Source organism: Squalius cephalus (assembly GCF_949319135.1).
Source record: "Squalius cephalus genome assembly, chromosome: 8".
NCBI lineage: Eukaryota > Metazoa > Chordata > Actinopteri > Cypriniformes > Leuciscidae > Squalius > Squalius cephalus.
The window spans coordinates 10,727,507-10,788,454 of record NC_137129.1 but is presented as its reverse complement, the minus strand read 5'-3'; the positions used below and the strand labels follow the sequence as shown (position 1 = coordinate 10,788,454).

Below are 60,948 nucleotides of genomic sequence, written 5' to 3'. Positions count from 1 at the left end.
CACATGGTTTGAGGTGTCACCCCCATGTGTATCACGAATTTACTGGAGAAGTTATATGCCAAACACATGTAACCCTAAGTATGAGCAATAGTAAGAGCTTGTCCTATAAATAAAAAAGTTAACTGACCAAAGGTTTATTTTTGTGTTATGTTTATTGTCATTTAATGTGTACAATTCTACATCTATGCAATAAATAATAGAAACCAATGAACAGTACTACAAAGTCTCACATGAACAACAAACAAAACGGAATGTAGTGAAAGAACATTCAGAACAGCATAGGTTTATAACATCGACACCCAAAAGGCTATATGTGGAATATTTGATTGTTCTTCACAAAATATTGATCATCTGTTCATATAAATCACAACTGTTTAAGGCACATATTATAACCATACAGTACTTAAGACAATCAACACTTAAATACGTTGTTTTGGTGACTAACAAACAACCCTTTAAAAAACAATGTGATTTTGTGGGTCAAAATTATATGTAATGAATAACATCAGGGCAGGACATATTCTGGACAGATTAAAATATGACTTCGGACAGAAGGATGAACTGTTACAATATAAAAGAGCAATGGCAAGATGTACTGTTATTTAGCAGCTTTAAGACATTCAATATCTACTACCAAGAGCATCTTAAGGCTTCATAATTGCTGGTAAACCTGTAAACAATTCTTTGGTTTATTATTAAAAAAAGGTCCATCTAACGAGGAACTGATGGACTCGTCTAGAAATCCTTGAAAACGTCACCTCTGACCGTCAGTTTTTAAAGTGGTGTCTGTGCGTGTCAACAAACAGAGAAAATAAAACTGTTCAGAAACATCTGAATTTGAGATTGACTAAAACTGGCGAACATTACAGTCAAATGCTGCTGTTTTATATAGCCTTGTACCGTAACAACACATTTCTGCACACAATGACAGTTCTCCCATAAAACAGTGCTTTCCACAACATTTATGGAAATACAGACTGAATCTTCACATTATTTTTGGGGCCAAAGAAAATAATCCATCATAAAACAGACAAAAGGAAACGCCACCAAAAATAAAAGCCAATCACCGAGAAAAGAAAAAAAGTAGTATATTCTAAAAACATCATCTACATTTATCTGGTCTGGAGTAAATGACAAAACACTTTGGCCTAAAAGGACACACTTGATATGAGAAAGAAATCTTTATATTAATTAGGCCCATTAGCCAAATATCTAGAAGTAATTTTCCCAACCGGAGCTACAAGTATACAAAGGATATGGCTTTTAAGTCTAGAGTACCAATAAAACAATCCTTCATCTCAGTAAATAAAAATCATTATCTAGCAAATGCATCTTTAATGTCTCTACCGATTTCAGTTAACAGGCCTAACAAAAGTTGATCATCTAAGGAGCCTCATATAGGTAAAACTGATGTGATGAACAGAGGAAGCTCATAAAAGGAGAAACAATCTAAACATTTAAGCCGGTGAATTTGATTTCAAGAAAACACCATATTACAGTCACACTGACATCAGTCTTTAATTGAATGGTCCACTGCATTGTGTCTTAACTCGTACCGCACACAGCGTCAGTGTGTGTATTTGTCTATGTTCAGTTCAGATGTTTACCCAGATAAATATTTCAATCTAATCTCCATCTACATCCATTGCTCCATTCCATGCACGCTCAGACTGGAAGGTGCAGACATGCGGTTCTGGCTTGAATTTTGGCTTATTCTCAAAGAAGTCTGGGTAATCCAGCTTTATTGGTTTAGCTTCCTTTACAGCCGGTGTTTATTCTTTTTTATGATCCTCAGGCGGATTGTCCAGGTCCAAACCGGGATCTGCCACGCAGCAATAACACAGCTTCTGTGTTTGCAATGAAAGTGTATCTGAAAAAAGAAAAAATTCAAAGATCATTATGTAAAAAATCATCCAGAATATTAAATAAATCTCTGTACAAAACTAATGGTGCGCGAAATAGTCACAGAAGCCTATGCTTACTTAAAATCCTCTTAACTGGTCTGCAGGTCTAAGATCAAAATGGTATTGATTAATTTGCCTGCTCTAAAAACCCTCCTCTTTATTATAAACAAAGCATTTATTTAATCAAGCAGGTGATATTGCATTCATTTGCCTACACTGTATGTGACCGTCGCGTCACGTCAAAAGCAAAATAGAACCCATTATAATCACTGACGCTGTCTACACTGGATACAGTATATGTGCATTCAGATTCTGACATACTCCACGCTCTCAAGTCTTTTGACTACAGGACATATGGAAGAGTGAAAGAACATTTGCTTTGACGCGTCCAGTTTAAACAGCTTTCTGTACAGACTTCATCCCAGCATCAGAAACAAGTTGATGGTTTATTTTAAAGGCAAACCAGATCAAGCCGGAGGACTATGTTTGTTCGCAGCATTTTGTTTTGGAAATGAGGCACAATGTAATTTGTGAAAGAAACTTGTTGAAAGACAAAGAAGTCAGAACTATACTGGATCTGACAGCAGCTACATTCCAACCCGGAAGTAAATGAGTCCATAATGCTTTAATTGTCTGTAAATGACGGTTTTATATGGATAGCGTTTTCAAAACATGCAATAGTGAGTGGACGTTGATACTGTTTCCTATGCAATGACATTAGCCAATAATAACAGTGGCCGTTTACTGAAAGGCCTTAAAAAATGGGCACCCCTTAAAATGAGATAGTATTTGTCTGAAACTATCTATATTGTCTAAAGGAAATGTTGTGGAAATTTGTAGTGGAAATTTTAATACCATAAGAGACAGTTACATGATTGCTAAGGTGTTCTGAGTTGTTGGTAGATCGTTGTTTACAGGCTCAAGCCAAAGAACCCACACCAAAGTCTCTATAGCATTCTAATTAGTCTGCATTAAGCACATTAACTGAGGCATATTACTCAATACAACAGCCTCATGAATGCTGTAATGTAAAGTGTGGCCAAAAATGAATAGAAAATGACTAACATGCCTTTTTTCTCTGTACTGCACATGGAGGTAGGCGGGTAAAAACACTACAGTCATTGTTCATAGTAAAACGATTTGCAGTACATAAGGACCATTATATGGTCAAAACACTCTTGTTTCATAAGAGCACATACATCTTGGGTTCAAATTCATTATACAACACCACATGTATGCATTTGTAACATATACATGCATGTTAAAAAATATAAACACTTCTTACCGCCTGCAGCAGAAATCAGAGACGTGCAGGTGCCCAGCTGAACTAATAGAAATGAGACAAGAGAATCGAGAGGTTCTTGCGTGTTTGTGTGCTCACTAACCGATCATGTGTCCCAGAAAGGCAGGTCTGGAGCTGGGCGGGAGGTGCACACATATGTAATACACAGGAGCTCCGGAGAGCGCCACAATGATTCCCACTAGAGAGTTTACGGTGTCACTGTAGAGCGGTACAACCACCAGAAACACGCTGCACAGACAGTACACTATAGGGAAGAACAGACTCAGCTACATGGAAACAAAAACACACAGAGTCAATTAAGCACATCATAAACCAGGGCAATAAAGTAATAAACATGTTAACAGTTATTAAATATATGACATAAGCTATTATCGAAGTATTTTAAGGCATCATAAATGCTCCTGATGCATGGACCGCCCACACCCCTTTAGCTGAACGATTTAGCCATCTGATGCATATGGCACTAAAAACTGGAAACACTTTCGCAAAGGCTAAAGTAGCATAAATCTGAAGTCTAAATCTGATTGGCTGACTTCTACAGGTCTTCCGGGAGTCTTTTTGCGATGAGCTTTAACGGCCCGACAGGAAACAAAGCTGTTTTAAAGTTATGATATTGCAGCAATGAATGTTTTGTTAAATTGTTATAAGCCATGAACCGAATCAGCCAGCTACAATGTGAATTAAAACATGTGAAGCAAAAAAATCAGACAAAAACTCACATTTACAAGACTGTACTAAACGGCTTAAGATCTACAATCTCAAGAAAAAATTGTGAATAACAACTGAAATAAAAATGACAGATTAAGAACTTAATTTAATTGATTCAACGATGTTGAGTATACATGGCGCGATTTGTTTGTTTAGATTCTCTGATTGGTGGAGATTTCATGGAATCATGGATAATGTTTTTCACCAGGAATTCCACTGATAAACGGAAATGGAAACACGATTATTGAGTTGGAATAATGCTGGCTGATGGCTTCAACAAAAGCATATACCACTGATTAAAGCTGCCGTCGGCAACATTTTTTTGATCATATTCAGTGATATCGGCACTATAATCCGACAGAACAACATAAATAAGGTGGTTTTATAAAAAATCCGAGCTTCTAACTCCACCTGGAGCATGTTATTCGTTTTGCAAAAATCCACCACTCCCAGATCATCGGGTCCAATCAGCGCTGGGGGGTGTGAGATCTGACTGTCAATCACAGGTCGTGCACACGCCACACATCCCACTCACCCCTCGCGCTGAGTCGCGCACGTTACAATATCACATGCACAAGCCTGAAGTTCGCAGGTGTGTTGGATTGTACGACGCGGGACGCGTGATGGCGGAGAGAAAATCTACTAACAAGCTTCCAATTCCTCGGTTATTGCTATCTATGGGTAGATTAGCCAGGGCAGCCTACCTCCGAGTCCATGGTGTTAATCGATGCTGAAGAGACGGACGCGTTCACAGAAAACATGGTGCACACGCACTGACGAACACGAACTCGATGGGAGGGTGCTCGCTGGTAGTGGGGAGGGGCATGAGAGTTGTAAACATTCAAAATTTTGGCTAAGTCGACTCAATCTGCCAGAGTTGCCGACTGCAGCTTTAACAAACTCGAAGCTCAGAGTAGGTCTGTCTTTAAAGTTTAACGTTGAAGTCGGCATGAAACGAAAATTGCAATAGTCTTTTTTTCCCTATTGTGATATATTTCCAGTGAAACGGATTCTTGAACAAGAAAAAAATGTAGGGAGGGACTTGATTTTGTCCATCAGATATTGATTGATCTTTGAGGTTTGCTTTTGCTGCAATCTCATTCATGATCTCATGAGTGACAGGTTGGCCCCCCCCTCACGCCGAAAAACACATCAGAGAAAATATGTCGTTGCAAGTGGGAGGGGATTCAGGGGAAGTTATTCTGATTAAAGATTATGAGGGCATATAAATCTTTTATAATACTTCACTTCCGTAACCTGACTATTGCACTCTATTGAAATCAATTGAGTTAAGGCTCTCCCTTACATATGGAGCACTACTTGCGTGCATAGTGTTACTGCAGATGTAGACAAGTCAGAATCAGTAACTTATAATGGTTAGGATTGGTTAGGACTATACAGGTAGAGGGACGCTAGGTAGATCACTAGGTTTTGGAACAGAGCTGCTGACTTACCTTAACAGGTCGGGGCATGTCAGGTGCCTTAATACGCAGGTAGATCAGACTGCCTATGGAAAGGCCGATGAACAGCCAGTAATTAAAACTGAAGTAATTAATAAGCTGGAACACATCTTTCACACAGAGGAATATGAGTGACATGCCACCCTGTAGGAGGAGGGAGAAAAGCAGGTTAAAAAAAAAACCCGTTTTGTTGTAGAATGTAGATATTCTGGATTTTTTAAATAGTACAGGCATGTCTGAGCCTGACAGCTCACATTAAACAGGAGGGCTGGAATTGGTGTGTAGCGCTTGACATGAATCATGCAGAGGACATTGGGTAAATGACCCTCACGTGAGCCAACAAAGAATAACCTAGAAGAAGAAAAAAAAGAATTTGGCAAAGAAACTGAATTCCTGGCACTAGGCATGGACTCAAACGACAAAAGACTTTTAGAACAAAATATTTACCTGGAGGCAGCAATGATAGAGGAGTTTAAGCCTCCATAACAGGAGATGGCCACAGATATAGGGATGAGCCAGCTAGCATATCCCAGCACATAGTCAGCAAACGTCTGTATTAGATACAAAAGCAAAAGTGTTTATTAATAATAATTTAATAAATCTAATAAAGTAGTAATAAATGGCTGACATTCTATACTAGTTTTGTCTAATTAAATAAGACTATAAATAAAACAATAAAATCAGCAGATCTAAATCCTAGAGAATTAAGGCATGGAAACATTATAATGTAAAGAATGAAAAATGGATATTCATTTTGAGATTTGCTAAAGACTACATTTAACAGTTTTATTAAATTATTAGTGTTTTTAAAGATTAACTTTGAGCGGTAGATGATGGCAGAGGTGATCTAAATGTAAAAATAGAGGAAATGAGCATGAACAATTGAAAATACAATATCCATAACTAAAATGCTATAGATTTTTGTACAGATATTGTACATCCTTAAAAATAACTTATCAAACAGGTTTCTGGTCACTGATATTCCCGCCTAGGGCAACACAATTTGGCAAAACGTGCGATTAAATTACTAAAATAAATAATAATAATAATATTATTATTGGTTTGTATTATTGTTACCAAATACAAATATGAAATAAAATAAGATAATTACTATTGCAACATTTCACTTTAAAAATAAAAATGTAATAATTATATTGGTATAATAATATTTTTTTTTACTTTATAATAATATAATTTAATTTATAATAATGATAATATTTTACAGTACAACTGTAAAATTGCAATACTATAATCTTCTTATAATCTTAAAGCTACACTGTGTAATTTTTTTAGTTGATTCTTAGCAAAAAACACTTAGTTCTTTCAAAAATATATGTGCTCATTAATGTATATTTACTTCTTTCAAGTAATAAAGTATTCTCGTAAGTTTATAATCTGCCATTGAAAGTACATACGGGTGAGGGGTTCGAATGCCGGTCGCCATGTTGCTCCTCCATCTTGAATCTACATTAGCCAAAGAGGGACATACCTGTAAATTCAAGCTTCATCTTTCGCGCTTTACACTCAGTGACACAGAGACGATTGCGAGGGGGAGATTACTCGCGACTGCCGGCAGATTTGAAAGATTGCTGATGGAGGATCACGCCTATTTTCGAGGACATGTAGCAGAGTCGCCAAGGATGCGAAAGAGAGAATTAAAACGTCAACGCGACAGGCAAATCAGCAAGACCAAAGTCAATATTGGAGTAACTTTTCCCAGATGGAAAGAGCTCATGAGGAGCAAAGATTTTAAAACGGACGCCGAAGTTGCCTGCTTTCTTCTCGGCAGGTAATCCAGCCTATGTGTGTAAATTCTAAGTTTTATAGTTGCTTGTCTAACCATAGCATGGTTGTGCATAACGCCAGAACGACCTCTAGTATAACTTGCGTTACTTTTCCTCACGTCAATGGTGAAAAAGCATTGTTTACCTTGTAACATAAATCTGTGCTGTGACGGATCACAGGTGATGAATAGTTTTAAAGGCGCAATTGGACGAAGTCGAACGGGTAGCCATGTTGATCTTGGAATAATACGGCCACCGTAGGAGTTAAAACACCCTCGAAATTGAAAGGAACAGAAACTAATATTCACTGGGTAGTCATATACAATTTCACCGATAGATGGGGGAAATTATCACACAGTGTAGCTTTAAAAGGTACAATAGGTGATCTAGGAATGCTAACTTCAGCCTGCTAGCATTGAAAGCATATGATCCCACCCTCCCTGCCAATCGGTGTCCAAAGCCACACCTCCTCCAAAACACATGAACGCGCACAGACCAAACGTTATTGGATTACATCGTGTCATTCACCGGTGAGAAAACTTTACATTACAGTGAGGGGAGAAACAGAAGCGCTTGCTTGCATACATATGTATGTAATTGTGAAATCACTCCAGTTCAGAAGTTTTAATATTGACAAAGGAAAGAATGCAATGTATTTCAGCTTTATTCATATGCGATTTCAGGACATAGCGCAAAACAGTCAAATCTCACTGAATTATCTGCATAGGCAAAGATACTTGCCACTTGTTGTGGGTTCAGAAGGAAAGTTAGTTGTTTGCCTGCCATTCTCGCTGCACAGCGTACGTGAATGCACTGCCTGTTCACGCAGACATCATACGTTATTAGCGCAGAGGTATGCAAACACACGTTGACTGACAGGGAACACAGTATAATTTAATTCGGACAAACATTTTATGGTCCTACACCTTGATACAGTACATATATTAATAAAAATGCATTTAGACCGCTTAACGTAGTGATTGCTATCAGCATATAACGATACTTTCAACCAGCATAACAAAAAAAAATTCTGTAGAAAATCACCTATTGCACCTTTAATTTCTTAATTTTCAAATGTTAACCCATCATGCTTTTATTTTGCCTCTCTGAAAACACCGGATCGTGAGCTGCTCGCATGTAAACGAACACAGTGCTGTGCTTCACTTTGAAATACGCGCCATTTAATTGGGTAACACTTTATTTTACAGTGTCATTGTAATATATAATTACTGTAGTAATAACTATAAATTATGCATAATTACATGCAATTAACCCTAAACCAAACCCTCATCCTAATCCTAACCCTATAGTAAGTACATGTAGTTAATTAATATTACTCAGTACTTTAATGTATAATTACACTGTAATACTGACACCTTAAAATAAAGTGTAACTTTAAATTGCAGCTAGATAATAGCACCAAGTCATTTCACAATTTTTTTTATTAATCGTGCAGCCATATTCCCGCCCTAAATGCATGCCATTGGTTGAGTGTCACAGTGTCTGGTTTGGGTTTCCCCAGGTGTCCACTAGAGGTCTCTCTCCCTTACGGTCACCCTTCATTCTGGAACTGCATTTCCCACGATCCTTTGTCTGTTCTCATCACTCATCATTGCACACAGCTGTTTCCCATAGTTTCTGTGTATAAATACCCTGTCTGTTTCAGTCCATGTCACGGAGTCGTCATATATTGTCACCACACTTCTGAGGTCTGTTTCTAGTCTGTTCTTGTTTTGTTTATTGTTGTTTTGTATTTTGGATTTTGAACCTTGCCTGGATGACGACGAATTGGATTACGATTTAATAAATAATTACCATCACACTGCTTTTGGATCTACCTATTTTCCTGTGTGTCCCCGTGACATTGAGCTAATGTTCTACTCTAATGTTCTACAATACATTGAGCTAATATTCTACTCTTTGGGCCCTATCTTGCACCCAGCACAATTGACTTTGTACACTGACGCATGTATCATTCCTATTTTGCATAGGCATCATTCCTACTTTTCCCTCCACAGACGCACGTCGGTTAACTAAGAAATACACTTGCGCTCCCCGGGGCGGTTCAGCGCAAAGAGGAGACGTGTTCCGGCGCAAACGTTCCCTCATGCTATTTTACAGGTTTAGAAAACAATTCCGCCACTGACCGAAAAAAAAAGAGTTTAAAGTCAGTGGCGCGTTGCACATGTTATTCATATGCTATTTTAAGGGCGCATGCTTGGCATTAATCAATGTAGCGTGTGCACAACGTGCATACACTTTGATTCTCTCATCTACACACAGACGCAGCAGTTATCATTTTTGCAAATCATACATTATCACGATAGATAGATAGATAGATAGGTTTATTATAAAAGCATACATCTAGCTTACACATTTACCCAAATTATCATACGCCTGTTTAACCGAAGTTAATTTGGGTGTGTTTCTCCATCCCCAACGTCCCTGACGAGAATGTCGGTCTCCTCGGCTGTGAACTGCTCCTCGCGTGCGCCTGGCAAATCCGCCGTTATAATAGGAATCCGCTTTAGAACAAGCGTGCCTGCTCTTAAAGGGAACGTGAGATGACGCTCTGATTGGTTTATTTCACGTTACACCCAAACCACACCTATGAATAATGAAGTTACTTCAGACCAACCCCTTTTAGATTTGCGCCGGGCGCAAGAGTCATTTATCCCGCCGGGAAAATAGCAACAGCGCCAAGACCTGCCCACAAAGTTACTTGCGCTTTGCGCTTGACACTTGCGTTTCAGATCGTTAAAATAGGGCCCTTAGTATCCTGGGCTTGACTGAGACCTGGATTCGTCCAGAAGACTCAGCAACCCCTGCTGCTCTCTCTAGCAATTTCTCTTTCTCTCATTCCCCAGGGCTTCTCATTTCTAACAACTGGAAATACTCAGCGCTCTCTTCTCTATGCAACAACAACTCATTTGAATATCATGCTATTACACTTACAACTCCCAATAAGATCCATATTGTAGTCATTTATCGCCCCCCAGGTCAGCTGGGTAACTTCGTAGAGGAGCTGGATGTGCTGCTGTCCTCTTTCCCTGAGGACGGCACCCCACTTCTAGTCTTCGGTGACTTCAACATTCATCTCGAAAAGCCGCATGCAACAGACTTCATCTCTCTCCTAGCCTCTTTCGATCTCAAACGACTCATCACCATAGGTACTCACAAATCAGGCAACCAACTGGACCTGGTTTACACGTGCAACTGCATCACAGACAACATTTTGGTGAGACCTCTCCATGTTTCAGATCATTTCCTCATTACTTTCAGTCTACAACTCTCTACCCCTGCACCACCAACCCCACCACCAGTCACTTTCAGGCGAAACCTGCGCTCACTTTCTCCCTCCCATCTTTCCTCTGCCGTGTCATCTTCTCTTCCCCCACCCTCACAATTCTCATCTCTGGATGTGAATACCGCAACAGATACCTTATGCTCCACTCTAACCTCTTCTCTAGACAATATCTGCCCTCTCTCCTCCAGGCCAGCACGCACTACTCCCTCTAACCCCTGGTTGTCTGAGGTTCTTCGTGAACACCGGACCAAACTCAGGGCAGCGGAGAGGAAATTGAGCAAATCAAAAGACACATCTGACCTGAGTATGTATAAATCTCTCCTCTTACTTTTCTGTTGATGTTCATGCTGCAAAATCTTCATACTTCCACAACAAGATCAACAGCTCCTCTAACACACGATCACTCTTCAAGACATTCAACTCTCTCCTCTGTCCACCTCCACCACCACCCACCTCCTCTTTAACTGCTGACGATTTTGCGAACTTCTTCACCAACAAAATAACAACTATCAGCAGTCAGTTCTCAGCTCCACACACACAGGAACCCAGACCAACCCCTTCCACAGCCAATAACCCTCTCCCCTCCTTCTCTCCTCTAACCGAGGAAGTAGTATCTACACTTCTCCTCTCCAGTCATCCTACCACCTGCCCTCTAGACCCCATCCCCTCACACCTTCTACAAGCCATCTCTCCCACACTTCTACCAGCACTCACACACATCATCAACTCACCCCTCCATACTGGCACTTTCCCTACAGCATTCAAGCAGGCACGGGTTACTCCACTGCTTAAAAAACCAACACTAAACACATAATTTGTAGAGAATTACAGACCTATCTCTCTCCTACCATTCATTGCGAAAACACTTGAAAGAGCTGTTTTCAACCAAGTAACATCCTTCTTGTCTCTAAACAACCAGCTTGATGTCAACCAATCTGGCTTCAAGAAAGGGCATTCAACTGAGACTGCATTACTGTCGGTCACAGAAGCCCTACGGATCGCAAAAGCTGCTTCCAAATCTTCAGTCCTCATTCTCCTGGATCTGCCTGCTGCCTTCGACACTGTGAATCATCAGATCCTTGTGTCCAGCCTCTCATCACTGGGCATCACAGGAACTTCACTCCACTGGTTCGAGTCCTATCTCACAGGTAGGTCCTTCAGGGTCGCATGGAGAGGCGAGGTATCCAGAGCACATCAACTGACCACAGGGGTTCCTCAGGGCTCAGTGCTGGGACCCCTCCTCTTCTCCATCTACACCACATCACTGGGACACATCATACAGGCACACGGTTTCTCCTACCACTGCTATGCTGATGACACACAGCTCTTCCTCTCATTTCAACCAGATGATCCCACAGTAGCTGCACGGGTCTCAAGCTGTCTGGCGGATATCTCGACATGAATGAAGGAACATCACCTGCAGCTCAACCTGGCAAAGACTGAGCTTCTCGTCCTCCCTGCCAATCCATCTCTACAACACAACTTCACTATCCAGCTAGAATCATCATCAATCACCCCATCAAGGTCGGTCAGAAATCTTGGAGTGACGTTTGATAACCAGCTGACCTTCACAGATCACATTTCAAAGACAGCTCGATCATGCAGGTTTGCACTGCACAACATCAGGAGGATCAGGCCTTTCCTTACTGAGCATGCAACACAACTTCTCGTCCAGGCCCTGGTCATTTCTAGGCTTGACTACTGAAATGCTCTTCTGGCTGGACTTCCATCATGTGCAACCAAACCTCTACAGATGATCCAGAACGCTGCAGCTCGTCTTGTCTTCAACGAGCCCAAGAGGGCCCACGTCACTCCTCTGTTCATCTCTCTGCACTGGCTACCTCTCGCTGCTCGCATCAAGTTCAAGGCATTGACGCTTGCTTACAGATCTGTCACAGGCTCAGCTCCCTCCTACTTTCACTCACTCCTACGAGTCTACATCCCTACCAGAAGTCTACGATCGGTCAAAGAGCGACTACTTGTGGTTCCATCACAGAAAGCCACAAAATCACTTTCCAGAACATTCTCATTCACAGTTCCATGCTGGTGGAACGCTCTCCCCACCCTCATCCGGAATGCAGAATCCCTGACAACATTCAAAAGACAGCTGAAAACCCATCTCTTCCGTGAGCACTTAACCGCATTAAAAAAAAAACAACAAAAAAAAACCCTTCCCTTTCCCTTTAAAACCTCACTTATCGGGCTTATGCTACTCTAAATAATGCCCGAACTTCGTATTTTGAGCACTTCTTGCGTTGTTTTTGCCTCTTCATGATGACTCGCTTAATTTAGTCCTAATTTGTAAGTCGCTTTGGACAAAAGCGTCTGCTAAATGACTAAATGTAAAATGTAAATGTAAATGTTCTGTGTTGAAATGCTCAAACAAACAGAACTGAGCACTGAAGAAAGCTATGATCTTAAACATCTGCTCTCTGGCCTGTTTTTGTTGTTGTTGATAGAACCTTTTTTGGTCTGAATACTTGTGCGGACAACTTTTGCTATTTTGTAAACAAACAGAGAACATGTTTTTTGGAAGAACTTACTGTTTTCTCTGCATATAAAAATGGGAAAGGATACAGCAGAAACAAAATGTATCAAACACAGCAAACTGTATGTGGGGCACAAATGATGGATATAAAAACTTTCCACAGAGCAGCACACTAGTTTAATTACATGCAGTAGAGCATCTGTGGCTGTGGACTAATGTCATCGAGAGTCTCCAAAGAGAGGACGCTGCCTCAAGCTGCTCTCCTTAACTAGATCAGTGTAACAGGAGATGAAAACATGATCAAATCTGGAGCAAATAAACTAAACAGATGCTGTCAATTAACTTGCATGTGACATCCAGGATCATGTGGGTTAAAAACGAGTTTTGCTGCAGTAGCTTGAGATATTAAGATGTGATGATAACAGACTGTGATAGAAAAATTAAGGAATAAGATAATAAACTGAATTTTAAACTAACCATGATTCTAACAGCAATAACAAACTTTACTTCATCTTTCAAGGTCTAACATTCTAACACTTGGGAACATTGTACTAGAACGTTCTGTTCTTGTCTGAGTTATGGGAAAAATTGTCTAATATGCTGACTATAACAGAATCAAGAATATACTGTCTATCCTGTCCCATGACATATTGAGTAATCAGCAGAACTCTTAACCTTTACTTGTGTTTTTTCTGTGTTCCAAGATGTTTTTGCATATGCCACTAACAGAGGGTGAAAGACGGGGCTTGCTTCTTCTTCTTAAAGGGACACTCCACCCATTTGCATTAAGCTTTGCATTGTTAGAAACCCAGTCATACTATTGAATGGTCGTGCAACACTCTCTCATTTTCCCCTGAGACGGGAGAAATCCGTTATTTACCTTTTACACTTCCTCCTACATTGACGCAAAAATCGTCATTTTGCGTCATTGTAGGAGGAAGTGTAAGAGGGGGGGATTTCTGTTGAGACTACAAGCACTAGTTCCTCATCTTTCCCAGGGGGCGGGACCCGCTCACGCTACAGACCTATTACAGATCAGTGGGTGGGACTTTACTCTCTGAAACTGAAAGCAATATCCTCCATCTTGTTTGAAGCTAAGCTAACAGGCGCTGTGGAGACAGATGTAAAGTAATGACAATAGTGGAGGAGAGTGCTCAATATGATATAGAAGAAGAGGATTTCGGAAGTCTGATGCTTGAATCAGGTGTTTGTGGCTACCTTTACAAGCCGCATTATAGCGAAGAGCAGCCGAGGCAGAAGACCTGCCTGCCGCGGACGAGGAGCCCGGACTGGCTCGAGTTAGGGCGGACTGGTGGCGCCGGTGATCTCACTATGCAACTCATAGTCTGTAAGATGCAACTACGAACACAGAGATAAGAGTCCGTCTGCGGCAAAGAATTTCAACGATGACAATTTCTCCTGGACGAAATCTCTGAATCAGACGAGGACACGGACGTTTGTGTTGAGAACTATCCTAGTTTCGCACCGCATATGTTCTGACTGAACATCCAGGTACCATGCAATAATTCACCTTTTCGAAAGAAATACAAACGAAGAGTAATGCACTAATGAGTTCGCCAACTAACTAGACATTTTGTGTGATTGTGAAATGAATTTCAAGCTCTGGTGGTAGCTAGCCTTGTAGACGGAAGAGTGATTTCTCTTATAGGCAGATATGCGCTTTCTGGATTAGTGGGAGTGGCTTGCGGAGCTGTGCAATGTGGTGCATTGTGGGAGTTGTTGTCTTTCATACAAATGCGTCCTGAAGTTATTTTTTGTCTTTCCTCGGTCACGAAGGCACCAAATTCAAAATTTATTTTACATTTCGACTACATATATGACCCACTTTAAATAAAAAACAATGTTCAAATGGGTGGAATGCCCCTTTAATCCTTGTGCATCCTTATGGACATTTTTGTCCTTTTCAGTTTTGTTTTTTTGATCACTTTGCCTGTGTTAAAGGACAAGTTCGGTATTTTACACTTAAAGCCCTGTTTACAGATCGTATCTGATGAAATAGAACGGTTAAGATTAAAATTTGGACACATGCTGCTGTCCCGAGAATTTTAGGTTTATTTCGCTTTCCCCCCACCCCCACAATGGTTGTCTAGGTGCACTGGAACATTCCTTCATAAAACACATTAAACTTTCGTTTACAAAGACGTGAAACTCACCGAGTGGTCAGGGGTGTTCACTGGTATGCTCACTCAAAAATCGCTGAAAAAGATGCATTCCAACAGGTTTTATCATAGTTTTTGTCCAACTCCATTGACTTGTATTGAAAGAGCTGTGTGAGGTACGGTATTACTCCGCCGCTTCTTCTTCTGCTTCTTCTGTGTATTCAGTGAAATGCCAGTGGTTTGCTTGCAATCGGCAAATGTGCATTGTCGCCACCAACTGGGCTGGAGTGTCTATTATTCAAGCTCTCAACGGAAGAATCTACGGGTGTGAGACGTTTGGAAAAATAGGTCCACAGTTTTACAACTAATGGTAAAACACCCGTTGGAATGCATCTTTTTCAGCGATTTTTGAGTGAGCATACCAGTGGACACCCCTGACCACTCGGTGAGTTTCACGTCTTTGTAAACGAAAGTTTAATGTGTTTTATGAAGGAATGTTCCAGTGCACCTAGACAACCACTGTGGGGGTGGGGGGAAAGCGAAATAAACCTAAAATTCTCGGGACAGGAGCATGTGTCCAAATTTTAATCTTAACCGTTCTATTTCATCAGATACGATCTGTAAACAGGGCTTTAAGTGTAAAATACCGAACTTGTCCTTTAAGGCTAACTGCATAAAATTTGGCACGGGTGTGTATTTTTATTGTAATTTTACCATTTCATCACCATTTCCTTTAAAAAATGTATTTTGCACTAGTTACACAAAATACTTCCTCTCAGGACCTTTTGGACAAAAATGGCCCCATTGAAACCCATTAAAACTGCATTTTTTAATCCCTGTGCCGTTTAACTATAACATGATGCAGTCTTTTTAAAGAGGCTTTCATTCTGTTGGCAAGGCTTCAAAATTTACATTTTTACAATTTGTTATCAGATGGTGCCATTTTTTCAGGTTTGGCCTATAAAGCAAATACTCGCTTTATTCCTGTTTTCTGCTTCGCCATATTATAGAGCCAATTGGATAAATTATGGAATGATAATTGTGTGGGTGTGTTGGTATGGATGTCAGAGTGTGGTTGGTATGCGTGTTATAAAAAAAATATGTTTGTGTGCATGTGTGTGTTTGTAGTATTGAGAGAGAAAAACTCAAATACCGTCAAATAAACTAAAATAAACTGCAAATAACAAAGCCAATCACTGTGTTCACCAGTGGAGTTTTGCTGGCATCCAATGGGGAAAGTCTGGTACTGCGCCCAAACAAAATCTTACTGAAAGCAAATTTTTTGAGATATCAACCTCAAATTTGGAACACAACTTATTTAGATTTATGGCTTTGATTTTCTAGCCGTTTTAGAGTTCAACTTGTTTCATAAAATATATATTTTATATAAAATAATGTAAATAAATCATTTTCATAAACCATTTTCATAAACTTAAACCTATATAACTTTTTTTGGGATTTACTTAAATTTAACTTCAGCAATAATCGGCCAAAGGTATTCTTTAAAATGATACCAAAGTTAATTCTGTGCTCCCAAGCTTCAACTTTTTATGACAGTTTTTTGACATGGACCTATGTGTAACTTTTTTAAATTGATGCACAAGGGTTAATTAGAAGATGACAACATTAAAGTCATGAGTTAGGCAGGTGATTTGGTTTCTGTGCGTCATGTCTTTATCCTATATAACCTGATGTATTTTTCTATGTGGGTGAGATTTCTCTGAGAATTGCTCGAGAAACTCTCCCGGCCATGATTAAAGCATTTAAAGGACAATTGCTAGAGTTTGTCTGTCATTTATGCTGCGCAGCAACAAAACAAGTAAGTCAGGAAAACGAGTTAGAGTAGGACTCAGCCAGTTGTCGACTGAAGACGCAAGGGCTAGAGTATAAAGGTATTGGGTGTCGATTGGAGACGCCCCAGTTTAAGATATTGGGTGTCGATTGGAGACGCCCCAGTTTAAGGTATTGGTGTCGATTTGGAGACGCCACAGATATTAAGATCAGTTGGGTGTCGATTGGAGACGCCCCAGATAGTTAGGTTTAGGGAAAAATCTACCACACAGACCAAGTAGCTTTTTTTTATTTTTTTATATATATATCATGTTCGGCTCCAAGAAAGTTTTACTCACCACAGCCACAGCTTCACTTTGTAGCAATGTATTCATGTCCAGCACTGCATAATAGGCAATATTAGTCAGGATGTAGATTACTGTGACAATGGGCATGGAGATCGCTATTGACAATGGCAGGTTTCTGTAGCAGAGAAAATGAGACTGATTTTTCTTACATATTTGAACTTTGAACATAACTGCTGGACATTCATTCAAGCTATAGTTTCTGTGCCATAAGGGATGGCAAAAATAATGACTGTTTTCAAATAGGTTTTCCAAACACACATCCATCTGTCTTTTGGTCAGTAAAACAGAAAATCCTGCCCCAAACTCATGCCATTGGTTGAGCCAATTTTGCTGTGTATATGAGAAATTATAATTGAGTCTTACTAACTCACAATGAGTGGAACATATAATTGTAGGAGATTATCTTTATATTAAGTGAAATGTCATGAATATTCATACCTCTCTGGGTTTTTAATCTCCTCTGTGACGAAGTTCAGGGTGTCCCAGCCTGAGTAAGAGTACAGAGCGGCGTACAGAGCCAGAGCCATGTTTCCTGGATCCAGTTTAGAGTTCTCAAAGGAATCCCTAAAGTTATTTGTTTTTCCTGTGGCAGAGCAATGCAAATAGAGTCAAATATCCGAAACAAACAGTAATGACTCACAAAAATACACGTATGTGGTCTCATGCTCACCAAGGCTGCATTTATTTGATCAAATAAATAAATACAATTTTTATACAAATTATTCCTGTGATGGCAAAGCTGAATTTTCAGAAGCCATTACTGCAGTCACATGATCCTTCAGAAATTATTATAATATTTGGTTCTCATTTCTTATTGTTATCGATGTTGAAAACAGTTGTGCTGCCTAATAGTTGTGCTGGAAACTGAGATACATTTTTTCACGATTCTTTGATGAAAAGAAAACTCAAGGACAGCATGTTTTTGACACAGAAATCTTATTTAACTTTATAAATGTATTTACTGTCAAGTTTGATCAATTTAATGTGTCCTTAGCCCTATTCGGACAGGACTAGTTTAACATGGAGAGGTGGGGTAAAGTACTAATTATCAGAGCTTCTCTGTGATTTTAGTCCTGTCCGAATGTGCCATCTCAGTAATCATTACGGACAATGTCAGTAAAGATTACGGCGACTTTTACCTTCAGTAAAAAGGTCCGGAAAGATTACTTCAGGTAAAACCGTGCGAATAAACCCGCACTAAATATGTACGTAAATTTTTCGTCATTTCGAGTTTAAAAGTAGTTTTCCACGGTTTTTCCAAGTATGGAGATGCTTGAAATAGCATTCAGTTGCATTCTAGACGCCGGGACAAACTCAAGTGTTTTCCACATACCATTCAGATCAGAAAGAAGATCGAAAGCACTTGTTAGAGGCACGAAACATATTTTAGCGTTAGGTAAGTGCCTATTAACACCACAATACAATCTGAAGTTAATACATCGTTCGACCAGACATAACCGTTTTATTATATATATATATATATATATATATATATATATATATATATATATATATATATATATATATATATATATATATATATATATATATATATATATATATATATATATATATATATATATGTTATATGTGTTTGCGCACGTGATATCAGGAAGCAACGTAATACGCACATGACGACAGGAGGGTGACGGCGATGCGCAAATCGAGTTACCCCTCCCACTTCTGCTAGTTTTACTGAGATATCTTATCCCGTGCGAACTGGCCATTCATTTTACAGACATCCTGTGATAAAATTACATTACTTCATCTACCCTTGTAAAGTTAATCCCGTCCGAATATGGCTCTTCTTGAATAAAAATATAGATTTCTTTCCCAAAAAAACAAAACTTAAAACAACTGACCCCAAACTTTTGAACAGTAGCGTGTATATAGTAAGCTACATAGGTGTCAGTATGATCACACCTTGGGCCAGCACAACCATTCCAGCGATGATAATGACTATGAGAGCCAGAATTTTAGCCACAGTAGAGATGACCTGAAGAATGGCCCCCCACTTCACCTTCATGGAGTTCACAATGGTCAGAAGACCTGCAGAGGAAAGAGAGATAGGCATGTCCATATAAATGTCTAAAAATTTAAACAGTAAAATTGCTGGTTGCAACTGTTTTTAAACTCCCCTTTGCGACAGGTATTTCTCAGTGTCACTTTTGATCATTAGGGTTACAGTTAAAGGTATAGCAGAGGATTTTCCCGAATTTTAGAAAAGAACCGCCCTCTCCACTTTTTGAAAAAATGCACATGCGCAACACTCTACCTGCTCCCGAGAGGGAACGCCTATTAAACGTATGCACGAGCTAATCATAGCTTACATTAACTTTTACTAGCAGTGATTTTAAATGGATTTCTCCAAATAGCATGCCAAACTTTACCTGTCAAGTAGAAACTTTGCGACTGAGGCGGCATAACTGTGAAGCCCAACCTGTGTTTTGAGCGCACGCCATCGTGTGAATCGTGTGCACGAGCACGTACGACGGCCTTACGTAAACATATCACCAGAATGATTGACACTTAGGAGGACCAATAGTCTTGATGATCCACCCGGAAAAAGAAAATCCTCCGCTATACCTTTAATGTTTAGCAATTACTGTAATACCTCGTTGATCGAGATTTCCAATGTGACAAAAGTTCCCATTTAAAGGGATAGTTCACCCAAAAATGAAAACTAACCCTTTAAGTATTTTGGTTCACTGACAGGTTTGTCCAGGGCTATAAAATTAGGCTGTGTGTGAGTTTATTCAGGACAGAGTAAACCATCGGCCCCTGCGGTTTTAATGACTGGTAATTCAAGTTCCTCCGTTCATTAGATACTGCAGTAAACGCTAGGAACTTCTGGCATCTAATTTCACCAACAAAGTCCTACAGTAATTCACTCACTGCCAACCGTCTCTGGCTCTGAAATGTTATTGCTACAGAACTGCAGATGCCACTGTGACACCCAGGAGATTCACTGAAGCATTTGTGTACCTGTTTTAATCTCAGCCCAAATGCCACCTCATTCTGATGAAATGGTACACATCAAGCCCAAATAAAGTTCTATTTGTCACAAAAAAGGAAAATAAACCCTGTAGAATAGAATTACACTGTTATGTAAACCTGTAGCTTTGAGGTTTAGGCTGTTTGTCAAGTACTTCAGTGAGTGGACTTTGCCGCAGTAAGTAGCAAAACATGCCACAGGTGACAAATACCCAAGAATTCCCTTGAACTCAAACACACTGCACATGGTCTCAATCTGGGATCACCAATGAATTCTTAAAGGTTTCATGGAAATCTTGGCTGGGTTACGGACCCCAGTCCAAAGGGAAAGTATTTGTGTGGCATGAATAAAATGCCAACCAACACTGACACGAATGGAGAGAGCAGCCTGGCAGCCGCAGTGGAACTAACAGCTGAACCAACAGAAAACATGCTTCAAGATTTGCAGAGACATTACTCACTCCATTTAGACAAAATTGAGAGACAAAGTACAAGTTTATGCAAAAAAAAAAAAAAAAAAAAAAAAAAAAAGAGCATGTACTTTAGCCAAATGAAAATTATGAAACAATTTATTCACCCTCATGTTGATGTAATGAAGACTCACTTGTTGAATTCTGTAATTTTAACTAGTTAATATTAAAATCACACAATTCAACAGTCTACAAAAGTAAATTTGCACTTTCTGATAAAGGAAAAAAGAGGATCCCCGAGAAAACTCACTGGAAGTGACAGTTTCAATTCACATTTTTTCATGCAATGTTTTAGTATGAAGAAAATCAAAAAAAAAAAAAAAAAAAAACTCCAAGCATAGGCTACTACTACTTTAGTATTTATTAATATATTCATATTTTAAAATAGCTTTTCTTTTTATATTTTCAGTTTTCCTTTTAATTTTAGTAACTTTGTTATGTCCTTTTGTAATTTTTATTCGATTTTTTTTATATTAAAAATATTTCAAATTATTAGCTTTAATTTACTTTTATTTGCATTTTAGTAATTTTAGTACTCAAACTTATTTTATTTCAGTTAGTTGCCAGGGCATTATTTCTAACTTTCTTTAAGTTTTTAAATATTAATATTTAACTATTTCAATTAATCAAAACCATAATAGTTTCAGTTTTAGTTTTAATTAAGAATATTAACACTGATTCAGAGATGTTGTGTATATTATGAAGTCAGTATATTCCAATATATGTATTTCATATTTTGCATGAAAATAAATAAAGGGACTGTAAGGCAACCATACAAACTAAAAGAATTACCTAAATAAAGTATGCAGATCATTACTTCGCTCTGCTACAAAACTTTATTTTTGACATTGACAGGAAGCGCTCTTTTCAGAGTAATCTCACACACACTGAGCTGTGTGAACAGTAAACAGTGAATCTCCGGGAAAGCCTTTATTGTGCCACTATGTAAAGTGCTGTTACATTTGTTTTTATCAAAGCAATCTCTCCATGCATGCATGAGCAAAGGAGCACTTACCTATAATGAGAGCTGCAATGAGCCGTACTGCATCATTTGGAGCCGAGCAGGTGGGGAAGAATGGTTTCACTAAGTAATTAGCAAAAGTAAGAGCAATGACCGCCTGGCAGGCCGGTTCCACGATCATCAGCGAGGTCCACAGACGGATAAAGGCCAGGAAGCCCCCAAAGGTCTCCAGGATGTAGGCATAACTGGCTCCTGACTTGCGAATGGTGGTGCCCAGCTCGGCGTAGCACAGGGCACCAAAAACAGAGAAGATTCCTCCAATAACCCAAATCACCAGTGATAGACCGTAAGATCCTGTTTTCTCAAGAACACCAACGGGGGAAATGAAGATGCCCGAGCCAATCATGTTCCCCACGATGAGGCAAACGCCATGCAGTAACGAGATCTCTTGCTTCAGACGCATGGAGCTGGTGGAGCTGGAATCCCCCATGATGAACTCAATTCAGAAGGGGAGACTAAACTCAAGAGAAAGGGTACTACAAAAATAAAGTATGTGATGTTGGACCACACAAGGGTCTGATCACCTCAAGCCTGGAGTATCAGCCGAGTCTCATCGCACTTTTCTTTCCGCATCAATCTAGAAGGTGATAAATGAGATAAAACTTAGTTAATGGCTAAATACAACTACTGTGGTACACTGCTGACAACACAAAACATTTTCGACTCATTCAACACTTTAAAAAAACTACTAGCTCAATCTCTCCAACACCAATTTTAACACACCCTCTTAGAGAACAAGTTCATTAATTGAGCCTCAGTAGTTTCGCCCACACCTGCTGCCCAGGACGTCATGTACCGACTGCAGTGGTATCAGTAAGGGAACCAGAGAGAAAGCGAGAAAGAAAAGTGAGAGAGAAAACCAGGCAACACTTGGGTGGGTGTGGCCATCGACAACAACATGCAGAGCTAACTGTTTTTAGGAGATAAATCAACTAGAGATAATGGCTTTCATTTGACACTAAAACTACATGGGAACATGCTCATTTGAAAAAGTATGTTATCCATCAAATACGAAAGAATTCAACTTGAAAAGTCACATATTAATCCGATTTTATTTAGGATTTTATTCACATTTAAACATTGATCAGCAGACATAAACAGAAGCTCAACAGAACCTCCTTCACTCAAGAACAAACAGATTTCGTGCTGCGTAACATGAGAATGAACCTCATTGTTTCTCGCACATCAAGTGAACATGATTGAGCTTCTGTTTATCATAACTGATGTGCGAGTTTGAAGAATGTTTATGTGAATGAAAGCCTATTCAATCTGTTCATCATATAAATCGATCGTGTCTCTTCAGAAAATGTGCACTAAACCGCTCAATTCATATGGATTAGTTTTACGATTTCTTTGTGGACTTTTTAAAGCGTCAAAGTGTCAGTTATGTGCTAGCTCAATCTCTCCAACACCATTTTAACACACCCTCTTAGAGAACAAGTTCATTAATTGAGCCTCAGTAGTTTCGCCCACACCTGCTGCCCAGGACATCATGTACCGACTGCAGTGGTATCAGTAAGGGAACCAGAGAGAAAAGCGAGAAAGAAAAGTGAGAGAGAAAACCAGGCAACACTTGGGTGGGTGTGGCCATCGACAACAACATGCAGAGCTAACCGTTTTTAGGAGATAAATCAACTAGAGATAATGCCTTTCATTTGACACAAAAACTACATGGGAACATGATCATGTGAAAAAAAGTATGTTATCCATCAAATACATCACATATTAATCCGATTTAATTTATGATTTTATTCACATTTAAACCTACTTCACTCAAGAACAAACCTCACTGATTTTTTGCGGAGGCTCAAACGTGCTGCGTAACACGAGAATGAACCTCATTGTTTCTCGCACGTCAAGCGAACATGCTTGAGCTTCCGTTTATCATAACTGTAGTGTGAGGTTGAAGAATTTGAAAGCCTAAATTCAATCTGTTCATCATAGGCTATAAATCGATCGTGTCTCTTCAGAAAATGTGCACTAAACAGCCAGGGCCGGATTAACAATTTCCAGTGCCCTGGGCAACAAGACTCAAGGCCCCGTAGTTAGGGGGGTTCGGGGGCGAGAAAATTTGGATTTCTCTGATCTACATATGTGCAATTTAGGACTTTTGAAGGCCAAAAAAAATGATAAGAAATAGGCTAGCTTTAAAACCTTGTCATTAGATTATTTGTCAATTCCTGCTCTCTCCTCATCTTCATATTTCTTATTCTCTCAGTATTCTTATCCTGGCCTATTTCTACCTCTCCTAAAGCTGAACTTAGTCTTTTCATTTTCGTCTGTGTCAGTGACGAAAGTAAACATAGGCTCAACTGATATTTATACGTTTTATGAATCATTTTCTCAGACAAGTTAATTTACTCAATGCTACCAGGAAAGCTGTAGCCTAAGTCAGTATTGCCATTAGGAACCTTCAGCAAGCTTTGGAATTTGAACTAATCTTGCTATTGATATCTTTATTAGACTACCGGCCCTATAGAACAAATGTCCGGCTAATATCGAACCTAAAACGAACTTTACCGCGCTCAACCAGCGGGAGTGCATTTCACGAATTAGTAATCGCTGGCGTTCAGCGGGGAGGGAGGAAAGTCTGCGTGAGCCCGCGTAGATGCACTTTATGCAGTGAAGACTGTAAAATGTTTGATAACTTTATTAAATTTCTGTGTAGGCTATTTCCTCCTACCTGTCAGGGACCCTTAGATGTCATGTGCCCCTGGGCAAGTGACCAGTTGCTCTAATGGTTAATCCGGCCCTGTAAACAGCTCAATTCATTTGGATTAGTTTAATGATTTCTTTGTGGACTTTTTAAAGTGTCAAAGTGTCAGTTGCGTAGATGCCAATTGAGGGACAGAAAGTTCTCAATTTCATCAAAAAGATCTTCATTTGAGTTCCGAAGATGAACACGTTTTACGGGTTTTTGAACGACATGAGGGTGAGTAATTGACGACAATTTTCATTTTTGGGTGAACTATCCCTTTAAAATTACCATTTACTGGGGATGCTCCTGCAGAGCCATAGGTGGAGAGTGAAGTCCAGCTCCCCCTCTCTGGATGTATTTTGGGCATAATGGGCTACCCAAACCCATCCCTTTCACCCATTAGATCCACAGAGGTGGAGCTGGACTAGGTCAAACTCAACCCATGACAGGAGGAACTGAATGTCATTTGGCTCTGCAATGAGCACCACTTGATTTATATAATGCTGCATAATAAATGACAAACAGGTACAAAACGTGCATGTCACAGGCACAGCTGTTCTGAATGTATACAGGACGACAGCTTTGAAGCATACACCTTTTCTAGACTATATGAAACTTAATCAAAAAGTGATTAAGAACAAGAAAGTGATGTCAACATGATCTTACATAGGCTACTTGCGCTTAAATACATCCGGACGATCTACTAACATCGTGTTGGTTGTAAAAACAAAACCATTTCCTCAGTGATACCTAACTTCTGCATTTATTTAAGCCACTGGTCTATATAGAAGACATTATAGCTCAGTGGCGGCAACATTCTGACGCAACGTTACCTGGGTTTAAATGGTCGATTCGCGCCAACACACGGCTTCTTTCACTTTATAATAGCATAAAAACGGACAGCATTACAAAACAATCTTTATCTTCTATCGTTTTATGAGCGCTTCAAAGTTATATGTTTGATAAAACACGTCTCTTTATCAATCCGTCATCTACATTGTTCCTTTCCAGGACGAGCGACACGTTAGAGGAAGTTAAAAACACGTTGTTCAGGTTTAGTCTTAAAACCTTTTGATTGCCAATCTCACGATTTCCCATCAAACTCCATAATTTCAATGTTACTTGACCTCTGGGGTAATAATACGGTTTCCCCCATAGGATAAACGACAAAGAAAACATCTCTGACTCCCATCCACATCTGTTAGCCAACAGTTAGTGTAGTATTGCTGTCTCGCACACACGGCTCTGCTACAGCACTCACACTACTAACAGCTGGTGCGGATGGAGTTGGAGTGTGAAACAGAAAGTTTAACTGAGCAACTCATCAGACCTCACCTGTTCTCACTGAAGAATGCGTGGACCATGTGCGTGGATGTCTGAGCGGACGTGTCGTGGAGCTGAGAGAGAGGAGGAGGAGGAGACTCATGACATCGTTCAGCAGTCTTTTAATACTACTGCTTTACACTAAAACATTAGGCCATCCTCCTCCTTCTTCTCCGTCTCCTCCTTCTTCTTCTGGAGCCCTGCACTGTTGACTGCTTTATCGTATGGAAGCTTGTTTCCGCCACAAAATAAAACATTTTAAAAGATAATTGCGACTTTTTATCTCACAATTGCGAGTTTACATCTCGCAATTCTGACTTTATTTCTCACAATTGTGAGATATAAAGTCCAATTCTAAAGGAAAAAAAGACGGACTTTTTTTAAAAACAAAATGTTTTTACCTCAGAATAGTTTATATCTCACAATTCTGACTTTATAACACGCAATTGCGACTTTATATCATGCAATTCTGACTTTATATCTCCCAAATATTTCTCAGAATTGCGACTTTATTTCTCAGAATACATGGGTGGGAGACATGACATGCAATTCTACCCGTCCATGATGTCATAACCTAATAAAAATGGGTATTTGTTCAAAATATATATCTTCATGTTGTTCCTCTGACAAGATATTATTACAGCATACCATAGCTGTAGTTGGTGTATAAAGACCTCTACTTCAAATTTTTATCTAAACATCAAAATTGTCATGTGGTGTGACTGTCCGGGATATGTGTGACCTTACTAATATGACTATATATATCAGCAAAGTATAAATAATTGATAGATTTACAGTTTAAGTAACAGGATTAGGCCATTTCAACAGACACAGAAAGTGTTGATGTCTGTGGATGATTTTAAAGCAAGTTCTGGCCAAATACATTTTGTCCGTAAACGGACAATAATTTGGACATCATTATGATGAAGAGGTCCACACTCAACCAGGAAGTTGCAGTGTCATCTCTGGAGTGGTTTGCAAGGTCACGAGTTGAGTTCTGGCTTTTTAATTTTTAATTAAAAAGCTCTGTATCTGATATGCTCACTAGTGGTCAATGTTTTGTGTCTTATTGTGTGACATTATTTACATAAAAATGAAACACTTTTAAATTAATTTTACTTATTAATTCTTAAAAATCATTCCTGCCATGTGGCAATTTACATGCTAAGTATAAGCTAGCTGTTTTTAGTTAACCAAGAGATTAGCTTAACTGAACAAAACGTCATATGGTGTGACACTGTATCATATGGTGTGACTGTTTTTCTAAGTCACACCATATGATATATTTGTCACACAATATTACATACACCTTTTTTAATGATAAATAAATAACTATTCAAAACATATTCAATGATAATAGTGAATGTTTAATAGTGAACATTAAATTACCTATACAATTAATGTATTTCTTTTCAATTTTATACTTCATTTAATGTTCTTGAAGTGAGATGGTGTTTGATTTACTCATATTTATGAGTTTCTTATAATTTTAAAAGTTTTAAAACAATGTTAGTATGTTTTTTGATTAATGTTAACTGAATTGAATTAATTGAATGTTGAATGCAAATAAAATAAATTTTTTTGCATTGACAAATTGTGGAGTGGTGCAGTTCATCATATAGCGTGACACTATATAATCTGGTGTGACATTCAGAATTGTGCCAGTAAAAATACTTTCTTAATTATAAATCATAAAAAAGTCAACGGAACACAAGAGAAATAGTATCAGCAAGAGTCACAAGCATTTTCATAGATTTATAACCGGGTTTAACATAATTAATCTAAAATATCTGGAAAGGCTGAGGAGAGATGACTTGGTTTAGAAAAACAATACAAAATCTAATGAATCTGCACAAAAGAAATGTTAAATCTTAAGATAGTAATGAAAACAATTTATGTTGAAGTTAGTTACTTAGGGAGAGTATATCCCATTTTCATTTTATATAGAATAACTTTTATGTCACACCATATGACAATTTTAGGAACGAATGCAACAAATTGGTGAATAAATCCAATTTCAAATACAAAATCTAAAAGACCACATATATTGTGGGAAATGCAAGAGTCAGTACAACACAACTCAATATTTTTTATGCCTAATATTTGAAGTAAAAAATAAAAACTTTTTTCAGGCTTATATGTCTCCCACCCACATGCATGTATCATATATGTCACAGACTGGATGTCCTGTAAAGAGCACATTCAGGGTTTTTCAGAGATAACACATGTTTGGAGGTTACACCATAAAAACAACTTCTCCGTGGTCTTTAACAATGACTGACATTAGCTTAATGATCAAATTTAGTACTCTTATGGAAATATGATAATATTTTGTAATTATCATTCAAATCTGAGTAATTTTCAAATCGTTTGTCAACATCTCAGGAAAATGTTATGGGGTTTATTATAAAAATAAGGCTTTCTGTTACAAAACAGGGCATTGATTTCATGCATGTCCACTGTGAGGACAGCAGGACTTAATGTTTATCAGGCATTTTGGGAGACACAACAAGTGAAGGAAAGAAATTATGTATCAATATTCCTATGAAATATTAGATATTATGAAAATGTTGCCAATTATTACTCCCATTATTACACTTTTTTCATTACATGTTGCCCCAAGAACACATTCATATTCATATTAGATACAGTCTATACATTGTGTTGAATGGGATTACCAATTTATGGCCATTTTACCCACATATTAATGCATAAAGTAAAATAGTATATCAATTCATTCCGTTATATCTTTCATAGCATATTTGATAACATTGGTTTTGCCTATCATTTCATAGCCTTTTCTTTTTTAAACAACTGAGATGGTGTCCACTATAGAGGACATAGCACAACAAATAAAATAGATATTTTTTTCCCCATTTGTTTCATATGCTCTAAACAATTAAAAAATATACTAAATTCAAAAAACCTTTTTATCTGGGTCTCAGGAGGAGTGTTTGTGTTAGATAAATTATTGCACATTGTACTGTGTTTTTCGGGTGTGCTATTTCGACAAGCAAGCATGAGTAATAATAATGAGATCTTATAATCTCACTACACAATCTCTAAATTGAAATAGTTTTGATAGTTGCAATGTTGTAATTTAGCTGTCATAAATCAATTAATAATTAATCAGGCTATATAAATTATTATTCAGCTTTAGCAATAATAAAGCACAGCCATGTGCAATATAGTGTGACATTTTTCCTGAAGGCAACTGGTTTTAAAATAGATTTGTGTATGATTTATTTATTCAGAGCTGTCGCCACTTTCACTGCTTATTGGTTTTATGAGTACATGCAGTGCATTCTTGACCATTGCTGGAAACATAATAAGATCCCCAGTTTGACTCAGTTCTCTTTTAGTTAATGCATAACCATGAATTTTAATTAAACTCTCACATTTACAACAATTTATTACATTTTGATTAATGAATGACTCCAGATTTATGGTTCATTGCCTATGTGCTTTTAATGTTTGGGTAATTCAACATAGCCAGCAGCAGCTTTAAGATTAGTACTGTACTGATAAATCAATGTGCCCTCTTAACATACAGCTTTGTCTTGTCTTAAGAGATTTCTCAAGTTTAAATGGTTGGCTATAAACTGCTCCCTTAGGATCTATTGCCACCTAATGGTTGAAAATGATAATGCAGTGCGTCTTGATCGTGAATGTTTAGGCGTGACCCTGCTGACATGTCTGATAGATAGTAGCCTGGCTATCGGATCCATAAAGAATTTAGGCTTCAGTTTAGAAGCAATGAAAAATAACAATGAAAACATGAAGATATTAATATATTGTTATTTAAATCAAGAGACTGCAGGATTGCTTGTCTCTGAAATGCCAATTTGACCAATGGATTATTTAATCTATGACCATTGTACACTGTGAGATACAGGGGTCTCCTATAGTAGCCTAATGCAACCCTTGCAGTCCTTCATTTTCTGCTGTGCAATTTCTAAACCGATTTGTTCAGACAGCAGAACTTTTATTATTTATTGTGCAGACTTCTCTTCCTTCATAATTGATGCTTGCAAGCCATGTGCATTTCTAATGGGAGCTGAACTGGATGTGCATGTTGATGTAGTGATCATGGCTGAATGTGACTACTTGAGCATATTTATTATTGGTAAAGAAGTGTTTTATAATTTTGTATTTCTTCAATGCACTTATATTACACCAATACTTAACTGTCAATACATTTCATGCTCTTGTTATTTGTTTATGCTGTCATTTAGGTCCTGCCAGGAACCTGAAAGTAGCCTAATACATTTAATCTGCTAAATAGATTTACAAAATACATTGATTAAATATTTCTAAACATATTTTGATGATCTAGAGTCACTGTAATAATTTAAAGAGGGAAATTAAATATTTTAGCAATAACTAATATTGACAAATATTATCGAGGAACATCACATCACCCATTTAATCTAAGGGACCCTTGATAATGCTGGGAGGGGCACTGTGTGTCCCAGTGCTGCTTTACCGGTGCTACTGCCATTATATGAATGTAAAATGTATTTTAAAATACAAGTGCGTAGCATATCTATAATCATGAATAGGCCTACTGTTAATATGACTGTTATAAGACAGAGCTTCCATCAATCAGTGACGGCAGAAGACAGCCATTACAATCCATACGAGATTATCAGTGCTAGGTTACTGTATGAAATGCCATAAATGCAACCAACGTTTCCAGTTACCACCGTCTTAGTAGGCTAGGCTATATCATATAAAATGAATAAATCAATGGGCGCTGTGTATGAACGGTCTGCACCATTTCTGAGAAAGGGGGGAGAGTCAATTAGTCACCTTGTAAGCTCCTCACCGTTGACATCCTCCGGTACATTAGAGCGAGCGCGCGACAGCCTTTCATTTAGAGCTGCGCGTGAAGGGACAACAGCAGCCAATCTGATTGAACACACGCACGCTCATAATTCCCGAAGCTGCTCTCGCGCACTCTTTCCCTCAGAGCGCCTTTCTGCTGACTCAGTGCCTTATCAAAGCGAACCGGTTCCTCGCCACCGAAACAGAGCTGAGACGCACCAGTCACCGCAACAACCCCAGCCATGGCCAAAACTGCTATCGGTAAGACAAACCTTCCTTCATTTTGTTCGCCGGTTCATGTCTCTTTGATGCAGGATGCTAAGAGATGCAGTCGCGCGCACAAAAGATCCTGATGCAGGATAAACAAAAGTCCTTTAGCTAAGAAAAAGGTATTAAATTACTATCTGGGTTATTTCTTAGATAAATAAATCTGCTTTCTCTTAACACCCCATGCTGTTTTATTTTCAAATATGGCTGTGCGTTTTGGGTGCACCCAGGCTGCCCACTCACCTTTACATAGAAAAAGAGGGTACTTTATAAATGAGAAAAAGCATTCAATTGTGTTGATATAGAGCACAATTTTTTTCAAATATACTGTAACATGTTTTAAAAGCCATAAAAGGATTTTCTTATGGTGACACTGCACCTGCCGGCTCATATCTCCAGCATAATGCAGAAGGACCCCACCCAAGATCCAGCTCTGTGTTTCAGCCTCCAGAAAATCTAATAAAACCTGACAATGCCTAACTCAGAACAGTTCAGAGCTTTGGATATCCTCTATATACGATATTTCTATCCTTTTTCATTAAATTAGCTAGGTGTGGATGGTATATTTATTGGCAAACAAAGCCGTAATAGTGAAATACGACATGGTAGTTACTGAATTTTCAAACTGTTGTTTTTATCCACGCAGGGATGTTTATTATGCAGTATACACTGAATTCCTTAATATTTGGAAATGATCAGAAATAATAAATTAATTAGCTTAATTTCAGTGTTTTGCACTGATTTAGGGACTCTGGTGGGTTTGTCAAAAAACTACACACTGGCATTTTTATATTACCTTATTTATAACCGGTAAATAAGAATCTGTTCTCACACCTTTAATATATTCTTGTGACATATACAGTCTGCCAGCACATGTCATTATTTAACCCCAAAAACCCTCCTTTATGATTCGCCTAAACAAGTTTTTAATGTGTAATTGTGGATTTGTATGTGCATCCTTTCATTCACACCATTACTAGCGGCATATGAGAGGCAGATTGCAGTATCAGATGATTGATGTGTTAAATGGAAGTGTGTCAGGGCTGAAGTCGTCTCGCCGGTAAGCATGTCTCAGTGCTGTTGTGATTCTGGATTATGTTGTAGGCGGCCAAACTGGGGCATGCCATAGACAAGGTGTGAGTCGGCTTTATTGCATCATTTTGAGGCGCCTGCAGGGCAGGGCACTGTTGGACTGAGGGCGAATGTCTCTGTTCTAGCTGTCATGTCACTTGAAATGTTGGGGAGACATCTGTTTTGTGGAATACCAGTAATGTGCACTTAATCCTACCATGCAATGCAATTACATTGGGCATTGTCTTAAGGATATTTCATTTCATTTCACAGAACACACAAGAAATGCCTGTGGGATTCCTTCCGCTAATGAGAAAGAACATGTCAATCAATATAATCAATACACTTGGAATATTTATAGGGCTTAAAAGAGCCTGCAGAAAGACCTTGGTGCGTACCATACACCAGATGAAAATAAGAAGAAACCAGCTCTCTCGTTAAGACTAATTTAAAAGCATGGCTTATTTAATTATACTTTTAATTACGCATTTGAATTACAGTAACAATTGGATAATTGGCAACAACAATATCATTTTTACCTGTCAGAATCATTGATCAAAACTGCCTGTCTTTGTCTTATCTACTTTAAAGGTCTCCTCATGTAACCCCCACCATGCACGTTTATCATTTAAGATTACTGGATATGTGAAAGCAGTATGACTAATCCAATCAATCCCCATTAATCGATAACCTTACAGGAAGTTCAAACATACACATTCAGCAATGCTCCGCAGTGGGGTGGGGCCATTGCTTTTTAAGATAAATTATTTTTAGGTTTTAATGTCAACCATATGATAAATATATTTCATAGCATACACATATACCCTATATATTGCCATATTGCCGTAGTCATTTTACTTAAAAGTTTCAAATGGACTCAAGTCCGTTTTACTGATTTTACTTAAAATGAAGTGGTTTTAGTGTGAACAGATGTAATGATGATCACTATTGAACATTGAAAGGCATTTGTCCAGTTTCAGTGGACAGAGCATATGTGTGAGAGAGAATGAGAGAGATGGGAGGAGCCATTATTGATTTCCAGGGTGGGCATGCTGATGCATTATCAAACAAACCACACAAAGGACTTTTCGCTTGTCCACTGGGCCGTAGATCCTGATGGCAAATTTTGAGTAATGCTCTTTTTTTCTACCTAATTTTACAGATGCAGTGCATGGTCTGTATCACTGTAATGCATGGAATGATATATCAGACAGGACAAAATAAGCTACAGAGAATTAGAATTACTTCTTCATGTAAAAAAATTATAAAGTTTACAGTATAAAATTAGTATCATACTATCTTATATAAAGTTATATGTCATACATTTCAACATGTGTATTTATATATATATATAGTAGCGGCAAAATTGACGTCTGGAGGGGATATCTGTTTTTAATGATCCTACAGGTTTGATTGAACCATCAAAATATGAGGGGAATATTTTATATTTTTTAAATATGAGGGAAGAACAAAATACTAAACTTGGTTAAGGTATTTATCTGACAAATTATTTGACAATAAAAGCCAAATACAGCTACACGTTTCATTAGGCTAAATGCAAAAAATGCCTAGAAAAACAAAAATGTTTTCATGCTTTATGGGGACATTCCAGAGACATAATGCTTTATACACTCTACAAATTGTATATTTCATCCCTAACTCTAAACCTACCATAAACCTTTCTGCATTTTTACATTTAAAAAAAACAAAACAAAAAAAACCAGTATGATTTATAAGCTTTTTTCCTGATGGCGACCAAAAAATGATTTCAGATATTATCATCTTTGTGGGGACATAAAGTAGGGTTTACAAAGACCACCCACCCACCCACAAGTGCGCGTTGTCTTCATGTTTTGTCTTTCCATAGACATAATGATTTTTAAACTGCACAAACTCTATATTTTATCCCCTTACACTAACCCTACCTCTAAACCTACCCATCACAGAAAACTTTCTGCATTTTAACATTTTCAAAAAACAACACTTAGTATGATATATAAGCTGTTTAATGACCAAAAAATGTCCCCACACGGACAAGGATTTCGGATGTTGCATTACATTACATTACAGGATTACAGTTTATTACCCCATTATGTCAATAATCAATGTCTTTTTTGACCAGCCACAATAGCTACAGCTCAAGCCTAAGGTGTGGCTACTGTGTCTACCCTCTGATATTTTCCAGCAGAATCTCTAGATTAGCTCTCAGTATTGCACACAGGTTCATCCGCCTGTGTGAGATCCTTTTCACCTGCTCACCAGCCGGCTGACCTGAATTACTTGCTTCAGTGAGCTGTCTATCGTCCTTATCTCACTCTGACTACACAGCAGAGGAGAAATGCTTACTGAGGTCCATTGCCACCCCCTCAATTTACCGGAAGATATGGTTTGCTCCAGTAATTACTAATTAAAGCCCCCCACACCAAAAGCAACCTGCCTCAGGGCTTTTAATCCTAGCGGGAGTGAACACAGTGATTCTCTCCCCTTCTTCCCTTCCCAGTTTTCTCCATCCTCTGTTTGTGAGGGATTAATAAGCTCGTCAGGGAGCGAGAGGGAGTTGATCAGATTTTTACATCCTCCTCTGGGCGAAGAGTGGAGAAAGTAGGTTGATTCTGGAAAGCATTAAAGCAGCCTGATATCTGGCTGGAGAAACCCAAGCATGCACGGATTGATAACATCAGCACAGCACTGCTGTCAAGACATTGATTTATAACTCAAATGCACTGGCTTTGATAAATGCTGTCTTGTGTGTTCAAGGAAAATCAGATACATTAATATGCTTCATGTAGCATCTGCCATACTGATGTGTTGTATGATTTAGACTTGTTTGCACTTAAGCATTAAATGCTGAAAAATCTAAATGATTCTGAAGTTGTGGATGAGGAATTATTGCGTTAGGATCAGTCTTGCCGTCCTAAAAAGCCATCTGGAAATTTGTTTCGCCTCGTGTCTTCTCTGGTCTTGCCGACTCACTCCCCGCACACACCCTCAGTAGTCAGAGTAAAAATGGATTTTAATAAATAATGTAACGCTGATGGTTGGGGCGATGGGGGATGGGTGGATCTTGTGGGGAACATTGTCTTGTAGGAAACCAGAGCATGTGAGGACATGCTGCTGGTTTTTCTTAGAAAGCACAAATGAAAACATTGGCAGTACTGTTAAATATTTTTTATGAGGGTTTGTCATCGTTTCTGGACTCAGGAACCTCCACCCAGAACCCCAACAGGGGTGAAACCCTCTACAATGAAAATATAAAAATTTTAACATAATACTTTTTTTTTTATACATAATACAGCATAAAAACTTTCAATAATAAAAGCATCAAACATTATTATATTAATATACAATGTAAATAATTAGGATATATAATAGATACATTTTAATTTACATATCTTATATAACAATAATAATCTAATATATATATATATATATATATATATATATATATATATATATATTAATTTCTTTAATATATATATTTACATGTGTGTGTATACAAATTAATGTAAGATAATATAAATCTAATATTCATTTTATGTATAATTAAATATAATTAATTTAATCTTTTATTTTTATAAAGTCAGTGGACCTGTGAGTAGATGTATTATATTCAATAATAGCTTTACAAAACACACACAATCTCACACACACACACACACACACACACACACACACACACACACACACACACACACACACACACACACACACACACACACACACAATAATAATAGTAAAAATGTAATATACATTTAATTTTATTTTATATTTACTGTTTCTCTCTCCCCTCTATAGATAGATAGATAGATAGATAGATTCTACATATCTACTGATCTACATTTTAACTATTGTGTTAAAATCTATATTTTATATCAGTAAGTTTACCCCTGGTTGAAAACCTAGATGATTTGGGTTATTTTCTGCAACATTGGCGATGCAGTTTCGAATAATCATTCATAAAACAGCAAGAATCTGGGTCAATACTTTTGTTTGATGTGTCTCTCTGCAGCATACAAAGAGAAGATGAAGGAGCTTTCCCTCGTCTCCCTCATCTGCTCCTGTCTCTACCCAGAGGCACGCAAGAACCTCATGAGCGAGTTTGAAGGTAGGAAATGAAAATATAAAACCAGTAATGAGATACAATAATGTGCTGTGCTTTATAGACCTCATTCTGTTTGATCTTTATAATCTATTTTTTATTGGCCTGTATGTGTACCAGCAGCACTAACATTTATTATCTTAACAACTAATAGATCAATAAATGTCTGATAAATATTTAGGATGGCTGTATAACAAAGTTATGCAAGCTCATTTCACGAGCAGAAGGCAGTTTGTGCATTTTATTACATGGATCCGGATGCTCAAACCCTACCAATGTGTAGATGAATATTTGCTGCCTAAACAACATCTATTTCAATTTGTGTCTTGCATGCTCAGACATGGAGGTTAAGCCCATTAACAAGCGGGCTTCTGGCCAGGCCTTTGAGGTCATCCTGAAGCCACCCTCTCCCACGGCTGACGGGGGCTACAGCATCACTTCACCTCCTAAAAAGAGGGACATGTCTCTGGAGGACATCCAGAAGAAGCTGGAGGCCGCAGAGGAAAGGAGAAGAGTGAGTGACCTATTTATTTGTATAATGTATCTGTACTGTATATATCTATATTATGTTTGATGTTTGGCATTTTTATTTCTATTATTTTTAACCCTAATGTTTTATTCCTGTTTATTCTTCCAGTCCCAGGAGGCTCAAGTCCTGAGGGCTCTGGCTGAGAAACGTGATCATGAGCGGGACGTCCTGCTGAAAGCCATGGAGGAGAACAGCAACTTCAGCAGGATGGCAGAGGAGAAACTCATCATGAAGATGGAGCAGATCAAGGAGAACCGTGAGGCCCACCTTGCAGCCATGCTGGAACGGCTGCATGAGAAGGTCAGGACTTTAATTATAACTTACACTACCGTTCAAACTTTTGGGATCAGTACGATTTCTTTATGTTTTTAAAAGAAGTCACATATGCTCACCGAGGCTGCATTTATTTAAACAAAAATACACAAAAAATTATTACAATTTAAAATGACTGTTGCCTATTTTAATATATACTTTTAAATGTAATATATTCCTGTGATCAAAGCTGAATTTTCAGCATCATTCCTCCAGTCTTCAGTGTCACATGACCCTTCAGAAAACATTCTAATATGCTGATTTGGTGCTCAAGAAACATTTCTTATTAATAGCTATGTTGAAAAGAGTTGTGCTGCTTGTGGAAACAGTGATACGTTCTTTGATTAAAAGAAAGCTCAAAAGAAAAGCATTTATTTGAAAATAAATATTTTGTAACATTATAAATATCTTTACTGTCACTTCGCATTAAAAAAGTATTACAGTAAATGCATAAATTTGTCCCTCAAAAGTTCCATATCTTGAAACTTTTTGAGGAGTTGCATGCTGCAACTGTGAATAGTGATCTGATTTTTACGATTTTTACAGGACAGAAGATAAAACTAGCAAACAATCCTCAGACTTACATTGAAGGAGGAGCCAGAGTCATAAGACTAGAATATCATAGAGACTTGAATGTGGGCTCATTGTAAACAACCACACAAAACACCCTAGAAATACAGCCAACCACCCACACGAGCAGCATCAAAACTCATATTTTCTTCAGAAAAATACAAATCTAATCTTAAAGGGATAGTTCACTTTGAAATTAAATTTTGGTATGTTTTAGCTTACCTCAAGGGCATCCAAGATGTAGGTGTCTTTTTTTCTGCAGTAGTTTCAATTTTGATATTTTTAGGTCAAACCGTTCTTGTCTGTCAGTCCTATAATGCAGGTCTGTGGTCACTGTCTCAAAGAGCATGCACAGAGTCCAAATTAAAACAATTCCCCATCGTCCAAATTAAACAATTCCATCTAACATCTAGTGTATATATCTATGCACCAGTCTGCGTACATGTCACACACCAGGATGCGCGAGCGCCCTCAGATCACTTGGACGTGGCTGTGTATAAGAGCTAAAAACGATATAAATACTGTTCGTTTTCTCACACAAACCGCTCGTTTCGTGTCTTAGGCCATCAATGTGTACTTACGATGGGGAATTGTTTCATTTGGACGATGGGGAATTGTTTTAATTTGGACTCTGTGCATGCTCTTTGAGACCGTGACCATAGACCTGCATTATAGGACTGACAGACAAGAACGGTTTGACCTAAATATATCAAAATTGAAACTACTGCGGAAAAAAAGACACCTACATCTTGGATGCCCTTGAGGTAAGCTAAAACATACCAAAATTTAATTTCAAAGTGAACTATCCCTTTAATCTCTGTCACAAGAGGGCACTACAGTACAAAAAAATAGTTCTTCAGTACAGTGAAAGAGTACTTCAAAAGGCATTTTAAAAACAAGACTGGTATTTTCTTCATTTTCATCAACATTATATCAACTTTAAGCTATAAATTGCTGATAAATGTCCTGTGTTATTTCTCTATGTGTTTTCAGGAGAAGCACGCTCAGGTGGTGCGCAGAAACAAAGAGCTGATGGAAGAGTTGAGAGCATGAGCACATCTCTCTACACCCACCGTCCCATCACCCCACCCCCTCTCCCCATACCTGCGACCTCCCGTCCCCAGAGAGACCCCCTCTCCCCCTGCCACCGCAGCCCTGTGTAGAAAAGAGCCCCTGTCACCCCACCCCCCTGCCCCGCCCCGCCCAGGCCAAAAGAATCGACCCTGCCCCCCTCACCAACAGCATCGTCCCCGATATAGTCCATAAGACAAAAGGAACATCATTAGTCCAGAAAAAGAAGAAAATGTTTTTGATCAATTCGAAACCAGTCAAAGTGGGTGTGGTTTTTTGTAAATACTTCCTATTTGTTTTATATGAGACGATGAAAAGTATTGCGGTGTGCCATTTTATAAGTTTCTCTCTCTGTATTCTTATCTTTTAGTGGATGTACCTGTTTCCTCTCTCTCTCTCTCTCTCTCTCTCTCTCTCTCTCTCTCTCTCTCTCTCTCTCTCTCTCTCTCTCTCTCTCTCTCTCTCTTGTACCAGGCTTTGATGTTTGTGAGTTTGCTGGCTAGCTGACATTTGCAACGTCTTCTCTAAACCCAATGATCATGTTAATGTCTCTATGTCCATGTGGAGAGAGTAAAAGCCGCCACAGTACAGTACACACAGCTCTAATCGGTCACTAAGATAGCATTTACAGTAATCTCTAGCTCTTTCTTCATACATTCATCTGGTATATAGTCACAACACAGGCACACACACACACACTTAAATGGACCCGGTCAGCATGATTTAGTAAACAAAAATGACATGTTGCTCAAGAGGAGCAGCGGTTTGAGCCACGCCGAAATCATGCGACGTCTCTTGACCCGTGTTTGACCATAGTCTGGGTTGCATTTATGCTGAACATCAAGTTAACCTTGAGTTCTTGAGAATCACGTGTACTGAAGTTCTCCCATTCTAATTCTTGTAAGATTTTCAGGTTGATATCTGGTAATACAATGGACATTGCAAGATGATGTGTGTGTAAGTGTGTGTGTCAAGAGCAGTGTGGGTAGACGCTGTTATAATGTGCCATAGCTATTGCTTTAATGTCACAAACCTGCCCACCCTCATATTTCTCTTCAAGCTGTGTGTTTTATTCCCTTCACATGTAACTTTGGGAGCAAGCTGTGGTGAATAAAGGCTTGGGTTCCTTGGAATGACAATATCTGTCTTTGGGTCCGTTTTTATTTCATACAACATACATTAACATAATAAACACAAAAGTCGATTTCAAATTTAACAACTGTGCTGTAGGCAGGGCACAAAAACGTGATTAACGAAATGCGAGAAATAACAAAGTGTAATATCCTAGTTAACCAACAGGTGGCGATAAATGACTTTGCAAGAATACATGCTTTAACCATAGACTGTAAAAAATAGGCTTTAACTAGCAATAGCGTACCACACTTCTCTAGCTATTGCACTATAGTGTGGGAAATTCTTTATGCACAAAATACTAACCGTATATTATCCACTAAATTTGCTTTCAAAATGTGCATATAGTTTATTTTATTATGTATCTTAAGTGCAATGTGTTCGACTTGACCTTCCACTTGATGAAGCAGGATGAACTGAACAAGAGGTAGGCTAATACTAATAGTAATAGCCTAATATATCAGTTGCCAATTTTAAAATGTTTCTTTTCTCATTATTTGATCGGGTTGCCAAATGTTGATATTTTACCCCAAATGGGAATAAACATTAAAAACAAGCGTTTTATTTTCCATGTGACAACTAGATTCCACTTTCTCAATTAGGCTAAACATGCAATGTAATGAGCTCACGTGACAAAGTCGTAGCATCCCAGCTAACAGGGAACTTTCTTAGAACTTTGGTTTACTTTCTGGCAAGGTTCTCTCAGCGTTAACGTTTTTCCAGTAATATTAATAGAACATTTGTTCAAAATGATCTTGGCTTTAATAATGTTCTCAATAAAGCACAAAAAAATTATTTTAACATCGTTCTTGGAATGTTTTTAGTTTTCATAACATTATGTGAACGTTAGCTAAACGTTCCTAGAACATGTTTTTGTTAGGGATACTACTTTAAACCTTTATCATCGAATACTTATTTATAAAATACAAAAAGGTAATCAGTTACTAAGTTAGTATTCCATTTCAAACATGGTTATTGGTAGTACAGTACTATAGTATAATACTAGTGCATGGCTTAATGCATTCTGCAGCATTCAGTACTGCCTAATATTTCTTAAAACATAGTTTATGAATCAGTGTTCAATATGCCAATATAAGTGTAAATATGCAATACAGGCATACATTGTCATTGGTTGACCTAATTATGTATAATTCAATGAGTGGCATACAGCTCATCTTGGACACAATCATTTTGCAACCAATTTTGTGTAAAAATGTTTGGTAATTCAATCAAATAATTATTCGAGAATGTAAATAGCAAGATAAAAATAATAAAAAATGATTTCTGGTCCATTCATCAAACAGAGAGTACCAAACACAGTATGCTATACTGCATTTTTCAGCAAATCATAGGTCATCCAGGTATTTTATGCATGTAGACAATTTGCATACAGCATAAATAGTATGAGTAGTATGCTATTCCAAGCCTAGCCGTTACTGCTACAGTATCTACTTAATATTCCAGTTTTAGAGAATCCAACCATCACCTCTAGGGGGAATGTGGGGGGAAACATGTGATAAAAGCCTCTAAAATACATTTAAAGGCAGCTAGAGAAATAAAGAAGTGTGTTGGCAGTGTGCTGTGTGTAGGTGGGAATCTGTTTTACGGGTTTGGCTGGCGGTATAGTACCCGTGGTGGCGTGGGAGTGCTCCGCACCAGGAGCTCAGTGAGCTGCTGTGATTGCTTTGGGACAAAGCTGCACTGTGCGGCCCTCTCCTCCTACTTCTTCTCTCTCGTTCCCTCTCTTCTCGCTCTGTACCTCTCTCTTTCCTCCCTGTGCAGTCCAGGCCAGCCAGGCTGCCATTGTCCAGGATATCCCTTGGCTGTTAATGGCTTCCTGGATACATAGAGAGGCCACAGAGAGGCCCCTGGGCCGTGTTTGATATCAGTTCAAAACGCACGCATACAGGCACTGGTTCAACCCTATAGAAATCTGCAGCGCCATGAAAGGAACTATTCTTCCCCAAAGCATTACAGTTTTTCTGAATTGCCAAAACACTAAACCCCATTCTCTAAGTAACCCCATCCAGTAAGAGGAGGTGAACAAGCAGGAAGAGGATGAGGACGAGGAAGAGCAAGGTGTGGAGAATGTTGTCAAGGCTGGATCTTGCTTTAGGGTTTTTCCCTTTGCCTGACATTGTCTGAGATGTGGAGAAACTCCTCCGGCCGGACCAACATGAAGACATGATGCTGAAGCAGAACCAATCTCTCTCACTGACCTTGATTTTGCAGTTGCACAGCTCTTCTTGCACAGTGTACTTTACTGTAACATGCTTTTCATTTAGAGTTTTTATACTGTAACCTTTTTGGCTTTTGCAGTTGGGTCACTGTATTTTCACTGTATGCAAGTGGTGAATATACAGATATTCGATAGGCCTACGATTCAATATTCAGTACAATACTATACTTGCAGTGGATACAGTATACAATTTATTCACCGTAGTTGTCATTACTATACTTTTTTTGTGTAATGAATGATCTGTAGTGTTTATGTTTTTGATTTTGCCAGAAGAGTCAGAGGTTCTGTGAATGTGGTTGGAAAATTTGGTTTTGTGTTTAAGGTTTTGAGAAAGTGAGTGATGGTTTCAAGAAATGTGTTTTAGCAATTCAGAAAAATCACATGTAAGGCCTATTTATGTATATCCACCTGTGAGAGAGAGGGGTGACTGGAACATTTCAAGCACGCCAACAAATCTGGACGATAAAAATGTATGAATGCAGTTCACTGTGGCTGTTAAATGTTTTTATCAGACTGCGAGATTTGTCCTAAAAGGCGTTTCGATGTAGATGTCAGTAAAAATGGTCATTTTGTTACAAAAATATGTCCTTATTTTGATTAGGAATGCACCCATTTTAAATTTCCGGCTGATATCAATAAGTTGATAATTATTTGAATTTTATGGCCAATAATTAAAGTTATATTATAATTATATTAATAATAAAATGTATCTAAATAAATGTAAATAAAGAAAACAATCAGTTTAAATGTTAAAACTGAATTTAGGCATCATAACATTAAAATGTACAGTATGAAAAATGGATAGTTGATCAGTATTTTCCTATTATGGCCAATATTTAAATGATATTATATTAATTTTAAAATGTATCCAAATAAATATAAAAATAATTAAAAATAATACACACAAACCAATCAATAAATCCTAAAACTGAATTTAGGCATCACAACATTATAATTTAGCCTACATTTTGCAAAATAGATAGCTTTTAATTATTTACATGTTATGACCAATATTTATATTATAATTATGTTAAATGTATCTAAATAAATCTAAAATAAATTAAAAATAATAAATTTAGCCACGATAACATAATGTACAGTATGAAAGGTTTGTTAAAAAATTACTTTTAACGTTTTTATTACATTCTTAGTGTTTATAAAGATTCATTTTAATTAAGAGTTAGGTGAAGGCATAAGGTAATATAAATGTAAAAATAGAAGAAATGAGCATGCAAAACCAAAAATCTCTAATATGCTCTTACCAATTAATATATTGTGCATTCGTAGTATTGAATGTGTCTATGACAATATCAGAACATGAGCACACAAATCCAGGGTTATTAGCTACATGTATCATTTTATTACAGGAAAGTCACACAGGTTAGTGAGGGACAGGCACAGTACCACATCATCTCTTCCAGTACTATCTATTCCCCTAATCTTATCTGATTTGCCAGTGCAAATTCCCTATTACCACAAAAATGATCTGGTTTTCCAAAGTACATTTAACTAAGAGAGAGAGCGAGCGAGAGGGAGAGAGAGAGATGATTTGGGGCATGAAGGGTGAACATGCCTGTAAGCGCTCAATTCTGCTATTAACAAACCTAACAGTGACTTTGCTACAATTACATTAGTGCAGTTCTGAAAGATTGTCTATTTAGATTGTCTCCGTAAAGGTGTACCAGTGGTCCATCCCTGCAAACAACAAATTTATTACATTTTAAACAAAATAAACACACACTGCAGGTCACTGACCAAAAAGAAAAAAAAAGAACGTATACTCAGCTGAGGAATACAGGTTCAGTTGCATAGGTTTTGTATATGTGCAGATGGACAGTTGGAAAACCTCAACTTCATTGCATAGTATTTTCTAATATCATAGAAATGCTGAACAGTTTTCCCCCCAAAAAAATCTAATTTGAAAGATAATTCTTTTAAAAATCCCGCCTTTTATTCTGGAGGAGAAGATGCAACTATATCACATCATGTTATCAAATCGTTCCTTTACTATCTTTATATAATTAAATCTGTTTTAAATTAAACTCCATTAACAGCCATCTCTCTCTCTCTCTCTCTCTCTCTCTCTCTGTTAGCATACACTTCTCCACTGAGGGACAAAAGAACTCTATTTGTTCAGAACTGATGTGCGAGAACCCCGATCATCTCTAGAACTTATTTCAGCTCGACCTGAGACGGATTTCAAAAGACAGGGTCATTCGGATAAGTACATCGGTTCTGTATTCGCTCTTTCCCTTTGTACAGAGAGGAATTCTGCGGTTGTGTCCATCTCTTTGAAATTGTCATTTGTTACAGAGAAAAGTCATTTCTAACTGACTGTCTGTCCACAGCGTTCATGTTTTTGCAGAGTTCAGAAGGCTCCTATTTCCATGCTCCAGGGCCTATAGGGCTTCCCCAGGCTGCTGGAGGGAGTCGCGGGGCCCAGCGAACTCGGGGACAGCAGAGGAAATGCGCTCAGCGGGAAGGGAAACGCCGACAGGCTTGAAAGTGACGTCAGGAGGGGCGGAGAAAGCTTGGATGTAGTAGGTGGTGTGAGGCCAGGGGGCAAGGAGGTACCGGGCGGCACCCTCAGCGGTCCCGTCTGCCCTGCCTCGCTAATCCCCGTCCCGGTCAGCCTGCTGGGGGCGTGCGGCTCTGTGGAGGCAGCGGATGAAGATGAGGAGGAGGAGGGTGACGAAGAATTCGAGGATGGAGGGCTGCTGGTGCTGCGTGAGAGCGGCGCCCCCTGCTGTTGTTGCAGGAGGAGGTGGTGGGCCAGGTGGCCAGGCGGCGTCCCGAATGCGGAGCCCCACGCCAAGTGGCCCAAACCCGAATGAGCTTCTCTCTGGGAGGCGTAACTGTTCAGGTGTGAAACCAGGCGGATGCGGAGGGGGTCGGTGTTGTCCAGGCCCTCGATGATACTGAGGTAACGCGCCGTCTCTGCCAGACACTCGCGGAAACCCAGCCCGCGGTAATCCATGGCCAGCGCGTGAGCATCAAAGTAACCTGTGCGAGAGAGAAACCAGAGCTGGTGAGTGATCTGATCTGATAATGATTACAGCTTATGACACGAAACACTGTGCTGTTAATAGATCACACTGGGAGGGGCTGAGAGTGAAACCGAAATGACACTAGATAAACAACAGAGATTAAACGTCTGGGTTAGTAATTATTTTCTTTGAGCAGATTCCCAAACATTGGATGATCTCATAATGAAAGATAACATACAACATTAAACCTGGCAAGATTTTTTTGGTAAGACTTTATGAAAACTTTCATTATTAATAAATCATTAGAAAATATCATAATGCATAAAAGAGCAATGGTTAATGTTAGAGTTTTGTTAAGCATATAAAAAGCATATGCTTATTTTATTTGTAATTTAAATACACTGTAAAAATCATATGATTAATAGGTTCTGACAACATATGGTTTTACACTGCTTTAACTCATCAAAATAAGTTAAGCAATTTTCAACCTTTTTTATAAGTTATACAAGATTCAACTCATTTTTTTAAAGTCAGTTTAAGGTAGAGGTAGATTTAAGTTGAAATGACTTAAACATCCAAGTTGATTGTACTTAAAAATTTAAGGCAGCAACTTAAAGTGTATTTTCTTTCAAAATAAATGCTCGTGCGAAAAAACCTTACCTTTTCCTCCAGCTGCATGAAGCATCTTTAAATGATCTACCGTCATCTGCAAAATTTCTGCCTTTTCTAGTTTAGCAGAGCCCTGAGAACAAGAACAGATGTGTTGATGAGTTAAGTGATATGTATACTGTATGGCTCAATGACAAATAAGAATGTCTGAGATGATAAAGAGGAAATTCTTTTCTTTTTTTTTTTTAAATCGATTTTAAAACACATGTGCCAAGTTCTTGTTTTGGTTTCATTCTGAGAAAAGGTATACTTTTTCACAAAAAGGCCCAAAACTGAAAAAATAAATAAAACTTGAATAAATTTGATACACAAATCTTAAGGATTTCAACGAGTCCTCTTAGTTTTTATGGTTTTCTTGTGCCATGACAACAAAGTTGCATCCTGCATGTTGGTTATGCCACATTATTGAAATATTAATAATAATATTTAAAAACAAAATTTTTTTTTAATGAAATATTAATACAGGACTAAATGCCAACATTTGAGGACTTTTTCATGAATTTAATCCCGTAAAGAGACTTGTGTATAAAATCTAGACAGATCACCTAGATATTTGATTGCAGTGGTCTGACTCTGAGATGTAAGTCAGGTGTTGATTGACACTCACCTGTTTCTCAAAGGCGCTGGGCACAAGTCTGCGCAGCTCAGACAGACTGTTATTAATCCGGTCCCTACGGCGCTTCTCAATGATCTGTCCAAACAGATTGTGAAATCATCATTATTAAAAGTCATTTATTCAGCTTTGCAGATTCAGTTTTCAGGACTTTTCAAAGAAAAACGCTCTTACCCCTCTGCGACGTTTTCTCGCTTGCACTTGAGAGGTTGTGGATGGAGACATTGATCCGAGTGGAGAAGTCACACCGCTTTAAAAACAAAATATGCATAAGAACACAATACACACAATATGAACACAATACATTTGATTTTTATGATGAAATATGATCCTGACCAACATCTAAAAGAAACGATTTTCTACGTAATATTCCACATAGGCTAATTTTGTTGACAGATATGTGATTTAGAAGTATTAATCTTAATCTTGTGTGCGATTCAAATTAAACGTGCGCACATTAAATCGTATGACTGTTTTCTTCATTCAAGTTAAACGTTTCATTACTCAAAAAAGCAAGACGACTCAAATAAATTACAGCTAACTTACGCATTTTCGTCAGCACTCTCCTTCTCCACTTCGATATTCTCATCGAGCTCACTATCCGAGGAGCTGAAATCGTGATTTCTCTTCATTTTTTGATAGTATTTCAGAGCGTATCCTCAGCGTGTGTCAGGTGAGACTGAAGTTCATCCGTATGAACCGACAAGCTTTCCCACGGTATAATTTCAACTCCGCAGCTCGCCAAGACAGGCGTGGCTAAGATCGTGGATAGCCAATCAGCGAACAGGTCTGGAGTTGAGTGGCACGTCGGTTGTCAACGTCCCAGTTTAGCCCCGCCCCTTTTTTTGAATACGCTTAACAAAGGGCCAATAGAATGTTCGTCCGTGAGAGCGGAGCTCCGCCCCCGGGTTCCGCCGGTGCTTGTGTTGTCTAGCCCAGCTGAAAGGAGTGGCTGGCCGGCTGTCAGCACGCGCAAGCCGTGGGAAAGTTTCTTAGCAGAACGCTGATAACCAATCAGGGGCGACGGCCGTCTCCGGCGCTGGAATGAATGGGGCAATTGGTTGGGGCGACGGGCGGTCTGCGAGTGAGCGTGTGAACCTGTAATCTAATACTAACTCATCCGAAGGAGTGCAGTGTGTGTACGAGGAAGCTACCAAGTCTAAATGTAGGCTACTCGATGAAGCTCAAACATGTACCTTCTTTAAACGGCATTCCCAAAGGTGCACTGCAATTAAAACAGCCCATGCACAACAAGTAGGCTACACAGCAATAACCCGAGGGTTTTCCACTTGCAATTAGCTTGTCAAGTGCATGTTATATTATTCTAATAGTTTAATGTAATAATAATTATATATACTGATATATTTTGCCTAGCATTTTGACAGCATTCTGTACTTAAAGCATAATAGCATAAAATACAAATAAAATAAATACACATTTACAATATAAATGAATATAAAGAATTCAGATAGTTAATAGTTTTTTTTATAAGTCTTTATATAATTCCATTAGGCCATATAGGCTACGTTTCTATTTCCATTATATAACTTATATATATAATTTAGGCATATAATATATGACATAGGCTACATATTATATATATATATATATATATATATATATATATAAAACATAGGCTGCATATTATTAAAATAGAAATCATAATGTAAATATGCTATATTCCACCTATTTTTTCCCAATTATTGTATAATCATTATAGCCTACATACACTTTTACAACCTCATTTTCTTTTTCCATTTATTTTAACCTAATATATATATATAAATCACAGGTTTTCACACTAACATGAAAAGCATCATATATTGACCCCTATTGACTGAGTCTGCAAGAGCATCAGAAGAGCTCCTAATCAATAGAACGAAGCAAGTTCAGGCTGATGTGTGCTTCTGGCTGATACGCTGCAGCTGGATCCTTATCAGCCCGTGCACATCATGCTTAATTGTCATCGGTTCTGCATACATGAATGAGAGGAAGCTCTTTGGCTGATTTCATGTTGTTATTGCTACCAGCTTCGGCTCGACGGCATGGATGAACTTCCTCGGAGAGGGGTGGCAGCGGGGTGGATCACGGGCCGCCGTGTTTGTACGCGTATGTGTTTTTCTATGTGCATGGGGATGGGGGTGGCTCTTTTTGTCGCTGTAACTCAAGTTCACAGAGGTTTCCCACGCTGTTATTTTCTCCTGACGTTCGTCTTTGTTCTTGTGTCTCATCACATGTTGTGATTAGTGCTCCCTTTTGAAGGTGTGGGCCCACAACACAACAGTATTTCCCCCCACAAAGCATGCCAGAGCCTCTTCTCATTCCAAGCTTGAGGTTTTTGCTCCTCCGAGTGGGTCTCCATGTCGCCATGTTTTCATTTCAGACTCTTTATGTCCATGCCAAGAAGCCTAGTCTACCCACAAGGAGGGCAGACGATGGTTTAAAATTGACACGCTGCTTTTTAGGAGTTATGTCTCAGCCTATTTGGAGGATCACAGCTCATTTATCAGCATCAATGTTTCTGTTGCACCACAAAACAAGCTTGTAGTCCTTGCTTTATGTTCTACAGTCGTTTGAGAAGAAGGCAACAGGTCTGTGATCGCATCGCTGCAGACTGTCTGGCCACCGCTGCCTCACGCTGTGCCGTGGCGTCGTGCGTCTTGCGCAGACAGATGTTCAGGTCCCTGAAACAATGTGTTAAACAATCCTGTCCTCCTCAGGAGGAGCAGCAGGGGGACATGTTATTGTTTATAAATAGCAATGCATTCAGTCCACACAGAAGAGGAAGAGCGGCTTTGTTTCTCTCACTGAGAGAGGAAGTGGAGCTTAATTCTCTAAGATACATGTGACACCTTGCATTGTGCCATTTGTGCATGTTTGTGGGAGTGTGCCTGTGTGTGTGTGTACACACACAGAGACGGATTATACTCTCATCCGAGTGGCAAAGACGCTTTTGAAGTCATCCAACTTTGACCCCTGAGCAATGCAAGACCTTTCCTCTTCTGAAATGACATATCTGTGATAAATGCACCGTTGCTTTGTATGTGTTTTTACAGAATGATGATCTGTCGGATGTCTCCTCCCATATTTGTGTCCTTTTCTCCAATAGCCGTGTGTTATCCCAGCTCTTTGTATCCAAACTTAGTATACAACATTAAGCGTTGACACCCTTATTGTCTCCCTAAGAATTGGAACAAGGCTGCTTTGATGACTTAGCTATTTTGTTAGGTTGAGATTTAGAGTTAGTAATGGCTGTTAAATCCTGAAGGGGTGTGTTATTTTTAAACCAAGTCATTTTTAGGTGTGTGATGAGAGATTTTTGATGGATTCTTTGGTCGTTGATATTGGCTCAAGCTGTGATCGCACATGTAAGTCGCAGTTGCTCGTAATTAGGTGTTTTATATCGTGGAGTGACTCGAGGTGGGTGGTCATCCACATGAACACATCAGCCATGGGATTGAGGTCGGGGTGGAAAAGGGTCTCTGAACTCTTAAGCTTTCATCTCCTGTCTGCATATTTAGAAGTGTGTGTGTGTCTGTAAGTAAGAAATAGCAAAGCTTTGACAGACAGATTGTAAAATGCACCAAAGAAAAATATTTTTTGGGGTAAGTAATAATACCATAATTAAAAAATACCTTTATTCAGCATGGATGCATTAAATTGATCAAAAGTGACAGTGAAGACATTTAAAATGGTACAAATGGCTCTTGATTCATCAAAGAATCCTGAAAAAAGTATCACAGTTTCCACACAAATATTAAATAGCAACTGTTTCAGAAATGTTTCTCATCAGCATATTACAATGATTTCTGTAGGATCATGTGACACTAAAGACTGGAGTAATGGCTGATAAAAAATCAGGGTTGCCATCACAGGAACAAATAAATTACATTTTATAATATATTAAAATAGAAAATAGTTTTTATGAATTTGTAATAATATTTCACATTATTAATGTTTTTACTTTATTTATGATGAATTAAATGCAGCTTTAGTGCGCATAAGAGACTTCTTTCAAAAACATAAAAAACAACAACCCCAAACTTTTAAATTGTACAGTAGCCTATATATTATGTAATATATATTATATATACTATGTGGACAAAACTAAAAATGTACTACAAAAAATAATTTAATTTTATTTCTTTCAATTATTATTATTATTATTATTATTATTTTTAAGTTTCTCCTAGACATAATATTAAATTGAAGGCCAAAAAAAAAGGCTTTTGGAGTCTTCTGCATCTTTCTACTGAGAAAAATATACTATCAGTAGTGGGTCTGAAGTGATCTCAACAACTGTGCTATAAGGATACAACAGTCAATATGATTTTAAGATTTCAATATGAATTCTTCTTATCATATGTGGTTCATATTAACTCCTTCTGCATGTGGATTTTTTCAAACTTCAGTATCACTGGTCTGTGTGGATACATGAGACAAAAAAAGCTTGGGAAACACTAGATTTCAGGTCTCAACAGACACATTCAGACACATGTATCCGTGCTGACAGACACACACACACACACACACACATACACAGCCTTGTGAGTACTTCTCACTTCTGTAGTTTCTAATTTGATAAAGTTACCAGTGATCAAAACATGCGAGTAGTTGACCTTTGGCCTGACAAAATGGCAGCATATTTGCCTTTGTGCAGGCAGCCTGGGAGAGCGCCGCCCCGTGACCTGCGTAATGCAGGGGGTCAGAGGGCAGGCTGTTTGACAGCAGTGTGAGTTGGGACCTCTAGGGCCTGCCTGAGCCGTGAAATCAATCTCTCAGGGCCAGCAGCAGGGCAGCAGACGCAACCGGAAAAAGCCCCATGCTGCGGACCGGCCCACCACCCGTCTCTGTCTGTCTGGAACTACAGAGCGAGTGAAACCTGACAGGGGAAAGTAAGATGGGGAGGAGTAATCGCACACAGGACAGACACAAGTGAAGCTAAGAGAAGAGTTTCTTGTTTAAAGAAGCCCATGACTATTCAAATCTTTGCAATATTTTCAATTAAGCAATTGAGTACATTTCTATTAACCACATTCATATCAAACATATTAAAATGACTTAAAAACAGCCAAATTTTCAATATTGTGTACTGTAAAAAATAAAAACAATGATAAAAGTGAAAAATAATTAAATGGGGGGGGGGGGGGGCTTTCTGGAATACTTGATTCTGGTTGGCCAATAGTAGCATTGGCCAATGAGTGTGTGTGTGCGTGTGTGTGTGTGTGTGTGTGTGTGTGTGTGTGTGTGTGTGTGTGTGTGTGTGTGTGTGTGTGTGTGTGTGTGTGTGTGTGTGTGTGTACAAAAATGCGTAATAGCAGAATGCGGCAATTGGCCAATCAGAATCAAGAATTCCACTGAACTGTATATTTGTGCATTGTCTCTGGCAACTAATCTCTTGGACCGTTCGTTTCTCTTTGAATCAGAAGAAGAAGAAGTAGGAGGAGAAAAAAAAGAAAGAAGAAGAGTAGTGTGAAATATGACCTCGACTTTTTTCTTAGATTCGCCCATACAGGCACCATTTTCTGGATCTCACTCCTTTAAATTGACTGGGCAGGTGTTGTCAATACATGCTTTCTCCAGATTCCTTCAACACACACACACACAGTTTGCTTATTTACTAGTGCAAGTGTTTGACCTGATGTGTTTCAGTCTTGCAGAGCTGCGAGTTTGATCACTGACAGCAGCTGCGGGGTCACACTTGCCTCATAAACATCACGGGACTGTCAGTGGTCGACATCTTAAAGCTCTGAGATTTACCCAGTTTCCATGCAGAGATCACACGTAATGTGATCTTACTCTGCTGATTGTGGTTTTATTGCATTTGACAGGTATAGACAGGTTTAATGTCTCCGTTTGCAATACAATACATTTCACTTGACCACTGAAAATCGCACAAACCAGGAAACTTTCTCAACTGACTCTACAGATTGTTGTTTCAGTATAAGATTCAGTTTGCGAAAGTGAGAAACCTTGGCCTAAGTTTACCTTTTGCTAAAGCTCACACTCTTTGTTAGGCTAATGGGTTGTGCGTGAGGAGCTTTGAGTGACGTGTGAGCCTAAAGAGGTCGTGAAGGTAAGATTTAGATAGTCTGATTAGTGTTTATGCAGTCATTAACGTGACAGGCTGCTCCACTGCCACTGCTCAGCTCTGACAGTCTGTTTTCTAAAGGTCCCACTGCTTCAGTTACACAAACACTGGGGTTTCACTCTCACTGCTCCCACTAGCCTCCGAAACCTTGGCTCAGAAGTTCCTGTAATGCTGAGTAGCAAGATGAAACATCGGCCACTCTCTGCCCTTGTTATGACTGAAAGTAGAGTTGTGGGAACTCTGGAAATGTGCTATTTTTACATCACGTTGAGTTTTCACATGACTCCGGGTACAGATACATGTCATGGGCTGAAATGTTTGAGTTTAAAGGGTTTGTTCATCCAAAATTAAAATTCTGTCATTATGTGCTCATGGCGTTCCAAACCTGTTTGATTTCATTTTTTTCTGTGGAAACAGAGAAAGAGATAAGTTGACATGTACATGTAAAGTATCTTATAGTTAGTAGAATGTCTGTTGGGGTTAGGGTTAACAGTAAAATAAATAAAGTTTTTTAGCGGATATTACAGGCTGGGTAGGTGGTTTGTTCCAGAAACATTTATTTTTTGTAATGCTGGTTGAAAGTCTCTTCACATCCTGATAGTAATCACTAAGTTACGTGTCCAAATGTATTTACTTATATGTATACACTCACCTAAAGGATTATTAGGAACACCTGTTCAATTTCTCATTAATGCAATTATCTAATCAACCAATCACATGGCAGTTGCTTCAATGCATTTAGGGGTGTGGTCTTGGTCAAGACAATCTCCTGAACTCCAAACTGAATGTCAGAATGGGAAAGAAAGGTGATTTAAGCAATTTTGAGCGTGGCATGGTTGTTGGTGCCAGACGGGCCGGTCTGAGTATTTCACAATCTGCTCAGTTACTGGGATTTTCACGCACAACCATTTCTAGCGTTTACAAAGAATGGTGTGAAAAGGGAAAAACATCCAGTATGCGGCAGTCCTGTGGGCGAAAATGCCTTGTTGATGCTAGAGGTCAGAGGAGAATGGGCCGACTGATTCAAGCTGATAGAAGAGCAACTTTGACTGAAATAATGACTCGTTACAACCGAGGTATGCAGCAAAGCATTTGTGAAGCCACAACACGCACAACCTTGAGGCGGATGGGCTACAACAGCAGAAGACCCCACCGGGTACCACTCATCTCCACTACAAATAGGAAAAAGAGGCTACAATTTGCACGAGCTCACCAAAATTGGACAGTTGAAGACTGGAAAAATGTTGCCTGGTCTGATGAGTCTCGATTTCTGTTGAGACATTCAGATGGTAGAGTCAGAATTTGGCGTAAACAGAATGAGAACATGGATCCATCATGCCTTGTTACCACTGTGCAGGCTGGTGGTGGTGGTGTAATGGTGTGGGGGATGTTTTCTTGGCACACTTTAGGCCCCTTAGTGCCAATTGGGCATCGTTTAAATGCCACGGCCTACCTGAGCATTGTTTCTGACCATGTCCATCCCTTTATGACCACCATGTATCCTCTGATGGCTACTTCCGGCAGGATAATGCACCATGTCACAAAGCTCGAATCATTTCAAATTGGTTTCTTGAACATGACAATGAGTTCACTGTACTAAAATGGCCCCCACAGTCACCAGATCTCAACCCAATAGAGCATCTTTGGGATGTGGTGGAACGGGAGCTTCGTGCCCTGGATGTGCATCCCACAAATCTCCATCAACTGCAAGATGCTATCCTATCAATATGGGCCAACATTTCTAAAGAATGCTTTCAGCACCTTGTTGAATCAATGCCACGTAGAATTAAGGCAGTTCTGAAGGCAAAAGGGGGTCAAACACAGTATTAGTATGGTGCTCCTAATAATCCTTTAGGTGAGTGTATACATCGTCTGTGGAAGGCGTAGGATCATAAAATGTTCATCCAATCATCCAATGCATTCAGTTTTACATTCGGCTTTTATCAGTGTTAGTTCGTCGGTTTGGTGTGTCCCTATACCTTAATACTCTAATGGTAGTTGATATGCAGATGCAAAGTTACTTAGTAGAATGTCTAAAGTAGACTATCGAAATAAAGTACCAAAATAAATGTATACAAAAATAGTTTATTGAATATGTACTGTATTGAACTTCATATTGATATTTGATTGTTGTTTTAAAATAGAAAAGCAAATTTGTCAAAAAAAGAATTTTAGCTTTATAAAAACTTGCTTTAAAGTTTTAAAAAAGTTTAAAAAGCCTTGAAGTTAGAATGTGTATAGACCAAATAGAAACCAAGCTAAGAGAGAACGACTTTTGGCTAACGTTCTGGCAAGTTTCTCTGCAAGTTATGAACAAACATTATTCCAGTAACGTTAATAGAACATTTGTTCAAAGTTATATGGTGTTTAATAATGCTCTCAAAACAGTATCACAAAAACGTTATTTATAGGCTATGGAACTTTTTTTTAAAAACATTTTAGTTGGATGTTAGTCTAACATTTTTAAATGTTACTACTAGTTAGGTTCCTATAGTTAGGAAACATTAAAAAGTAATGTTCCCATAATGTTAGCAATATGATAAAATGGAATGTTCCATAACGTTCGCATAATCAAGAAGAAAAACATTTTAAAACTGAAAAAAAAATGATGTTTTAAACGTTCAGAGAACATTCTGAAATAATGTTTTAATAACGTAATGGGAACATTAGCAAAACATTTTTGGAATATTTTGTTGGTTGGCTGGATGGATGAATGGATGGATAGATAGATACAAACGCACACACGCACACACACACACACACACACACACACACACACACACACACACACACACACGCAGTGATGTCCGCAGTGTAGTCTGGGCCCCTCCTTCCCCCCCGGACACCCCTCTGGCCTGGTATCTGTTAGACAGCTTGTGTGGCTCAGGCTGAGATTGTCCGTAGACAGGGCTGCAGTAACGGCTGCTTACCGCCAGCCCCGCAGCTGTCTGTGCACGATGACCCCGTGTGTGAGACCCCCCCCTCTGCTGCTTCCCAGGCTGGGAGGGGGTCATGGATTACAACCGAGGACATGTAGCCACCACACTCCCAATCCTGTGCTTACAAAACACATACACATGGCCCACCCCCAACCCCTGCCCTGGAGCAGCTCTGATCAGAGGAAGCTGGGATGGGTGTGTGTATGTATTGAGTGTGTGTCTGTGCAACTGTGCATTCATATGCAGACCAAGTGTGTGTGAATATATATCATGTCACACGCTCTCCACCTAAAAAAATGTATAAGGCTGTATCGTTAATATTGCTAATATGTTGGGTTTGAGATATAAACAAAAACCCTAAACCAAAGTATTACATTTTGACACATAACTTTCTGCACTGTTTAACTACAGACATGAATGTTAATTCAAATCAAGGATCAAGGAGAATTTCCACTTATGATTATAAAATAGGAGAAAAAATACCATAGGCACCTTCACAATACATTAGCAACCACCCAGAACACCTTTGCCACTGTATGTGCTAAAAACAATAGCAATCGCATAACAATACCATAGCATTCCTTTGTTAAAAAAGCATACATTTAAATTAAATGTACTTATTACAGAAATAATATCTTTTAAAATATATGCTTCTGTGTTAAAGCTACACTGTGTAGGATTTTCTCCCATCTAGCGGTGAAATTGTTTATGACTACCAACTGAATATTACTTTAGCCCCTCCCATTCCGAGGGCGTTTTAACTCCTACGGTGGCCGTATTATTTCAAATCTGCCGGCAGTCGCGAGTAATCTCCCCCTCGCATTCGTCACGGTGCCACTGAGTGTAAAAACGTGAAAAGCTTGAATTTCCAGGTATGTCCCTTTAATGTATTTTCAAGATGGAGGTGCAACATGGCTGCCGCCATTCGAGTGATTCACTCGTATGTATTCTAAATGGCAGATTCTACGCTTACGAGAATACTTGATTAGTTGGTAGAAGTAATTACACATTAATGAGCACATGTCATTTTGAAAGAACAAAGTGTTTTTTGCTAAGAATCAACTTAAAAAATTACACAGTGTAGCTTTAACTGAATGCTAGTGTTTTTGGACGCTCAAATGCTAAATGTTATCTGCATTTAGATAAAAATGTATACATTTATATTAAATACAATTAGTTGAACCTCAGAGTGCTTTTTTTGACCCACTTAAGTTGGATTTAAGAACATCTTTATAAGTAATTTCATAATTATTTATATTGTTGAAATATAGTTAAAGTGTACTGCTGAATTTACTGGCAAGCGTTTAAGGAAAACTAAATAGGCCTGTACTTTAATGTAATTTCTGTTGGAACTTGTATGTCATGTTTTAAATATATTTTAGTGCATTTAAAATATATTAAGTTTAAATCTAATATTGTATAACACACTACAGTTAAAATTGTAATCAAGTACTTTACATGTTCTTTAGTATGTAGTCAACATATAAAAATTGTGCGCTTCTTTAAACGCATCAAAAGATTATAAAACCATTTAAAATGTACTTTTAAAACATAACTTTAATTTTGACAGTATTACAAAGTGTGCTTTGTTAAAGTGTACTTAAGCGCGTTAAGAAACAGTCATGAAAGTGTACTCAGTATTTATTCATATTTTATTATCTGCAAGTTCAGTTTTGTTTTTTAATCTACTTTTAATATTTAAAGTACAATACAAGCGCAGATTCAGTAATGAAATAGTTCTTGTTCACAAATGTTGTAACGTTTTTCACAGGCATTCAGAACATGCTAGTAACTGCATAGCAATATAGCAGTGTGACATTTTTCACAGGCAGGCATTTCTAAAAAATCATATTCAAGCTACAGCTTTCTTAGCACACAACTGAAGTCAGCACATACTAAAAACCTTTTCTGAATCTGTCACCTGCGGTTTGTTGCTACAAGCAGAAGCGCAATGCTGCCCTAACAGGAAGTGGGCAGCTGCCTCTGTGGTGACCCTTCAACAAGCCTGAGAAAAAGAACCAAGCATAAGCTGACTGAGGCTTAAGCAATTATACCCCACTTTTTTCTCTCCAAGAAACGTAAGCTCAAGTAAAAACGAGAAAGCAAACATTTGCCTTTCAGAGACATTATTTTCATGCCATTGTGTTGCTTATTTATGGAACTTCTTATATCGGGCTGCTCCGTAATGCCATGTGAAAACAGCTTACACGGTTCCTGCACATTCCCTAACTTTGTTTAACCTGCACAGTATGCCGTTTATTTTCTTGAGCTGAGGAGAGGACAAGGAAGCACAGTTTCCCTAGCAGAGAGAAACCTGTCGACACTGGAGTAAAGCTGGGTGTTATCATCTGCACGACTCTACCAACAAACTGAGGTGGGAAGATTGAGCCCTCTCACTCTGCCACACATTACAAACATACTACGGAAGTACAGTACAGAGATGCTATCAGATGATATTGAATATCATGGTACTAAATAATGACAATATTCATATGCCATGGTATTCACATATACTCCAATGTGCTTTAAAGAAAACTAGTAAAAGTTTAAGGTCAGTAAAATTTATTTAATAGAAAAAAAGAGAATGCAAAATAGAAATAAATTGAGCAAAAGTGACAGTAAAGACTTTTACATTGTTCTTTTGACCTATTTGAGCTTATATAATACTATTATGTGACACTGAAGACTAGAGTAATGGCTGCTGAAATTTCATCTTTGCAATCACAGGAATAAAATACATTTTGAAATATATTAAAATAGAAAGCAGTTGTTATATATTAATATATAGTAATATTTCACAATATTACTGTAGTTTTAATCAAATATAGCCTTTGTCAGACCTCTTTCAAAACATTAAAAAATTTTAGTGAAAAGTTTGGAAGGTAGTGTGCGTGTACAAAACTGATTTAAAAAGGGGTTCTGCAAATATTGAAATATTAACCATAGCTCTAGTTTTAGTCTTTCTAGTTTTCTTGATACTTTTTGATATTTGTTTCAGTAGCAATATATAATGTCGCACAAGATACAAGATGCAGAATGCCACTCCAAATGCAAATTATTGGACCGTAGAAGTCACAAAATTATGAAAGAATAAATTTAATTTTCCAGTTAAATATTTATTGTCACATAATTATGACTTCTATGGAAATTTCCACTATTCGCCCCTTTCTTCCCTCATTTCTTCAAACGCTAATTTCTGCTCCAAGAAACCAGTATGGTCCAATAATTTGCATTTGGAGTGGCATTCTGTACTTTTCTTCTAGTGAAAATTCTTCTAAAGTCACACTTCCTCTTCTTGTGTTTGCTGAAATCTCACTAGATTATTGGTCCAGATAGCCTCGTTCTTCTGTAAGGTAGTTTCACTTATCTTGTGCAACATTATATAATGCTACTGAAACAAATATCAAAAAGTATCAAGTGTAGTTGTTTGCTCATAAATCTCCTTCTCTCTCTCTTTGCCCCTCTCTCCTATATACAGTATATGTATACCAAGATTTGGATTGTTCTAGAAAAACAGTTCTAGAAAATTCCAGAAATTTCCAGAAAGTTCTCAACAGTGTAAGAAAGTTCCAGAAAGTTCTAAACAATTCTAGAAAAGTGCTGCTTACTTATAAGCCGGAAAGTTTGTTATATGGTTGTTCCAATTTTTCATCTGGAGTGACCTTAGGGCCTTTTTCATTGTTTTTAAGCAAAAGTTCGTCGATTTATGATACAGGAAATCTTATTTGAAAAATAAGTTCAGAAAAAAACCTGCTTTACAAATACGCACAAACACTTTCAATACAAACTCAATCTCTTGCTCCTTCTCTCACATACACGCTCCCTTTGTCCCATGAGGAGCCAATTCCCAGGCAGTTTTGGGGCGGATTGGTTTCTGTCTCACCCAGCCACACTGCACTGTAGGTAACAACGCATTGTTCTCCAGCTGGGTCCCGACTGGGGAAGGGTTACAGGAAAGAGGGTGGTGAGAGAGGGAGAAGCTGGCCTGCAAGAACCTGAATGGAGTTTTGTCTAGGCTGTGCGCAGAAGCAATCCGATCTGGTGGGAAACCTTTGAGACGACCACAGAGTCACAAATAGAACAACAGGAACTAGGGACAATCACAGACTGCCCCATAAAAGAGGCACTATCCCCGAGTGAGATAGTCAGCCTGCTCTTGCCTTCCTCTCACACATGTGCTCAGTCTAATACAATATTAGATCTGATATAAAGTTATGTACAAAGAGGGCTTAAAAGTATATCGGGCAATTAAACAACAAATAAAAATGTGTGATTGTCATTGTAAGGAAAACATTTTTTGGACCAAACTCAGCGTGGGAGTATCAAACTTAAACAGCTTAATTTATACGAAATACAACAAAACACCCTAATGTACATAATTGCGGCAAAAGCATATGTAGCAAAACTCTGTCCGTACAAGACGATTCACTAGAATAAATTGGACGTTCCTACGTGACATCTGAGAGAAATTACTCTTTGAGATGAACCAGTTGACTAAAATGAACTGGGCTGCTTTTCTCAAAAGCATCGAAAGGCTAAGTAGATTGTAGAACCATTGGCACCGATGGTCTCTACGATCAACTTAGCTCATGATGCTTTTGAGAAATGCCCTGGTCTTTCCTATGTTAGGCTACGTATGAGGGAGAGCCAATTCACTAGAACGATTTAGACTTTCCGATGCTACAAATGAGGGAATGGACCGTTTGGGATGAACCGATTCACTAGAATGAACTGGTCTTTTCTTCACTACATACCATTTGTGATGAATCGATTCACTCAAATGAACTGGACATTCCTACACTACATTTGTGGGCGTTTTAGATGAACCGATTCACTAGAGCGATTTAGATTTCCGATGCTCCATATGAAAGAGAGTACCGTTTGGGACGAACCGATTCACTAGGGAACTGAATTTTCCCACTTTTCATCTGAGAGAAAGGACCACTTGGGATGAACCGATTGACTAGGGTGAAATGGACTTTCCTACACTACATATGAGGGAGAGTAGTTTGGAATGAACTGATTCAGTAGAATGAACGGGACATTCCTACACTGCATTTGAGGGTGTTGGAGATTGACTGATTCACTAGAGCGATTTAGACTTTCTGACCCTACATATAAGAGAGTGTACTGTTTGGGACAACCGATTCACTAGAATGAAGTAATTTTTCCTATTGTACATATAAGAGAAACAACCATTTGGGATGAACCAATACACTAGAACAAATCTGATATTCTACTTACTGTATGAGAGACAGAGAATGCGGAGGTGAGCACACTTGCTTGATTCCCTCAGCTTAGACATTAAAGAGCGATGTAGCGTTTATGATGGCCAAACCGTGAGTCAATGGATAAGACTGGATAAATGAGCTCCTTCCTTGAAAAGCCACACTAATGTGAAAATAGCTGAACTGCAGTTGAAAAGTTACTCCCCAACAGTGGTTCCAAGTTAATTTCAGTGGATCAATTTAAGCAGTTTTTACCTTTATAATAATATATAAGAAAATATAATATTCTAAAGGTAATTTCTCAGTTAGGCTTCTCATTAGGGGGGAAGCCTGTTTTTAGCAGGACCTTTATTACCTCTCTTGAGCATGTCTACTAACGTCATTCCTAGACACGAAACACATCATATTTTCCAAATGCATATGTTCTCGGATTAATGACATCCTCTGAAGCTGCAACTGCTGGGTGTGTTTGGAGTTCAGTTGAAAAAAAAAGTCACAGTACTGATGTGTCCCATAAGTCGGCTGTTGTGATTTCGTCTTCTTTATTGTTGTCTTGGGCTACTGATGTCACTTCCCCTGCCGTAATA

General features: G+C 38.5%; 3 protein-coding genes across 6 annotated transcripts; 1 reads left to right on the top strand and 2 right to left on the bottom strand.

Moving 5' to 3' along the window:
• Positions 1-496: 496 nt before the first annotated feature.
• On the bottom strand, positions 497-25,881 carry LOC307162757 (Y+L amino acid transporter 2). 4 transcript variants are annotated; one of them, XM_079878327.1, is made up of 10 exons: positions 25,731-25,881; positions 21,692-22,274; positions 19,136-19,261; positions 17,651-17,795; positions 17,204-17,327; positions 5,823-5,926; positions 5,630-5,726; positions 5,370-5,519; positions 3,290-3,473; positions 497-1,870 (listed from the first exon to the last, which is right to left on the bottom strand). In XM_079878327.1, exons 2-10 carry the CDS (start codon positions 22,125-22,127, stop codon positions 1,773-1,775), a joined length of 1,464 nt encoding a protein of 487 aa, XP_079734453.1. In that variant the 5' UTR covers positions 22,128-22,274; positions 25,731-25,881; the 3' UTR covers positions 497-1,772. The 4 variants fall into 4 exon arrangements, with proteins under 4 accessions (XP_079734453.1, XP_079734456.1, XP_079734455.1 ...); XM_079878330.1 differs by lacking the exon at positions 25,731-25,881 and adding an exon at positions 24,381-24,444; XM_079878329.1 differs by lacking the exon at positions 25,731-25,881 and adding an exon at positions 22,471-22,532.
• Positions 25,882-30,448: 4,567 nt separating this feature from the next.
• stmn2b (stathmin 2b) lies at positions 30,449-39,601 on the top strand. The gene is made up of 5 exons (XM_079878446.1): positions 30,449-30,806; positions 35,893-35,988; positions 36,321-36,496; positions 36,620-36,811; positions 38,387-39,601. Exons 1-5 carry the CDS (start codon positions 30,788-30,790, stop codon positions 38,444-38,446), a joined length of 543 nt encoding a protein of 180 aa, XP_079734572.1. The 5' UTR covers positions 30,449-30,787; the 3' UTR covers positions 38,447-39,601.
• A 3,565-nt stretch (positions 39,602-43,166) lies between these two features.
• Positions 43,167-46,808, bottom strand: hey1 (hes-related family bHLH transcription factor with YRPW motif 1). Its single transcript, XM_079878449.1, has 5 exons — positions 46,650-46,808; positions 46,278-46,353; positions 46,098-46,181; positions 45,482-45,563; positions 43,167-44,837 (listed from the first exon to the last, which is right to left on the bottom strand). The coding sequence occupies exons 1-5, from the start codon at positions 46,733-46,735 to the stop codon at positions 44,203-44,205; spliced, it is 963 nt and encodes a 320-aa protein (XP_079734575.1). The 5' UTR covers positions 46,736-46,808; the 3' UTR covers positions 43,167-44,202.
• Between the last annotated feature and the right edge of the window lie 14,140 nt (positions 46,809-60,948).

Excerpts from the sequence above, each read along its gene's own strand:
- stmn2b (XM_079878446.1), top strand. Across the intron at positions 35,989-36,320 it reads CCTCATGAGCGAGTTTGAAG|ACATGGAGGTTAAGCCCATT; the intron begins GTAGGAAATGAA and ends TTGCATGCTCAG. Across the intron at positions 36,497-36,619 it reads CCGCAGAGGAAAGGAGAAGA|TCCCAGGAGGCTCAAGTCCT; the intron begins GTGAGTGACCTA and ends TTATTCTTCCAG.
- hey1 (XM_079878449.1), bottom strand. The coding sequence starts at position 46,735 with ATGAAGAGAAATCACGATTTCAGCTCCTCGGATAGTGAGCTCGATGAG. Across the intron at positions 46,354-46,649 it reads GAGAGTGCTGACGAAAATGC|CGGTGTGACTTCTCCACTCG; the intron begins GTAAGTTAGCTG and ends TTGTTTTTAAAG. Across the intron at positions 44,838-45,481 it reads TCATGCAGCTGGAGGAAAAG|GTTACTTTGATGCTCACGCG; the intron begins GTAAGGTTTTTT and ends TCTCTCGCACAG.
- LOC307162757 (XM_079878327.1), bottom strand. The coding sequence starts at position 22,127 with ATGGGGGATTCCAGCTCCACCAGCTCCATGCGTCTGAAGCAAGAGATC. Across the intron at positions 17,796-19,135 it reads AATGGTTGTGCTGGCCCAAG|GAAAAACAAATAACTTTAGG; the intron begins GTGTGATCATAC and ends GCTCTGCCACAG. Across the intron at positions 5,727-5,822 it reads TCTATCATTGCTGCCTCCAG|GTTATTCTTTGTTGGCTCAC; the intron begins GTAAATATTTTG and ends TTCTTCTTCTAG.